The sequence below is a fragment of the Magnolia sinica genome, chromosome 18 (assembly GCF_029962835.1).
Source record: "Magnolia sinica isolate HGM2019 chromosome 18, MsV1, whole genome shotgun sequence".
NCBI lineage: Eukaryota > Viridiplantae > Streptophyta > Magnoliopsida > Magnoliales > Magnoliaceae > Magnolia > Magnolia sinica.
Genome location: NC_080590.1, coordinates 5,845,647 through 5,917,735, shown reverse-complemented (window position 1 = coordinate 5,917,735; position 72,089 = coordinate 5,845,647). Strand labels below are relative to the sequence as shown.

The 72,089-nt window shown below is 39.3% G+C and overlaps 2 protein-coding genes and 1 long non-coding RNA gene across 7 annotated transcripts; 1 reads left to right on the top strand and 2 right to left on the bottom strand.

Moving 5' to 3' along the window:
* Window positions 1-29,549: 29,549 nt before the first annotated feature.
* Window positions 29,550-59,771, bottom strand: LOC131234006 (dol-P-Man:Man(7)GlcNAc(2)-PP-Dol alpha-1,6-mannosyltransferase). Of its 4 annotated transcripts, XM_058230953.1 has the most exons (20): window positions 59,418-59,768; window positions 59,241-59,326; window positions 58,434-58,475; window positions 58,266-58,311; window positions 56,963-57,049; window positions 53,492-53,547; window positions 52,932-53,049; window positions 52,073-52,131; window positions 48,948-49,019; window positions 43,822-43,885; window positions 42,669-42,772; window positions 41,476-41,547; window positions 39,548-39,634; window positions 39,382-39,449; window positions 39,187-39,255; window positions 39,030-39,112; window positions 34,081-34,177; window positions 31,737-31,802; window positions 30,144-30,237; window positions 29,550-30,002 (listed from the first exon to the last, which is right to left on the bottom strand). In XM_058230953.1, exons 1-20 carry the CDS (start codon window positions 59,476-59,478, stop codon window positions 29,922-29,924), a joined length of 1,512 nt encoding a protein of 503 aa, XP_058086936.1. In that variant the 5' UTR covers window positions 59,479-59,768; the 3' UTR covers window positions 29,550-29,921. The 4 variants fall into 4 exon arrangements, with proteins under 4 accessions (XP_058086936.1, XP_058086939.1, XP_058086941.1 ...); XM_058230956.1 differs by lacking the exon at window positions 56,963-57,049; XM_058230958.1 differs by lacking the exons at window positions 41,476-41,547; window positions 42,669-42,772; window positions 43,822-43,885 and having other exon boundaries at window positions 59,418-59,771.
* On the top strand, window positions 51,057-51,357 carry LOC131234007 (uncharacterized). The gene is made up of 2 exons (XR_009165458.1): window positions 51,057-51,182; window positions 51,245-51,357. It is a non-coding gene; the product is annotated as an uncharacterized LOC131234007 (long non-coding RNA).
* A 3,098-nt stretch (window positions 59,772-62,869) lies between the features above and the next one.
* LOC131233504 (probable WRKY transcription factor 12) lies at window positions 62,870-69,047 on the bottom strand. 2 transcript variants are annotated; one of them, XM_058230229.1, is made up of 4 exons: window positions 68,628-69,045; window positions 68,416-68,492; window positions 67,853-68,014; window positions 62,870-63,271 (listed from the first exon to the last, which is right to left on the bottom strand). In XM_058230229.1, the coding sequence occupies exons 1-4, from the start codon at window positions 68,874-68,876 to the stop codon at window positions 63,109-63,111; spliced, it is 651 nt and encodes a 216-aa protein (XP_058086212.1). In that variant the 5' UTR covers window positions 68,877-69,045; the 3' UTR covers window positions 62,870-63,108. The 2 variants fall into 2 exon arrangements, with proteins under 2 accessions (XP_058086212.1, XP_058086213.1); XM_058230230.1 differs by having other exon boundaries at window positions 63,144-63,281; window positions 68,628-69,047.
* Window positions 69,048-72,089: the final 3,042 nt, after the last annotated feature.

The window sequence follows — 72,089 nt, the reverse complement described above, 5'->3', positions numbered from 1 at the left end:
GATTTGGGCGGGGCTGAGGCCTGGGCGAGCTACCAGTGGTTGGCAGGCTACTGTGCTGGAAGGCTACTGAACAGGAGTTGCATACTCATTCATTCATCCATTCATTATCTACTCGGGCTCGTGGTGCGCAACTATTTGTTACGTGTACATTCACATAGCTAGGATTTCGGTTTGGCGCGTGACTAACCTGAGATCAGGAGTCTACCACATTGTGTTTGACTATCCAAATTTAGGTATGAGACTGGTTTAGATAGAATTCCCTTGTGATGGACCCTATAGCTGCGATACTTCGTACTATCATCCCGACTTCACTTCATCTTGGTCATTTCATTCGCATCACATATTGTATTTCATCCACGGCACGTGGCATTTTGTATTGCTACGTTTTTGCACTTATATGGCTTAGATGGGCTTGGTAGGATTTGCATATCGCATTGCATCCGTGGTATATGATATTTGGCTTATTATGATCCGCATTCTGCTTACTCTGATATCGTATGATCCATGATCTTGTCAGTATATTTTCGCTTATCCCGATGATGTATGATTTATGGGCTTTATGGTATACTTGACACTTATCTTGTGCACACACTTACACCACCCTTTAAGCTTTCTATAAGCTTATGCACGATAGATGTGTGCAGGTGGCGTTAGGTTGCAGCAGCGTTGAGCTTGGAGCGTGCAATGGTCTTTTGGAGCTTTGATTTTTGACATATGTATTTTCCTTTCTGTATTGTATCCAAATGTTTATATTAGTAGATATGTGATGATGATGTTACCTTTATGATTTGGGTATACTTGTGGTTATGCTTCTTATGAGACAAATGTACATTAGAAAATCCTCCTTATAGGATCTTAGGATCGGAACCTGGTGTATGGACGCTGGGAGTCGAGAATGGGGTACTACGGAGGCTGTCGGCACCGGATTCGGCAATCAGAAATTTTGTGAGCCCGATTTCCGGGTTTGGGGCGTGACAACACATGTGTAGATGGGTGAAATTCAATTTTGCTTAAAGATAATCATATTATTTCTTTATACATGAGAGAATATGGCATGCATTTTTAAACTAAGGGGAAGGTATGCTTAGTAATTTCAAATGAAAGAAATGTGTTTGCAATTGTCATTAATAGGAAATGAAATAGTGTTTTTTGGAAAACTTTATTTTTAGAAACTGTGAAAAAAAAAAAAAAAAAACATTCTTTTTCCTTGTTTGTTTTTTCTTACAAGATTTTCCTAAGAATTTATCTAATTTCAAATTATTTGTTTGGTAATTTTATTTTATTTATTTATTATTATTATTTTTTAATAGTTAGTCACATGTTCCAGATTAAAATACATGAGATGCTTAAAGATGGATAATAACACATGTGACATACACAACATATGTGTGGCACTTGAAATTGATTGTGGCACACTTGGTATATGGGAGGTGCTTGAAGTTGTACGATAGTACATGTGGCACAAGACATGCATTGGCGCATTTGACATGTGGCCATTTGAAGCTAAGATAGCAGCATGTGCACATTGACATTATTGGCACGTGTGGCATGTTTAGAGTAATTGAAGATTGATGATGACACATGTGAAGTACTTTGCACATGTGGGGTGTAAAAGAGAATGAATGGTGGTACATATGGCACATTAGCACATCTAAGTGCATGCTGAGTGCGGGAGAAGATGGATGGTGTCACATCTTGGGACATTAGCACAAGTGACACATGCAAGGTGATGAAAGATGGAAGATGGTGCATTTCGAGTCAACCCCAAATGTGGCACATTAGCACATGTAGGATGTTTTATACATATAGGGTGCAAGAAAAGATAGATGGTGACACATGGTGTGGTGGCATGTGTGGCGGATAACCAAAGATGAGCAAATGACTCATTGGGTATGTTATGAGAAAAGTAGACCGACCAATAAGAAAATGTCAAGTTGGAATTTAGTGCAGCACTTCATCAGATCGAACAATGATATAGGCGATTAAAAATTTGACCTGCTAGCCCTCGACCGAGCAACGAATGAGGTTGAGCTCGATCTCTCGTCAACAAGTCGGAAGATCCATTGATCTACCTGACGCCAAAAGAAGCTCAACTACTCGCCGAAGGAGTCAGGTCGGCATAACCCTAGTCAACATACTATCACCAGGTCAGGTTAGCAAAACCCCACCTCGGCCTCCTATTGATTCCGAACATTTAGATCCTATCTAAGAGAGATCCGGCCGAAATCTTCTCAAAAGATATCGGAGGATGCCCACGACATGTTCGAGATCCCGAGATATTTGCCAAGGATCTTAGGATATTCACCCATATGTTTGGAACCAGAATCCTACTACAATACGTCCTTACTAAGTAAGGAGATCTTCTCTACGCCACCGCCTGTCCTCACTTACATATAAAAGCAATGGCGAAAGGTATGCACAATCTCTTGCCTAAAACTCCATTTATGACCAGAGCCAGGTTTCTTGTCTGACTTAGGCATCGGAGGGTCTCCTTTGTCCACTCACTGCGCAGGTATTCAAAGGTCCAAGGAAGGCTAACTAGATTTCTGCATCAACAGGGTACATTAGCACAGGTAACACATGCAAGGTGATTGAAGATGAATGGTGATACATTTGGAGCTAACCCCTTAATAAGCTCATTTTCATTGCATAGAAGGAAAAATGCCTTTTTTTAAGGGGTGAAAGTGAAAAAATATATATTTAATTTTTAACAAAAAATAAAAAAATAAAAAAATGATGTTTTCACAAATTTCCTAAAAAGAAAGGTTTAACAAATAATAAAAAGTTTCTTTAAAATATTTTTTCCCTTTCCTTTTGGCAAATCCAAGCAGACCCTTAGGGGCGTGTGATTTCTCAAATAGCCGAGTAAATTCTAGTAAATGGATAATAATTATTTATTTTTGTATTACAAAGTTTCCAATGTGATGTTGACAGGCACTTTTTATTAATGTTGTCACTTTCTCTGTCTCAACCTAACCTGAGGCAAAGGGCGAAAATAATATGAAGCCCAGCCACGGTGATGTACGTGATTGATCCATGCCATCCATCCCTTTTGCCAGCTCATTTTAAGGCATGGACCAAAAACATGAGGCTAGTTGAAAGCTCAAGTGGACCACCTCATAGAAAAAAGTGAGAATTGGACACCTACCGTTGAAAAGTTTCAGAGGCCCCAAAAGTTTTGGATGAAGCAGATATACGTGTTTTCCTTTTAACCTTGTTTGTGTGACCTATTGAACAGGTTAGATCACAAACAAACATCAATGTAAACCCTATGTAGTAAACAACTTTCAATGGTGGGGTCTTTAGAAAGATGCCTCGTTTCAACACTGAGGTATTGGTATCGATGCCTAGTGGGGTTGGCTGACGGTGAAGTGTGAACTAACAGTGGGGTGTACTAACAAGCTGACAAAAAAAAATAAAAAATGTCTCGGGTGATATGGTCCACTCGAGTTTTGGATTTATTTCATCTTTTGGCTCATGTCCTAAAAAATTCAGTAAAATAGATAGAGTGCAACGTGGATAAGTGACATAAATCACTATTGGGGCCCACAAATTTAAGTGAGCCTTTTCCGATTTTCAAGAAGAGAAAATCACCAATTCTCATTGTCTACAAACATAGGTTAAAAGTAATAATTACCAATCCACTTATATTTACAAGAGATTCCAAAAATCTAATACCCCCTTAGAGTACCATAAGTTATATTGCTTGTGGTTGCATTGGGACATTTAGTCCAATCTACAGAACTAGACTGTCCATTATATCCCACATTTCATGGGTCGTGGAACCCTAAACCAATCAAATCATTATTAACCCATTTGATCAATAAACTTTAACACGGATGATCAAGATCATTTGCACAAAAATAGATCCAATCAGTAATTTAATCATCTATTTCTTAGGACTCATCATGAATTGCTCATAATTCTAAAGAGTCACTTTTCTTTATGCAATTGTAACCATCCCATGGTGTTGAAAAAGGATGGCTCTAGTAAATAACGTCAAATCAAGGATTAACTAGATCATTTATTCATTGATTTTTTTTTTGCATCGTAGCTCATGAAATGTGTTATGGACCTGAGAGGTAGTTCGATCAATTAAACTGTCCAAGTGAATTGATGTGACTAGGAGCACTATAACTCATAGTGCTACGAGAACATTACAACATTCATTTGGAGAGAATATAAAAGAAAAAGAGAATAGAGGCCAAGGAAAAGAAAGAAAAAACAAAGAGTTTTTTGTTTTTCTATCCCTTTTTGTTTTTGTCTCTGTGAGTTGATCAGAAAAGTTTGGTAATTGGTATCCACACGGAAATGAGTAGATATTAGGTGCATCTATCAGTAAGTGTGGGTGTGAATAGCGGCACCCAAAAATCGTAAATGGTCTTTTGAGAAAAGTAGTAAAAAGACAAAAGAGGGCCTGAACGTGAAAAAGAAAAGAAAGGAAAAAACAAAAGATACCATTTTTTCTAACTCGGTATCGTTGCAGGATAAGGAATTCATCGAGGCGGCTCCAAGAAAGCCCAAAATCAAGTCATCACCGCAGTAATGTATACGTCCCGCTACCGTACTTAATTCCGTAGTGATCTTTCCATTACCAACTTCCATGGCTATAAAAGCTCTATAGGCCCCACAATGATGTATGTGTTTTATCTACACCGTCCATCCATTTTATGATTTCATTTTGAGGCATGAGATAAAATAAGCCAAATCCAAATATCAGGTGGACCACACTACATGAAATTAAATAGCCACCATTTAAAACTTTTTAAGACCCATTGTAATATTTATTTGCCAACCAATCTGTTGCTTACGTGACAGAAACCTGACTGTAAATCATAAATATTAGCTTGATTCCAAACTTCTGTAGTCCTAAGTGGGTATTCAATGACCAATGTCTCATGCGCGGTATGGTTTACTAGATATGGTTCTGCCTCATTTTCGAGTTTATGACTTAAATGAGCTAGATGGAAGGCATGTATAGAGGTGTACACGATTCCAGCCGAGCTGAGCTTTGCTCGACTCGTGCTCAACTCGGACTGCTCGAGTCTCAGCTCGGCCTTCGAGCTCGGAACAACAGCTTGTGCTCGGCTTGGCCGAGTTCGAGCAGAGTTTTCGAGTCGAGTTTGTCGTCACTGGCAAGCTGCAATGGCAAGGGCAGCCGTGCGGTGGTGCAGGTAAGGGAGGAGGAGGGAGAAAGACGAGTAGAGAGGGTTGCGCGGGTAAGGGAGGAGGCGGAGAGTAGGGAGATTGGATGGTCATGCAGGTGAGGGAGGATGGGGGGTTTGTGCGGGCGCCAGGCGAGATTTTTTTGAAAACGGGTAGGATAGGGTTTTTTTTTTTTTTTTTTTAAAGAGTATATATACCATGTACCGAGTCGAGCTGTGTACGTGCAGTATTCGAGTCGAGTTGGGGCAAGATCGAACTCTGCTCGAACTTGTTTCGAGCTCCAAAAATCAACTCGACTCAGTTCGAACTCAGTTTCGATCTGAGTCGAGTCGAGTCAAGCGAGCTACCGAGCTAACTCTGCTCATGTAAAGCTCTAGGCATGTACATCAAGTAAGGTCCACATTGCCCTTCCGACAATGACTAGCAATTAGTTTTATAGTGACAATTGGACAACACAAAAGATTGATATGAATCGTCCATTAGGTTCATCACACATTTCATGCAATTCCAAGGAATAATTGCCGGTTGGATTCACCCCTAGATTGGACTAGTTTGTCATAACCATTTATTTTCTTAGTCGATCAGATGACTAGTGTTGCGTTGTAAAAGTAATCCTTTCCAACCATTAGTAATCCATGACAAGCCTAATGCATAAATTATTGGTTGGACCTATGTTTATACAAACAATTTTGTATGTGCATTTCACAGGATTTTGATGGAACAGCTAGAATTATTGATCAATGTTATCGTTTCCTAGTAGCACATGAAATATGTGCCGGACGTAATATACGGTTCAGATGGATCGGTTGTGATTGTCCAATTATTCAATTGTATCTAGGAACTGGACCATTGAAAATGAAAAAAAAAAAAAAAAAAGAAAAAAAGAAAAAAAAGAAAAAAGAAAAAGAAAAGAAAAGAAAAATACATGATGAATGATATTGTCCACGGCCCATGTATGTGTATAATTTCCTCCGGCAGTGTGCTTAAAAAGCGTGGTCCATGGCTTGGTGTTCTGCAGTATTGATTTATGTATCCCACTATGGAAGGACCACGCTCAGAATTTGAAGATCTTCGCTGTGTATACATAAATGGTACTATGAGTACGATCTCATGGGAATTTCCCATGAGGTCGAGCTGTGTGAGCCCCACCATGATGTGTGTCGAACATCTACCCCATCAGATAGATGCACCATTCCATGATGTGAAATGAACTTAGAAATCAAGTCAATCCATGACTTTGGTGGGCCACACCACATACAACAGTTGAGAGGGGTTACCCTCCCATTAAAACATTCATAATAATTTATTAGGCCCAATGAGTTTTAGTTCAAAAATCCAGACCATCCATTGTGTGTGTCCCACTTGTATGAGGTGTTTGACCAATTTCAACCGCATCCAAAACTCAGGTGGGCCCCACCAAGTGCTTTTATATGTTTTATCCATGTATTCACATGGTTTTAGATGGTATGGCCCACCTGAGTTCATTATACAGCTGATATTTGGGATATCCCATAACCTAAAAGGGACCCATCAAATTCACGGTGTTGATGTTCGACACACATCACGGTGGGGCCTACACTGCACGACCTCATGGGAATTTCCCGTATATATACGTGTGTGTGGTTCAATATGGATGGCATCTTCTTGAAGGTCACCCATCGAAGAACTGGGATGTCCCATCGACCCCCTTTTTTGGGCATGATCAATCCAACGGTCTAGATCACCAGATCATGGGCTTCCATGAACAATAGAGGTCCCGCGAACTACTACATGGTCTTCAGTATTTATTCTTTTTTATTTGAATTTAGTTACAAGAAAGGAGAGCGGATTTGGCGCTGAGCTTTGTCTGCTAAGGTTGACCTACAATGCAATGTGTGGGGCCGATCATTGTGCATGAAAGAAATCAAGTCCGTCCATCATGACCATTCTCTAATTTTCTCATAACATCCAAAATCCAATGCGATCTAAAACTCGGGTTGAGCATGGAATGGTTGGGATGTAGACGTCCACCAATGAAAACCTTCCAGATTTCATGGGGTCCAATGTTCCATCTACTCCATTAAGAAGATAGTTGACATAGGGTTTAGTGGACACCGACAACATCAACCCAATCCAAAACTCAAGTAAGCCAAAGCATGTCATTTCAGAGGTTTTAGGCATGATTTTACACGTTGTAGCCCACCTGAATATTTGAACCGCATATGTTTTGTGTTCCAAAGAGAACGTGAAGGGGATCGCATGATGGACGGATCAGATGGCATGGAAACATCATGCAAAGTCCTATAAATCGCATTCTTAGTTAAGCTTAACCGACAAAAAACTTGCACCGGATCCGGCCTCGAAAAATAAAACATATATAGTCTTGCAGAGTACGCCGATCAATGTGCATGAACCTAACTTCTGTGGCCAAGACATGCATGTACCTAACTCCAGACCATCCAAATCTTGGATCCTACTTTAGATGAGGGTCATCAAAAATAAGATTGGCTTGATAATCCTAATCGTCCACCAATGTTTATTGATTTACAAGATAACTTATTTGCTTTCATTTTGTAGAAATTGGAAAAGTAATTCTCTCCAAAGGTGGCCTATAGCGTGCGCGGATTGGACGCGGATTGGACGCTTACAGGTTGAGTAGCGAGTCGGCTACTGTAGTGACGACACCAACTTTTATAACCTCACTATGATGTATGTGCTGTATCCACAACGTCCGTCGTTTTTGAGATATCATTTTAGGGCATGAGCGAGAGAACGAGGCGTATCAAAATCTGTAGTGGATCCCACCACAGAAAACAGTGGTAAAAGTGATTCCCTTGGGTCCTTACTCTTACCCGGGTGGTAGACTCCCAGGCGTTTCAACACCGGTCAAGGGTTCGAGTACCCATCATTTTTGAGATATCATTTTAGGGCATGAGCCAAATAATGATGTAGACAAAAATCTGTAGTAGACCACATCACAGAAAAAAGTGGGGAGAATGATACCCGCCGTTGAAACTATCTTAAGGCCCACCGTAATGTTTATTTGAAATCCAACCTGTTCAAAAGTTTAAAAAATACATGAAATATGAGAAAACACAAATATCATCTTCATATCAAACTTTTGTTACCTTCAGACGTTTTTAATGGCCGGCGTCACTGTCCCACTATTTTCTGTGCTGAGTCCACTAGAGCTTTGGATTTAACTCAGTCTTTGGATATTGCTCTAAAATGATCTCTCCAAGTGGATGGAAGGTGTAGATACAAAGAACACATCATGATGGGTCCGCGGAACTTGGTGACGTCACTTCAGTAGCGAGTCTCGCTACTCAACCTGTCAGTAGCTAGGTACTGCCCCCACCAGGACCTACCTAGAGACGGAGGGTCCTGTCAGGGGATCTCTGGGGCACAATGTAATGTATATGATTTATCCGCACCGTTCATTCGTTTTGAAAGATCATTTTAGGATGTCATTAAAAATATAAGATAGTTTTAATACTCAAGTAAACCACAAAATAGGAAGAAGTGGGGATTGAAAGCTTACTGTTGAAAATTTGTTGTTTGGGGGGGTGGGGTTTGGATCAAGATATGTTTTCCATTCATACAGGTTTATGTGACCTTATGAACAGGTTGGATGGGAAATAGACATCACAGTGGGCCCTAGGAAATTTTCAACAGTAAGAATTCAATCGCCACTGCTTCTCGTAGTATGGTCCACTTGAGCCTTCAATCTACCTCATTTTCGGGATGATCCCCCAAAGTGATATGTAAAAATGGATGGATGGCATGGATAAAACATATACATCATGGTGGCCCTACAGATCCCCTCACAGGACCGTCCGTCTCTAGCCGGTGGGGTAGCCGTAGCACCTAATCCGCGCCCGCTGATAGCGGGTCACGTGAATTCATAAGCGCTTGGCTTCGTCTTCTATAAATACTCTAGCAGTGCATAAGGATCCATTCACATGCACACAGATGCTGCACGCCTGGCATAGACGTACCTAATAAAATCCGTTAAGATCGTAGGTCTCACTAGGTTGGCCACAATGCAAAATATACCCTGAACTGGATTATAGTGGTTCAACTGATGTCCATGGGATGGACGGTTATATTAGAAATAATCAACGGTCCAAACCAAGCAAACAATGGACCATTAATCAGAAGTCGCAATCATCGAATCAATAAGATTTGGGGGCTATGGCCCATCTAGAGTACTAGGGCCCACTGGATCAAGCCACATGTTGTCCAGGTGTCCACACAACAGAGGCGTCAGCATGCCTTTGGATCTTCTTGCTTTGCCAGAATATCAGATAATAGCCGACCCAATTAAACCAATCAAATTTATATTTGTCAGAAAAACTCTCTAGCAGATTATCCGCCTCCCCCAAGGAGTTTAGTAAAGTAAAACATCTCATGCTGACCTAATTAAACCAATCAAATTTATCTTTCAATCATATTTCATCTTCCTTAGCATAAATATTATACAGAACCAATAGCTTAATCATATGTTAAGAGTAGTCGTAATTCAGTACTTGTAATTAGTTGTTGTAATTCAAGTACATGTTTCTACGCCGAACAAATTTTCATTGTAATACAAGTAATTCTTCTCTTATAAAAGCATTTTGTAACTATTCCTTGTAATGGACTATAAGTATTTTTTAAAATTTATTTGTGTTTGAAAATTAATTCATACAGAAGGCAATATGCTATCTATTAATAAATGATGAACCTTACTCTCTAATAATAACCTAAAGGGGCGTTTGGAGCATGTTATTAGATGGGATGGAGTTGCATTTGTTCCCGTGCCAATTCCACTCAATGTTTGAGAAGACTGGAAAAGCTTGGAATTAGATTAGATGGAATTGCATAGGGTCCCGTGCTAATTCCACTCAATGTTAGCAAGTTGTGTAGGTCTCACCATGATGTGTGGGCTATAACCACACCATCCACCCATTTTTCATATCATTATAGAGCATGGGCAAAAAAATCAGGTAGATCTAAAGCTCAAGTGAACCCCACCATAGAAAGCAGCGGTGATTGAAAATGTACCGTTGAAAACTTTTTTGAGGCCATATAAGTTTTGGAAATGCCTCATTTTTAGGCCAATGCCATAAAATGAGGTTACAAAATAGATGAACGATTTGGATAAAACACATATATGTTATTGTCTATAGTTTCCAATGATGATGAATTGCTAAAAAGCTGCACTGGTAGCAGATATTATAATATATTAAATATATTATATTATATACTTTATATATGTATATAAGGGTGGGCCCTACGTGGGACCCACCTCTGCTTTACAAAGGAGGCAGCAAGTTGCATGTGGAGCAACTATATAGTTGCTCTCTTGACATCAGCAAGTTGCAGGTCCCACATGATGTATGTGTTTTACACAAGCCGTCCATCCATTCTGACGGTGGGCCCATGCTCGATGTATGTGTTACATCCAAACCATCCATCCAAAAGGCGAGCTCAATTTAAGGCTTGAGACCAAAATGAGACAGATCTAATATCAAGTGGACCACACTGCAGAAAATAGTGTTGAGTGAACGTCCACCATTGAAACCCTTCTTGGCGTCACAGCAGTTCTGAATTAATTTGAAATTTGTCTTTCATCATAATTCAGGTCTGTGTGACCTCATGAACAGATTGGATGGAAAATAAATGTTATGGTGGGCCTTGAGAATTCTAATGGTGGGAATCATTATCATCACTGTTAATTAGGGTGCAGTCCATGTGATTCATATTTTTTTAAATACTCTAAAATGATCCCTAAGAATAGATGAATTGTGTAGATGGTGCGACCCACTTGATGAAGGTTGGGCCCATTGGTGCGGCCCGATTTGATATACATGAGGCCCATCGATCGGCCCATTTGACTCGGCCCATTTAAATCAGCCCATTTGATCGGCCCATTTGACTCGACCCATTTAAATCGGCCCATTTAAATCAGCCCATTTGACTTGGCCCATTTAAATCGGCCCATTTGATTCGGCTCATTTGATCGACCCTTTCGATCGGCCCATTTGATGTATATGAGGCCCAATGAGATGTATGTTAGGCCTTTGTGTGGGCCGAATGCGGTGTATATGAGGCCCATTCGATGTGAGGTCCTATGGTTAAATATCCGCATTGTAACTCTCCCTAGGGCCCATTGTTAGGCCCATACTTGTAGTGCGTAGGCCGTCTAGGCCCATCTTCGTTATGAACAAAATCCATCATCATATAACATGTTTAGTTTAGTTCCATGATTCATGCTCATACACATCATATGTATGTTTGATATAAGGAGTGACTGATCATAGCATATGCCTTCAAACAAATTGTTTATGGGCTTCTGGATAGGCGGAGTTGCCCTACATGAGTGCGCGATACGCGCAGGATTGTTGCATGACTAGATAGTGTGATTCATGCATTTCGCATTGTGTGACATAGTTACAATACGCCCTAGCGACATCAGGGTTGTAGCGTCCACAGGCGTATCGTGGTTGGCGGGATTAGATACCGAAAATCTTATTCTACATGGGGTCTTATAGATATCCCTAGGTAAAAGTCCTTAAACCCTTATGGTACAAGAGGTTGCTCCAACATCTAGCCGAGTGGGTGCATGACGCCGAGTGCCGATTACTAGAAAGGTCACGCTTTTCCATTATGTCGTGGTCGGTTGGAAGGGGGTGCGGCCTTACCTCACCCGAGAGAAGGAGCAAAGCTAGGCTGAGTCTGACCGCTCGAGGAATGGGTCCGCTATCGACGAGCCGAACCCAATATCGGGCGGATAGTGAGATCTCTTCCACTTATCCTTTCGCGCGATGGGGTGGCAATTTGGTTTGGAGTGTACTAGACCCGGTTATATTCCAGATGAGATGTATTGATATGTGGACTTAGATGATGATTCACATGCTTGAGTTGCTATCTCACGTCGCATGGCCTTAGTATGACCGACATCATTCATGCTTTGCAGTCGCATGGTCTTAGTATGGCCGACATCATTCATGCCTTGCACCGCATGGCCCCAATATGGCTAATAGCATTCATGGATTCATCAGAATATTTCGCATTTTTGATATTGCATAATTATATTACTACTTTACGTACACACTTACACCACCTCTAAGCTTTCCATAAGCGTGCAAGTGACGTTGAACCGCAGAACCGTTGAGACAGGAGTGCATCAGATCATCTTGGAGCTTTTTGTCCATTATCATTGTATTTCCCTTTAGGCTATAGTACTTGTAAAGTTTTTGATCATAGTGAAAATATGATGGAGTTTTTGGTTGTTGTTTGTGGGTTATGCTTATTACGAATCAAACGATGTTGAAAATTCTCTTCGTAGCATCCCGGGATCGGAACGCGTATGGGTGCCGAGATTCTACACCATTTCACTTTTGTGTGGATAATGTGATCTCTCATAAAGGATTTCTCATTCTTTTTATCTCCTTTCGAATGTATCACTTACAGAGAGGTATGGATTGCCACATGGTGGGACAGAAGCAAGAACCGTTCGAAAAATATACCTACAAAATGCAATACCATATTAATAGACATTTATATAAAAATGTTACTCAAATACGACCTTTTTAATATGTGAATAAGAATTATTTGGCACCAAGAGTCAATACTTGATAGCTTTGGACAGTGCTCCGAACCTTGGGTAGAAGTGGTCAGAAAATTGGGCAAGCCTTTAGGTAGCAGCTAGCCTTGTTGGCAAACTTACTTTGAATTCGACTTTGTTATTTCCAGTAATCACGCTGAAGAATGATCCTGACCACTGACCAATGGCTGGTGGAGTTTGAATGCAAACAATTGAAAATTAGTTTTCAACGACCCGCCTTCAGAACATATATGTTGGCGGTCAAAATCATCTATACGAGATTTTTTTTTATTTTTTATTTTTCCAATATGGCCCATCTAGAGGGGTGCAACTACGGTGGATCCTTGGATCAATTGACGAGGGTGGAACCCTCACCGTGGGGCTCACCGGGATGTATGTGCCTTAGATCCATGCTGTCTATATGTGCTAATTGAATACCTACCATTAAAAACTTCCCGGGGGACACTGGATTGTTTATTTACCATCAGGTTCATAAGATCACAAATACAGGATGAAGGGACACAAAAATGTCAGCATGATCCAAAAGTTTTGCAGCCCTCGAGAAGTTTTTAATGGTTGATTGTTTTATGTGGTGTTGTTCACTTAAGATTTAGATCTGCTTCATTTTTGTGATCATGCCATAAAATGATTTAAAAAATAAAATAAAAATGGACAGCATGAATATAAGGCACATACAACACAATGAACCTGACAGTCTAGGTTCAACGCACGTAGGTGGATCTTGGATCGACTATCAGTCAAGGCTCCACCCACTTGGGTGGATGATCCCGGGATCCACCTAATCCGCGTCCAATCTAGATCAGCAACGTCTAGAACATGGAAGGTTCCACTCATACTTGAGATATGAAATCTATATGAAAAACGAAAATTATTTTCCATTGATAAGATAATTGAGCTGTTTTGATATATGGATTACACATCGTAATTACTATTCTTTTCAACAGTAAAAACTTTATAACGAGAGAAATAAATTAACCATTGTCTAATGAATAAGGAATATTCTCACTTGCTGTTTAAACATGCATCTCATTTTTAAAATCATAATTTTTTTACAGCCACCATACAAATTATCAATGGGTGATATTTATACTCTCCTAGAATCCGAACATGCCGAGGAGTTATTGAAAATGGAGAATCTGAAAAGAAGTTTCAATGTATAACACATATTTTCCCTTGTTTGATAGAAATTACCCTTGAATTTTCATTTTCATCTATTAAAAGTTCTTCAGAAACTGTGAATATTCATTTCAACCAAAAAAAGATTTTACGGAGACACAAATGCATATTTTTCGCAATTTCACTCCCGTATTCATCTTGACTGGCTGGGGTATGAGCCAAATCGTGACTTGTCCATGTCAAATGGGTAAATTGGGCTCAGTCGCCCAAGTCAGTTGTGAATGGGAGGTGTCTTGTAGTACCTACCTGTATGGATCTTGGAAAAATCCGAGTTGACTAGTAGGGGCCAGGTTGGTGTAAAACTGAAGTAATGAAAGAAAAATCAAAATCCATGGTTTTTCATTTCCCAGTGACTGGAAGATACTTTTCCTTATCAGCACTTCAGTTTCCTCCATCCAAACAATCATATTTCACTTTGATTACACGAAAATTAGAAAATTGGTTTAGTAGATAACAGAGAACTAAAATATGATAGTAACCCTGTCTTTACAATAGCAGTATAATTTGGAAGACTGAAAATAGGACCAGTTGACCTGATGGATTGTGGACCTGCACCCATATTTCAAGCTTGGTTTTGTAATATAGGTCCGCTGTTGGCCAGATTTTTTTAGTTCTGGTTGATATGTGGGGTTGGGTTAAGGGCTAGTTTTCACAGAAGGTGGTGCTTAGTTCCCACCACTGGATGACATGCATCATGAGCCATTCATCAGGTAGGACACACTACTAACATTTTCTAAAACAAAGATATTGTCAGTCATTTGATCAGGCAAATCAATTAACTTAAGAAAAAAAGGTGTGGTTAGAAAAAAAATAAATAAAAAATCAAAAAGCTCAAAGTGAAGATATCCATGTGGCTCTCTGTGCATGCTATCTAGATTTTTGGTCACTTGTTGCCAACTATTTATTTTGTGCACCGATGGACCGTCCATCCAAAGTTCTAAAAAGCATATATGAGACTGCATGAAAGCTTAAAGATTCCATCTGCCAGGTTGAGTTGACTGAGTTTTTAGGTCACATGAGTTGGTGGGCCACACTTGTATTTTTTCATTTATCAGTGTCTAGTTTTCTATGGTGCAGCACATCTAATGAGTGGATGGTCCACTGATTTGACCTCAATGTATCATGTGTGCCCGTGGCACATTAAGAGCGCCGATGTGGCCTAGTACTCCCTATATATACGAGCTTTCAAATAAATCATCTAAAAGCTATACTGTCATGGTTGGCTCTCCAATTCAAGTGGGCCATGGTAGATGAAGCGTGGGTAAGAATCATAGTTATTTTAGGACTGTCGTAACCCTGTAAATAACAGCCTTCACCTTCCTTGAATATGAACTGTCCTTTTTATGGACAAAAATTAGCGTTTAGGATGCGAATTGTCTGTGCCCCTGCCTACTGGAAGTCGCTATGTGGGACCCACCGACATGTTCCATGTCATCCACTCCGTCCATCGGTTTCACCAGCCCATGTTAGGACAGGGCTCAAAAAATGACGCAGATCCAAAACTCAAGTGGCGCACGCCGCAGGAAACAGTGAGAATTGAAGGGCAACCATTGAAACCTTCGTGGGCCCCACAGAGCTGGGCACCGTCCGTTCCATCAATTTCCATGTACGTCATATGTACAGTAGCTACATGCATTTGGACGAGAATAAAATCAAACTGTCCAAATCATTGGCCCACTGCGGACTGGTTTTAGACTTTTAGTCCCAGCCACCGTTTTTGTAAATCGGTTTCTCATTCTTCCGTGCGCGTAATTCAATCTTGACCGCCCATATGCCAAAACTGTCCACAAATCACTATACTCTAAAAAATCTTATTACTATAGGATGATCTTAGCCTTACATTTTGTTTTATTTTATTGATGGCCCATGCATCACAAAATTTTCTCTCAGAGCAAATTAGACTCTATCATGCTCCGAATCACACTCCATTCAGTGGGCCATACGAATAGATCACAACTTGAATGATTTGTGCGGTTGGATGATCTAGACATCCAGTCAATGGACCTATGCTTGTCCTTGGGAAGTGGGGGGAACCTAGCCGTTCATTAACAAAAAGTTTGATACTCTAGCAGTGCATAATCGTTCATACTCATGAACATGGAAATTTATACGTGTGGAATATACTTAACTCAGATAAACCGTCCAAATGGTGGAACTCACTTTAGATGGAGCATCAAAAACTATTCTGAACTCATCTCCTAAATTGGATGGTTAGGATCTGATACTGTTGGAGAGATTTGTAGCAGTAGCCGTCCACTATTTGGTGACCGAAGTTGTGGATCTCATGGGCTCCACTTGCGTGTAGTCTACTCCTAACATTCTCTATGATGGGAGAACACGAAAATTTCAAATTATTGGCCTGAAAATAAATGCAGAATGGCAAAAATCTAGCCGTAGTTGTAAATGATTGGATATATAGGACAGGATATCCTATTATTTTGATATTTCCAAGGCATTGTTGGCTACGCATGGCCGGGTCCACCAGATCAGTGGTTTGGATCACTGGACCATATGACTAATCGTACAAACTGAAGGCCGTAGGACGCTATGCATGGCCTTCATCCAGATCATATGGCTATTGGCTAATGGCTCCTTCATCATGGTACGGGCTCTCGATCGAGTAACAGGGGCGGCGGATTTACTGCAAGAAGTTCCTGCGCTGGAGACCTAGGTGGGATCTATCGTGATATTTCTGACAAATCCGCCGTGTACATCCGTTTTTTGAGATCATTTTAGGACATACGGACAAAAATGATCCGGATCCAATACTCAAGTGGGCCGAAAACGTAAGGATTTAACTTCCACAGTTGAAAAATTCGTGGGGCTACAGAAGTTTCGAATCAGTATAATATTTGTGTTTTCGGTTTCAGGAATGACATTATGAACGGTATGGATGGCATAAAAAATTACTGTCAACCCAGGGAGATTTCGGAGATGGGAATTTCCCTGTCCACCTTTTCCTTCGGTGCTTCCCACTTGAGTCTTTGATCCTGCTCATTTTTTCTCTCAAGTCAAAAAATAAGCTCACAAAACGGATGGACGGAATAGATTTCTCAAAAACATCACATTGGCCCCACCTGAGATCAGAACCGCTCGTCCAGCGATCCTAACAACATACAGACCGCACGTAAAAATATCAGGCGATTCAGGCCTTTTCGACGGAAGCGGATTGGCTACTCCCCTGACACCAGCTACAAAAGGACGCGGATTGCGTACTACCCCCGTCCCTGGCTCCGAATGGGTAGTTCTGTGGGCCAGCCCCACCGTGATGTATCTATACATCCGAACCGTTTATATTTTTTTAGATTATTTTAAGGCACGAGCACAAAAATGAGGCTGATACAACGATCAATGGACCATACCACAGATGATTCTTACATTTAATGCAATTTAAATTTAATACTTTGTGCATTTTAATGCCACCAAGATTATTATTTGGTGTGGTCCACTTGAGAGATGGATATACCTCAATTTTGTATTCATGCATTAAAATAATCTAAAAAAGGGATTGGCGGTTTGGATGTACAGATACATCATGGTGGGCCCACCCACAGACCGGTCCGTTCGGAGCTAGGGACAGGCGGGTTAGTACGCAAACGGGCAGTTTGGTGGGTGGGCCCACCGTGATGTATCTGTACATCCAAACCGTTTATCCCTTATCTTATATTATTTTAATACATCAAAACAAAAATGAAGCAGATCCAACGATCAAATGAACCACACCATGTATTTACTCTGCATTTAATGAACGACATTTAATGCTTTATGATTTTAATGCAACCCAGCTTATTATTTGGTGTGGTCACTTAAGCGTTGGGTATGCCTATTTTTGTGTTCATGCCTAAAAATAATATGAGAAAAGCGATTAACAGCTTGGGATAAACAGATACGGTGGGCCCGCCCACGTAACTACCCGTTCGGAGCTGGGGACGGGCGGGGGTAGTACGCAATCCGCGTCTGCCGCATAGGTGCTGTAGGTACGTGTCGTGGAAACGGATTGGCTACTCCCCTGACACCAGCCAATGGCTGGTGGTCGGTGTTCCGTGGGGCCTACCATGATGTATGTGTTTCATCCATGCTGTCCATATATTTTTACAGATCATTTTAGGGTATGAAACCAGAAATGAGGTATATCAAAATCTCAATTGGACCACATTACAGGAAACAGTGTTGAATGAGCGTTGACCATTAAAAACATTTTGGGGGACATAAAAGTTTTGGATCAAGCTGATTTTTGTTTTTTTTCCATTCATCTGGGCCTGTATGAACTAATCAACAGATTGGATGTCAAAGAAACAGTACAGTGGGGCTTAAGATGATTTTAATGGTGGATATCCAATCACTATTGTTTTCATGTGGTGTGGTCCACCTGAGATTTATATATTTCTCATTTTTGGGATTAAACCTAAAATGATCTTTAAAAATGGATGAACGGAATGGATGAAACACATACATCACGGTGGGGCCCACAGAGCACCGACCACAACCCGGGGCTGGCGTCAATCCGTTTCCCGTGTGGTGCGAAGACGAGCACGGACACTCCTCCAGCTGCGAGTTGTACGAACGGTTCAAAGGAGATCAAAGTTACATGGGCCCCACAGTGATGTATTTATTATATCTACACCGTTCATCTATTTTTAGAGATGATTTTAGAGCATTATCCAAAAAATAATCATATCTAAAGATCATCTGAACCATACCACAAATAGCAGCTGAGATAATGATTTTCACCGTTAAAAAATTCGTAGGGCCACCATAACGTTTATTTTCCATCCAATCTGTTCATAAGTTCACAGAAACCTGAATGAAGAGGAAAAAAAAATTTCATATTGATCCAAAACTTATGTGACCCCAAAAAAGTGTTTCAATGGTAGATATTCAATCCCCCACTGCTTTTTGCAGTGTGGTCCACTTGATTGTTAGATCTGTCTGATTTTTAGTCTCAAGCCTTAAGACGAGCTCGTCAAATGGATGGACGGTTTGGATATAACACATAATGTTCAACATAGGATGGAACCCACCAGTACAAATCGAATGAACGGTTGAAATTGTCCGTACATGCGTGCCCGCCTGATGATCATACTCGCCTGATCTTAAAGAGTACAAAGCTACAACATTCTAGAAGGGTAAATTCGTCATTCTATATTCTACAACTCTTCATATGGGCTACTATCGCTTTTGTATGTAATCCGAACCATCCATGATCCAAGGAATTCTCTCGCCCCCAAAATAAGGCAGATAAACCATTACGTGGGTCACATACGAATCTGATAGTTTTTGAGTGGATGTCCCTTTTGATAATGTGGCCCACGTATAGAAATTATTTTGCGACATTTATTATCATGATGTGACTCGCTTGATGTGCGGGTTGGATTGAATATAGGCAACGAAATGGACCCCACGCAGTTGAATAACTTTAAACGCAGAGGTGAATAAGTTACACGCACGTCAATAACCTTTCTACACGCAGAAAATGAGAAGGGGAATGCTAATTCCAGACAACTCACATTCAAGTGCCAAAGACAAAACTCAACAGACTCTGACCGATTGGATATAAAGAGGAGAGGGCGGCTAGACTTTGCGTTCGTAGATACAAAAGCAACAATCAGGGGTATTTAAGTAAGGGAGTTGTTTGATAATCCGGCGGTTTGATACGCAGGTACGGAGTATACCTTAACCCAAATTGAACTGAATAAACTGTGGGACACCCTGGAAATAAGTCACAGCACTAAAATCGGATCGGTTAAACAATTATAATTTCAAATTGGTGGACACTTGTTTTCGAAATTAGTAGAGTTGGATTTTTTTTTTTTCTTTTGTAATTTTAACCGTGGAATAAATGTCACCCAATTCCATAGGTAATCAAATGTATAGGTCGGATACTAAAATAATGTTTTAGTAATTTCTAATTACCTTCGTACCAACCGTCACACTTTACTAGAGTAACAAAGCTTTTCTCCATTATTATTATTATCATCATCTACCATCAAAGACATGAAAATCTTACATGCCAGCAGGCTTCCGCAGCGCATCACAGCATTATGCTTACCCGGTAGGACCCGGGAACCACGGAGCTGGTCGATCCCTGACAGTGAACACTGTGTGGGCCTTACTGTGATATATGCTGAACATTAACACCGTGCATTTGATGGGTCCCTTTTAAATTATTGGATGTCCCAAAAATCAGCCGTATACGGAACTCAGGTGGGCCATAACATCTAAAATCATGTGAAGACATGCCTAAAACATATAAAAGCATTTGATGGGGCCCACCTAAAATTTGGATGCATCTGAAACTTGGTCTGACCCCTCATTCAAGTGGGAAACACAATGGATGGGCTGGATTTGTGGATTACATCTCGATGGGCCCAAAAAATGATTATGAATGTTTTAATGGAGGGTAACCCCTCTCAACTTTGCTACATAGTGTGGTGTAGTGTGGTGCATCAGACTGATGGCATAGATGTTGGACACGCATCACGATGGGCCCACACAGCTCAACCTCATGGGAACTTCCCATGAGGTCAAGATGTGTGGGGCCCATTGTGAGGTGTGTCAAACATCAACACCTTACATTTGATGGGTCTCTTTTAAATTATGGGATATGCCAAAAATCAGCCATATATGGAACTAAGGTGTGACACACCATCTAAAATCATGTGAAGACATGCCTAAAATATATAAAATCACTTGGTGGGGCCCACTTGAAATTTGGATAAGTCTAAAACTTGGTTTGACCCCTCATCCAAGTAGGACACATATAATGGATGGGCTAGATTTGTGAAACACATCTCCGCGGCCCAACAAATGATTATGAATGTTTTAATGGGAGGGTAATCCCTCTCAACTTTTGTACAAATAGAATCATTTCGCCCGCGCGCGCGTGTGTGTATATATATATATATATATATATATATATATATATATATATATATATGGAAAGGTACTATGTGCTCGCCCTCACGATAAGCTCCCGTGAGGTCGAGCTGTGTGGGCCCCACCGTGATGTGTGTCGACCATCAACACCGTGCATTTGATGGGTCCCCTCTAAATTATGAGATATCCCAAAAATCAGCCGTATACGGAACTTAGGTGGGCCATACCATCTAAAATCATGTGAAGACATGCTAAAAACATATAAAAGCACTTGGTGGGGCTCACCTGAGTTTTGAATGCTACTGAAACTTAGTCTGAACCTTAATCCAAGTGGGACACACATAACGGATGGGCTGGATTTGCAAACCACATCTCGGTGGGTCCAAAAAATGATTATGAATGTTTTAATGGTGCACGTCCCCTCCCCACTTCTTTATGTGGTGTGGCCCACACAAGTAATGGATTGACTTGATTATTGAGACCTAGGCCCACGATGGAATGATGCATCTGACTGATGGGGTAGATGTTTGAAACGCATCACGGTGGGGCCCACACAACTCGACCTCATGGGACGGTCTTGTGAGGTCGAGCGCATAGTACCTTTTCCCATATATCACTCAATCATACACACACACATACCACAATGGGTACTTAGAACCCATGACTTCCATATTGGGATGTACGTGCATTATATCCATGCCATCCATCCGTCACGAGCTCAAAATTGAAGCGAATCCAAATCTTAGGTGGACCACACTATAAGAAACAATGGTAATTAAACGCCTGCCAATAAAAGCTTCCCATTGCTCGTTGTATTGTTTATTTGTCACCTAACCTATTAATAAGGTCACACAAACCTAAATAAAAGAAAAAAACAACTGTCAACTTGATCCAAAACTTTTGTGGTCCCCAAAATATTTTTATTGCTGGGTGTTTAATCATCACTGGTTATATGCTTCATATTTTGGGCTCGTGCCCTAAAATGAGTTGACAAAAATGGATGGATGATTTGATTGTAAAACATATATGTCACTATAGACCACATAGTTAGGGATCTACCAAGATTGGTGGTTCCCCAAAGGATGTACATCCACGTTCCACAAGATGACTCTTGCAATAAAAGGGGATCTTAAGTCATCTTTTCAATGGCAGGCATTTAAGGTATGATTAAGGGCATCATACAAGGGTGTGGTATGTCCAATGCATCTAGAAAGAGAAAATTTGAGAGAGACTAAGGGACCATTTGAATGGGAGTAAATGGGGTAAATCGAATTAGGAGTAAATGGAGTTGATTTGAAATACCGAGGAAAAGAGATTTGAGAGTAAATGGGGGTGAAATGACACTTTGTTATCCTTGGAGAGTCACACAAGTAAACAAAAGTATCGATGTGCCCATGTCTACCGTACATGTGGTATGTTGATGTTACTTCAAAATAATTTCAGTCATTAGCTATATCACTAAAATAACACTAATAGAATGATTTAAACTATCCAAACATTGGCCATCTAAATGGACAGTTAAAAAAGTATTTACAAGTTGCTTGTTTGTGATCCTCATATTTGTTGCTGTCCCAAGGCTTGGAATTTTTTGAGTTTTTGATGAAGTATAAATTTCAATGGTCTTATTACAATCATTTAGTAAAATATAACATATGTACTCTAATTTAGGATATGACATATATTCTTGTAAATATATTGAAAATTTATAATACATTCTAATTCCTCCCATTTACTACCATCCAAACAGACTATTTTGATTCCAATGCTTTTTCTTTTAATCTCAACCAAATACAACTAAGTAAATTATTAACAATTGAAATGGGAGTAAATATAAAATGGATTTCATTTTTCCATTTACAAGCTCTTAAACAATCATTAAAAGAAAGAGTGTAAACTACACATTGCAAGCTACAAGCAGAGAGAGAGAGAGAGAGAGAGGAGAGAGAGAGAGACAGAGAGAGAGAGAGAGAGAGTCAATGACAAGGGTTCAATCTGATGGCCTACTATGGGCGTTACATCTGCGTGATTTTTTATTTTTATTTTTTTTTTCTGTCATCCTAATATGTTAGATTACAAAATATGTACATATAGCTATATATGTGTAACTATACCTACTATAGATAGCCACATGGATCGATTATGTTAAAACTACATTCTGGAAAAAGAATTTTACAAAAAATTACATATTTAATGTAGAATTTATATTAAGGTACCTTTTTCAAAAAGGTTTTCAATAAGTTAACTCATTAATCTAAGTACTTTCTTTTAGATTTCTCAAGGGCGTCACTCGATAGCCATGCGAGCGATGGGTTTGGCGACTTGGGTTGGCCCTACCATGATGTTTATGTGAAATCTACCATAATCATTGTGGACGTTGGATCTGCGAGGGTGGGTCACGCTCACGTGTATTTCTTTTGAGAGGCGTGTGTGATATGATTAAAACGTGGGGGGATTATATTTGACTGGAGTCGCCACTAGCAAGTTACTCTGATTCCACAGTCAGCTAGATCCTGTAGAAGCATTAGGAGAGATAATCTGAATGTCCTCTGTCCTAAAATGACTTCCTGATTTGTAGCAGACAATCTAAGTAAGGGACCATGATTACAAGAAGGAAGGTCCTAGGCACCCTCTCTACCCATATGGTTGTATGGTCTCTACTTTATATGACTAAATGAACTATGTGGGATTAGATTCGGTTCTTATACCCTAAATAATGCAAGGGTGTGTGGAATGCTGTGTTAATGCACCATCACCACCAACTAGTAGCCTGGGTCAGATAAATCTACCCTGACTCATTTACTTGTCGAAGTAGAATAATAACCGATCCACCCGAGCTTTTAAAAGGTGGGATCCGATAACTCAGCAAGCCACATAGCTTACACTCGAGTCGACTTGGTGAAAATGATATGTAATGTGGATCATGGATATGATGAGCAGGGGAGTAGTGAAGGGAATGGATGTTGCCTGATGCTTGACGTGGTTTGGATGAAGTTAATCAATGTTGAGTGGTAAGATGGACGATCTTGTTGTAAGGGTTGGATTGAGTTATTTAGATCGGAGTTTTGGTTGCTCAAGTGACTGAAGGGTATGCTAGACTCAGCTAAATTGGGTTGGACTTTTTTCCTTCTACTCTCCCTTATCCTTGGTGGAGGGATGCTATGGAGGGCTTAAGGGATTTTCTAAGTCTTGAGGAATTTCTAGGTGTCTTGGAATGAAAGGGGATGGGATTATTTATAGCCTCATGACTTGATTTTTTGGTAATTGTTGAGGAACGCCAAGGGTGAAAAGGATCCATTGATTTGGATTTGGATGGAGAGGTAAAATTATAATTTTGAGTCAAATGAAAGGACATGAGAATCATTTCCTGTTTCCACATGATTGTAGCTAGATTGGGGACAACTTTACGTGCTTTGCACTGCCAAAGTAGAAAAGTTACCACGTAGCAGGTGGCGCACTGGGCACGGGGCCCACTGTATATGTGAGATCCATTTTGACCATTTGATGCGTAGTCTTACATTAGGCCTAAGACTAAAAACTTAGGCGTGAGTGTGTGGGGGTGTGCATGCGTGTATAAAAAATAAAAAAATATATAAAAAAGATCTATGATTCAGGTGAGCCATATCAAAGGAAAATAGTTAGGAGAGAAATGTCCACCATTAATTTTTACAGGACCCCGCCATTATTATTATATAAAATTCAATCCAACCAGTATATGCCACATAGAAAATTTGAGCTTGGGCCTAAAATTTAGATCCATTCATGATTCATTTGGGCAACACCTAGGAAAATAGTTTGGAGGATGAGCATTGTACTATACATTGTTGTCAATCATGTGGTTCACCTAAACAATGGATAGAGTTGACTTTAAGCTTCGGCCTAACATACGGTGACTCGTATAGTAGTTCGAGTAAATTTCACAGTGAGGACTGAATCGACCCATCGGCTCCTCTGCTCACATTGCCTCACCCGACTACCATTAGTAAATGTGATAGAAGGTATTTTAATGATAATTAATTTGATTAATGAAGCAACTTATTGAAAATCTTTTTGAGAAAGGTATTGAAATGCAAATTTCATTTTAAGTAGGTAGTCTTTTATAAAAAAAAATGCATGAAAATTTATAAATAGAATGTCTATATAATTTTGGGAACTATCCAAATATAAAGATTTATAGAAGATTTTACATAAATTCATCTATATAACTATCTATAATATATATAACTATACATGTGTATATCTGTAGATGGTACATCATCATCACAATGGTCCCACATATCCATTGTTACAAGGTTCTTCATACGTGTCATTTCTCAATCCCAGTTAGATACTTTCAATTATGGAAACTATATTCCATGTTAACAGTAGTACTCTGTACTACCAAAAGTACAAGGATAGGGTGTATCTATCTAGCAATCTTATTTGTCGATTAAGGAAACTGTATTCCATGTTAACGGTGGTACTTTAGTCCGGCTCTATGGCTAAGTAGTAGACAGACTCTGTTTCAACTGTGAGATCGTGGGATCCAGTGCCCACGTGGTGTAGGTAGGCGTGTGGAGTGGGGTGGGCGTGAAAAGAAAAACATATCTATCTAGCAGAGCAGTGGCATTTAATTTTGAAATGTTTCCTACCTCTTCAAATACTTAAAAGAGTGACTGATTGGGGCCCATGTGATAAGCAATATACAGCGCTCCCAACTAATCTTCTCTTTCCATTAAGAGAAATGCTTTCATTCTATGGCAGAGTGTTATAGATGATACACAGGCTTGGAAATTACTTAAAAATTGTAAGCTCGTAGCATATATAGCAATTCAAATTAAACCGTCCAAATTAAGTGTGACCATTTAGATGTATCATGAACCAGAAATTACATTTATTTGATTATCTCACTACAAGATTGGTGAACATTTATTGGATGGTTAAAAATGAAATATCCAATGGCCTTATTCTCATGAACAAATGTCCACAAATCAGAGATTAGGATTGTTCAACGAATCTGATTTTTAAACCGCAACTCAGTGTCAGTGGGTTCCACAACTTAGTTGGTTTAGTTTGAGTTATTTCTAAGTTGCTGTGTATCAAGTATCATATGCAGCCAGAGTAACAAATAATTCCCTTTCTTTAATATTCCACCGTCCAAACTCTCAAGTCCTGGCCCCTTTATCGCCTTGCTGACCATTCCCCCTCATGACCTCATTTCCATGCGTGCTGTCCCGTGCTTATCCCTTTTTTTTAAAAAATAAAAATAAAAAATAAAAAATAAAAATAAAAATAAATAATTTCATCGATTGTTTGGACTTATGTAATCCTGATTTTGACGAAATGCCAAGTCGAAACGCACAAGATAAAATTGAAGAGGTAATTCGTGTGGCCCACAAGATGATTGGGCCAAACCTTTCACTGCCAGGACATGTTCTAGCCATGCCTTATTTGAGGAGTGGCTTGGATATTACACACGTGTGCCGTGTTGGCACACACGTTTGAATCTCTCATGCGATTAGAGTGCTGGCTCAAACTGGACTTGGTAAAAAAATCTACGGCTCTCAAGGTAGCGACACTGAGCACCGTCCAATTCAGGTACAGGCTTGCTTGACTAGGTCGATCCCCCAGTGATGGTTGATGGATGGCCCACCTTGATTTTGTTATAGAAAAAAGAATTAGGTACCTATTTACAATTTTCCATTTAGAACAAAGTGCCGTAGTTTGGGACCCACGGTGATGACAAAAGAAGGGACATTAATAGGGGTGATTCTATGGTCCGCAAAAGAATTAGTGCGAGAATCTAGGTGGCAGAATAATGTATTAATCAGGACCGTTCATCCAGATACCCCTACTGTGGATGGAAAATGGTTTAAACTACAAATTCATCAGATGGTCCCAGCCATCTGATCAGTGTCCTTCAGAATGACGGTTGTAAAAATAAGATTCCTGATAGTCCTGCTTCATTGCTAGAAAGCGAAGAAAAGTGATGGATGGGATTACCTAATACATTTGATTTTTGAGACAGCCCATCAATGATTGGTATCGTTTGGACGGATGGATGTCACGGATTAATGCATCACCCTGCCACGTATGCTTTGGAAAGATGGATCTACCATATACGGGTTCTTCCAGCCCTACCATATCATCTCACTTGGTCAAAAACCTACTTTGAAAGGCCACCTCGAGAAGATCATACCATGAGGCAACAGTTCATTCACCTTCAACAAAATATGTATAAAAAGAGGGATTCAACAAAATACGCGTGGGACCGATTCAGTGGGCCACACTATCAATGGGACACAGCTTGAAAATCTTCCAGATTTAAAGATCTTGATCAATGGCCCACAAATAGATGGTGACGTATAGATACGGTTCATATTCAACAGAAAGTATTTCCAATGTGGAAGATTTACGGGGATTCCCCGACTCTATGGCAGGCTAAACAGACCAATGGTCTGGATCAGCGAACCACGTGTCCCATGTACCGAATCCTCCAAGGTCGGGAAAGAAAAGAATAATAAGGTAAGAAGCAGGACAATGATAATGTAGCGTGGATAACAGGCAAGAAGCTTAGGGAAGTTCATGACACAAAAAGGACCTTACATGATTACACCCACATGGGGTCCCAAGTTGAACGGGTCAGCAACCTAGCTCTGACCTGATCAACGGTTCCGATCGCATCGCTGTAGATTTTTTTTTATATGATGATCCCCAGTGGCTTGAGGGTCTACCTTGGGCCCATGCCATCAGTGCTGGAGGGGTCTACCTGTGGAAAAGGCTAACCTAGACCAGAGTAAGAACCGCCACAAGGTGGAAAAGGCTACGGGCACTATGGTTGGTTTAAAAACTGAAAAAAAAGAAGAAGAGGAAAAAATCTCAACTCCACTAGATGTTTATCTGGGTGTATCAGGTTGACTACAAGACTCGATCCAACTCGACTCAATAATTAATAATTATATTAAAAAAAATATCAGGAACAGTAAAAATATATTTAATGTAGTTAGATAAGTACTAAGAAATATAAAACAACAAAGTCATGGTTAGCTGGCTGCTAAAGAGTATCCGATCATTGTATGGAGTTCACAGGTTTTGACTCCCCCTCACCCTCTTTTCTATTTTATAAAAAGGTGACACGACAAGGGGGAGTGAATCAGCCTGACTCACCACGAGTCGCCACAAGTCAACTAAGGAAGCGAGTTAACAAGTCTTCCCGAGTCACTCTCAGAACTGAATTTCATAATGCTCAAAATGTTGCTGAGTCATATAAACTCTCATAACTGAGTTTCAAGTCGAGTCAGCGAATTTTAGAACTATGAACTAGACAGATGCTAGAGTGAGAGCCATAAAGAGCAGGCCCCATTGTCATCAGTGGCAAAGTGGATGATTTATAGGGTTAGCTTGACACGGGGTTTTTGACTAGCTGGTTAGGTTCTTACAGCTGAGAGAACCACTAATGTTTTCGGTTTTGGTATCATCAGATAGGCAGCGTTAGGACATACCCGGAAATGGAGAGGGAACGGAACATTTTAACCACTGCCCGGTATGAGAACACTTGGTGACTCAAGAGCAGCTTTCATGGCATCTGCATACTGGGGCTTTGTTTTCAGATATTTACACCATGATTGGATCCTTGCATTGATGAAATCCTGAATTGGCCTTAATACAAGATGTCAGCCAAGAAAAACAAAAGGCCAATCAACGAACCACTGCTCCCTGAAGCAACCGCCTTACGATCGACCAATACACAAATTCCAAACGGAACCTCAGCACATTTCACCTTTCTGCAGGAACAAAGGTTTGGCTCCTGCCAAATGAGTACATGCACACGCACAGCCGTTCTCACTCCTGAGCATAAAGCCCCACCAGGAGACCTGTTCATTGGTCCACTCAACCAATCACACATTCTGCAATGATCAAAATAATCCTCACGGCTCTCGCTCTGATTTGGTCAGTAAAACATCATTGTCCCACGCAAGTGTATGGTCTTAGCACTCATCAATTAGGCAAAGATTCATTTGCCGTTTTTTATTTTAATATATAGGAAAGATTGATTTGTTAACTGGCTACACCTTGAATAGTTCCACTCCAATCCCCAGCTTACGTGTAATGAACATAACCATGCACCATGTGGTCCATGGGGGAGGGATGTGGATTGAGTACCATCCCCACCAGTACCTAGCTAGAGATGGACGGTCCTGTGGGGTCCACTGTGATGTGTTTTATCCAAGCCATTCATCCATTTTGACAGATGAGCCCTAAAATGGAGGCAGATGAAATGCTCGAGTGGACCACCCCACAGGAAGCAGTAGTGACAATGTAGCCCCCACCATTGAAACCTTCCTGGGGCCCACCGTGATGTTTATTTTACATCCAACCTGTTCATAAGGTCATATAGACGTGGATGAAGGGAAAACATAAATATTGGCCTGATCCAAAACTTCTGTGGCCCCAACGAGGTTTTCAGCTAACAGGCATTCAATCCCCACTGTTTCCTGTGGAGTGGTCCACTTGAGCATTCAATCTACCTCATTTTTGGCCTTATCACCTAAAATGATTTTCAAAATGGATGGAAGGTGTGGATAAAATACATAAATCATGCTGGGCCCACAGATCCCCCCACTGGACCGTCCATCTGTAGCTGGGTCCTGGTGGGGGTAGGTACCCAATCTGCGCCCATCATGGAGGGACTACTTTGAAAAAAAATAAAAATAAAATTTGTGTGACTATGAAGAAAAAGGCTGATCAGTGGGCCCACTGAGCATACAGTTCTAAGGTCAATTATTGTACATAAATTTTGGTCTAATACCTGAATGTATGTTAGTGACAGCTCAAGAAGGCTTACATGTAAAAAAGACCAACCAGCTCAAACCTTGAGGGTATACAACAAACTGGTAGCTGAGGCACATCACGAGACCTGACTCCATTTAGGCTTTAAAACAGCTCATCAAGGAACTCAGCCCATTGGCATCCTTTGAGAACAACATCCCACTCATTTTCCATGGCTTCATTAACTTAAAAACAAGTGCTGTTATTTGGAACAACCTCCACTCTCAAAAATAGACAAATGAAGCCTACCTCAGGGAATTCACCAATATCTTCTCACCCTGAGAACAGTGTGCAGGTCCCGAGCAGCTCAAGGACAGCCTGCCCATTGTGATTTGGCAACATCTTGGTTCCTCAAATTTCCATGGACAAATACCTTGGGCTCCTTCAGCTGTTACCATGAAATAATGAAAAAGACGGTCAAATGATCATGAATCTTATTTGTAATGAAATGTGGATTTGTTCTCCAAGCCACAAATTAGCATCGATGCCTTTTTAGTATTACCATAAGAAGGAGAATGGGTAAACTTACAAGGACAATTAGTGGGAATCGCATTTGCAAATAAATCTTCGAGAATCCATTGACAGCAAATAAACACTTGAACCCATCAATGCTAGAATGTTCGCTGTTACAAGAATGAGAAAAGGAAGATTAAACAATGAAGCAAAAAATGGATGTATGTGGAAGTACCAGATCAATCTACATATGCGGGTATTAAAGAATGCAAGTCTATAGAGAATCTAAACACACATGCCTACCCGTTGTTTTGGCATTGTGTTTGCATTTGGAGCACTCTTTAGAACTGAAAATTTTAGGTGGGTCCACTATGATTGTTCGTTTCTATGCATAAGCATAATAGGATAACGGATAGTGAAAGAGCCATGCAAAAGGAAGCATAAACATGAACAGGACATTTGTGATTATTGTGCATAAGCTCATGGCAAAGCAGGTTCACTTGCTTACTGAGAACTGATCACCCGCAGGCTACAGTAACACAACTTGTTTAAAGAACTGTGAAAACAATAGGCCCCACATTGAAGAACACCATTCTAGAAAATCAGGCTGATCCACTCACCAGGTGGGCCACATGTATGTTGGGACAATCTGTCAGTTGCCCATTGATTCCACGCTGTGGACCACCTGAAGAGAGACAGCCTTATTATTGTGGCAGGAATCTTCATGGTTGGGCCTACTGCTTTAATGGTACTGATGTTCTAAATAAGTGGCATGTTGAAGGTAAAGATGGAACAGTACCACAAAATGTGGTACTGTTGCCTGTTGGTGATCAGTTCTTGCAAAGCCAAGGTTGTAGATTTGCTTCCACTCCCACTTTCACTAACTTCCAGTTGTTATGTGTCCTTAGAACCCCTATAACTAGGGTTAAGGCTGGGTTAGCACTGCCCAGCCTGCTTTGGGCCAGTTTCGGGCTAAGCTCAAGGCTGTGGGTTGGACTTGGCCTGGGCCTAAGTTCTAGACTCAAGAAGTGATTAAGCTGAGACCTAAGCTTGTATCTCCCTAAAGGTCCAACAAGCAAGCCTGGCAGCCCAATTAATTTAACATTGGTGAGGTGAGCATTTTGCTGGTGGGCTTGCTCATGTGTCCTTAGGTCATAGGCTGGACCTGCACATGCCTCAGCAATATGGATATGGATATCAATAAATTGGAGCCGAAAAATGATACCAGTTTTTTGGAATACATGAGAAAATTGGCTTGTATGGATAAATTGGAGGTGACAAATGACGACATTTTTTGGGGATACATGAGAAAATTGGCTTTTTCTTTTTTCTTCGATGAATGACACAAGAAAAATGTCAAGGAACTTAAAAACCTAGTATCGTAGGTTCAGATTAAACCATCAACTACTGGTATCACATGAGTAAGGTCGCATGATAATATAGAAACTTATATTATTATATGAATATTAATTTATAAGAGCATAAAGTGTAGAAAACATGTTAGAAAATTAGGAATACATAAAAACCATCAAGTAAATATATTTAGACAGTGTTCTTCCCAAACTCCATCAAAGTACAGGTAACTTGAGACATTTATGACAAATGTCTGGTATGTCATTTTTCTCATATAAATGGACTGTCCTCGTTACATGGGAGTATGGCCACTCACTTTAGAAGGTAAGTGAAATTTCTGTACTGAAATTCTTCTATGGCAATCCCTTCTTCTTTAGAATACCTGCACTCATACAAGAGGGTTGTGGAAGTTAGGATATAACTGCGATAACAGCAGACTTAAAAATTCATACACCTTAAACTAAACAAGGAGAATTATCTTTTCAATATTCAACAAAAGTGGGTTGTCCAAAAATTTCAAAACCTGCAAAAGTGCATTACCTAGCTTATTTTATTGAATGAACATGGCTTTTCTGGTTTGCCTAGATCTTAAGCACGGGGGATCACGGCTGTATTATCATTTGGTCAGTCTTACTGCTTGTTTATTTTTCCACATAAATAGAACATCAAGCTGCCAAAAGTAAATTTTTTTATACACTAAGCACCTGGCCAACCATATATTGGCTTGCAGTTGCTTGATAGCTTGCAATGGAACATATATTGGTGTGGTGGAACATGTATGGATATTTTAAGGGTGTTAACTTGATTTTCTGCATTGGGGAAATTAAATTGCTAAACAAGTATTTAAAACAGGAGAATTATAAGCTGCTTGGGCCCCAAGTGGTATAGTACTGGTCCAGTTCTGAGTTCGTAAAAGTGAGGCCCAAGGTAAAGTTATCAAAACTGTTAATACGATAGGCCTCACCGTGGAGGCATGGATGCCTCATGCACCAAAATGGTCCAGATGGAAAGATCCCGGCTATATAATATTCGGCTTTTTTCTTAGTTTATATGTGAATCATTGCTGTATTTTCTTTCTTAACCATCTATTGTTCGCCACCTACCGAAAGATTAGGATTCTTCTGATCTACAGACTTTTGGTGCACGTGTCATCAACAGAGGGCCCATAATATCAACTGCTTGGATCACGCAACCAAGGACCCACTTAACAAACTGAAAACCCAGACACTCGTGTACAACCTTTTAGCCTGAACAATGTCCAATAAATCTTAAAAGCAGACCCATCTGTGTCTTATATATTAGGCATAAGTTAGTCTTTTCCCATTTTATTCATCCTCTTAAATTTTTATTTTTTTTTTCCCTCTACAATTTGACTTACATCCCCTAGTCATCTGCTTGAGCCTAAATTCCCTTCATATGTTCCATTACAATCACAATAATGGTCTAGCTACTACACATTATTCCATAAATACCCTTCAACAAACCTGTAGTCTTTGAACCTTATTCAAACGTATCTCCAGAAAAACTGCTCCAGTTGTGAAATGATGGGGCATTCCCATACTGTGGATCATGCAATAGAGAAAGGAATAATAATAAAAAAACACATGCACACACCCCCACACACTCACGCTGTAGTGGGATTTCACCACCTATGGGTACTCGAACCCTTGACCAGGTGTTGAAACTCCTGAGAGTCTACCACTGGAGCAAGAGCAAGGACCCAAGAATGGAATAACCTTGAGCCCAACATATTTTCTCATATCCGTGGGTTTCATCTTAAATGCTCTTTGACTTCATGATGATTTTCGAGTATATATTTTAAAAGTAGCCGGCATAGGTAGCATTTTCACCAAAAAGGAGGAGAAGAAAATTTATTTTAGGTTTCTACAGCATAAAGCTACCCTTGACCTCTTTGTAGTTACACGAGCATGGCTTGCCATCGTTCACCAATTGTTTCAGACTCTATTCCATGGTGGTAATCATTGAAACCATCAGAAGATTACCATCAAAAGGTTTGGGTTAAATAGAACCTGATTAAGAGGTTTTTTTCTAACAGATATTTCATTAAATGGTCACAACTTATTTACATTTATATAATTTTGTATGCATACTTCTCTGAGAAATTTTAGGTATCTGAAATAATCAGTCTTTTGGGTTTTCGGGACATGTAACATGAATTATAAGCAAACTGAACACATATTAAACGTCATCCTCATCCTCATCTAAGCCTTATCCCGACCAAGTGTGGTCGGCTACATGAATCCAGTTCCACCATTCCACTCTATCAAGGACCATATCCTCAGGTAAGCCATAGGTCTTCAAATATTTCCTTATTACCTCCAACCATGTCCTTTTGGAGCATAATATCAATGGTTTTGCTTTTTAGTCTCAATCCTCCAAGACCTACTTGCAAGTTGCAACTATCATACACACTACTCTTTCAAGTTTAAAAACTTAAACAAATGGATATTAGGGAATAGAGTAAGTGGCACCCTCTTGATAAGAAGGGAAAAAGAGAGGATGAAAAGTGGCACAAGCATTAATATTTCAATAATAACAAAGAAAAAGAAGCTCTTGCAGGATGGACCATGTCGATGGATTTTTACAGAAGGCACTGGTTTTACTCTAATATGTATATCACAAGTGGCAAAGAAGCATACCTCCAAGGAAAATCATTTTCACAGAAGCGAGAAATCCCATTCATTGCGGCAAAGGAGTCAATGTGAACCCACTGATAAGTTGTATTGTTAGAATGGCCTACCAAAATAGGGATTAATCAGTTGTCCCAAATACACACAACACAAATGTCAATGAAGGGGAGGGAAAATCAAAGGAATGTTCAATGTCAGGGACTCAGGATGCATTTTTTTTTTTCTTAAGAGTCAATGTCAGGATGCATATCGTTCTGAATTTTGAATTCGTTTACAGTTCAATATCAGGCCCCGGAGACTTGTAAATGCTGAAAAGTTTGGTTGAGCCTTTTGAAAATGTAATGGTAAGTCTGGTAAAGGGATGATAGTGCTTTTCTAAGCCTAAATTGGATGCATCTTTTAAACTATAAATGGATGGATTCTTTTAGAAACTGAATGCCAGAAAGGGAAAAGAATACAACCCCCTAAGGAGCATACATGAGAATTCCCCGGCTGCCACTATAGCAGCCATCTCTCCCAAACCCCACAAACTCTTTTAGGGGCTGTTTGGTAGCAAGAAAAGTTGGAGCCAAAACTGCATTGTCCAGGCTTCCAAGAGTTAGGGAAGAAGTCGGGCATTTGTTTAGAGATATCCTGGCTAGGATCCTGAGAAGATCACGGAACTCATATCTCTTTTTGACATTTAGCCAGGTCCTCTTCCTCTTTACAAGCTGTAGGTTCCTAGCGCCTGGACGCCATTTTTTCCCTCTCTTTCCCTCCCTCTTTCTGCCCATGTGTGGTGACATCTATCAATCAATGACATTCAAATCATGATTTTAGGCCCTCGGATCAAATCAAGTTTACCTAGATTGTGGGTTGCTTCAGTAAGTGGTATGGGAACGGGTATGTGGTACACAACTTCCTCCAATACGTTGTACACTAGGGGTATGATCATGTGCATCACTCCAATACACTGTGTATGCAATATAGTTTTATATATGAACTCATACTGCAATTTATATATGAAATGATGAATGTTATTGTTATAGATCCTGTGTGGTTAGTGTTATATTATAACTAAATAGATAAAGGAACAAATCTCTAATTGTAAATATAACTATGCATTAACTCAATCAATGTAACAATAAAGAGCACTAATTCGGGTCGATAAAATAGCAATCTGGATCTCCAATGACCCATAATCCAGAACATAAAACGCAGGGGGATTTCGAGTTTTAGGTAACATTGGATCGAAATCAGCCTCATTCACAGCATAGGTGGGTCACAGAGCTGAGGTGGGCTAGAACACTAAATTTTAAGGAGTCTATCTGTGATATATATATATATATATATATATATATATATATATATATATATATATATATATATATATATATATATATATATATATATTGCAAAGCCCTACTGACTTTTTTACCGAGTTGATTTTTTGTTTGTACGGTAGAAATGAGGGGAGAAGCCTGATGGATGGAGTGGATTTCACTCTGATAGCCTATTGCATAGCCCATAGCTCATGGAGCTTCGAGTATTTAGAATGAGAAGATAAGACCTAAATAGGATTTAAGAAACAACAAATCGATTTTTTCTTACCATACCAAATAGGCTTAAAAAATAAAATAAAATAAAATTTTTAAAAAAAAAAGAAAGAAAGAGAAAAAAGAAAAAAAGAAAAGAAAGATAGGAAAAAGATGAGCCTGACAAGGACAACATTGGCCTAGCCAAATAAGACCAGGATAGTCTAACTAGACAGGCTATCCGGGCTTCAACTTTTGCTGCTACCAAAAGGGTTCTTAAATAAAGTACCCAGAAACTACCATGCCCTCACTCTATTGATTGCTTGGATGGGGTGTCTAGATTTATTGTTAAATGTTCTATTGTTTCTTTCCTTCCAAATGGAGCAAAGCACCAAAAAGAAGCAAAATTGTCAAAGATTATGTCTTCACATCCTTTGATGCCACCCAAACACACCACCTAGAGATTCTTAGCATCAACCACTTCAAGCCGAATTGATTAGAGCATCATCAATAAAGTTTGGAGACAAATGGACAATGAAGGGACCTGTTATTCAATCTTTCTGTGCTCAAATACATATGACTGTAATTCACAATTTCCTTATGTCTATTTCAAAATTTCTATTGCGAACTTCTCATTGCAGCCAGCCAGCCATCCGAAAGCAATAACTCGAGGGGGACACCTTAGCACTCCACAACCAAAGCCATCTGATAGATGATGGGCAAAAAGAACAAAGAAAATAAAGAGAAGAACAGAGATTCAAGGGTTTTAAGAGAAGATGTGAAGATTAGAAGAGAAGAAGGATGTGGGAGATTGGAATAGGAGATTAGAGTAGAGGAAGGGATAGATCTCATTGGAATCAGCACTGGTGGTGGTCTTGGAACCAACACCAAGACGAGGAAGAGGAGTCAACACCTTTACCAAGGAAAAGTTCTTTCTTCAAAAGAAAATCAGCTTACAATGTGTTTCTTTCTCCCCAGGAAAACCTTAAATAAGGACACCAGGCTGACTTATCTAAAATACTTATTACAAAATACCCCCTTGCAGTAACCTTTCCTTACAAATATACCCCTGCAATAACTTCTCTTAACAGAAAGCACACGTGCACTTGTTGGGCTTAAGGGGCCCCAACCGCACCACCTAGTTGGCTCGTAAAATTGACCAGCTAGCCCGTGGAGCCACACCCCAGCCTTGGTTCTCCGCTCATAGACCTTAAGGTCCCCGTTATCTCTCCCCGATTTGTAAAAACTCGACCCCGACGAGTTGGCAGCTTGGTATCGCTCGTACAAATTCGGATTAAGATGCTGAAAATCGGAAGACGTGATCCATGTGCCATTGGAAATTGGTCTACCCTTCCATCTGACAAGGAACTTGTGATACCCGCCATCATTAGTAGACACCAATTGATTGTTGTACACATTTTCAATCTCTTCGCTCGGCTCGACTCTCTTCTGCATTGGCTCACTTGCTTTCATAGGTGTAAGGAGAATCTTCTTGCCATTAAATTTGAAGGTGCATGTGTTGGCCTCTTCATCACTAGACACCCTTCGATTATAAAGCCAAGGCCATCCAAAAAGTATATGAGAGATGTTCACTGGAACTACATCGCACCAAATGGAATCTTCATAGTAGCCTACCTTGAAATCCACCAAGCACCTCTTAGATACTGGAATGGTCATGCTATTGATCCATGTAATCTTATAAGGCTGTGGGTGGGCATCCACTGGAAATTGTAGCTTCTCAATTAGTTCTTGAGATACCACATTTGAACAACCATCAATTATCAGGTGGCATACCTTATCACCACACCTAACTCAGGTTTGGAAAAGAGTACTTCATTGCCAATCTTCGATCTCGTCCTTCTTAGGAGCTACAAGTACTCTTCGAACAACGGCCAATATTTCGTCTCTTGGGCCACATTCAGAGGTGTCTTCTTGCCGTACATCATCCTCACATGGATCTTGTTCCCTCTCAAGTTCATTATTCTCTTCCACTGCGCAAACAATGTTAACTTTCCGGGGGCAACATGCTACATAATGCCCCTTTTTTCTGCAGTTGTAGCAGTCCATGTCTTTAACATCCCTGCACGAATCACTTCCTACAACAGCCTCACCTTTATTCTCCGCCACATGTTGTCTAGACGTCTCACCATCTCCCATGTGACGTGTAGGGTTTGCAGGTACACGATTTCCGTCATTCCTTAACTCCAATCGCTCCACTTGCATCTCCAATGCATCCGCACAACGCACCAAATAGTCAATTTGATTCGCCACGCATACAAACATGTCATCCCGTTGCTCATCCGTAAATTTCCCATGGTAGGATCTACCTGTGCAAGTCGACATTGGCAAGCCTAGGCTCTGATTCCAATTTGGTGACTACAATGATGTAAATGAGAGTTTTTGGATAATTTTATATAAGGGGCAAGGGGAAAAACGAATTTCATTGGTCCAATCCTCACTTTAATCTAGTAAATTTGTGTTTTTGATAGGGCATTGCTCCTTGAATTGGACCTTGAATTCGGTGGTTATCTATGAAGTACAATCTTTCTCTTTTCCCTCATAGTTCTTGTGATTTTTATCTTCTTTAGCATCTTCTCCCTCTCTCCACATCATCTGGCCCAAGCACCAGGCCTAGATTTCAAGCCCAGGCTTTGCCCTTAGGCCATGTTTTGGGTCTAAAGCCCTGACTCTGGAGGGACAAGCAAGGTTGCCCAGCCCATTGCCACCTCTAAATCCACCCATATTGGGAAGTCGAACACTTCCAGGCACAACTGCTAATGTCATCAAATTATTTTAACTAATGGAAGAAGCCATCATAGTCAATAGTAACTAGTCATAATTTGTGGGATGTGATGCATGTAATAGAAGTATCACAAGTATGCATCTCCTAGAGAGTGAATAGAACTCCCATCATGAGGCTAGCATGAATTAAATTCCACATGAACAGTTCACCACATTTCATCATTCAAGCATGTGCATGAGATAATACAGTGAAAAGTTCCACAAACACCATGGGGACCTAAAATTGTAAAAATACGACTGTCAAAGTGTTTGTGGGATATCGTCCGGAGGTCATCCTCATCGATGTACATTGAGCATTCAACAGAAACACTTCTCTTGTCAAATCAAGATGGAATCAATAATATCAAAATAAACCTTTACCCTTATTCCAATTAAACAACAAAAAATTAACCCTGCATAAAGAAGTTAAAAGGAGTTTGAGATTCATATCAATGTTCACTAAAAAGATCTCCTTTACAGAAAATAAGCTGCAATTTTACTCTGATCCTTTTTAAGAAGAGAACTCAATGTGATTCACTACTAGATGAAATTTCCAAAAATCCCACTTGATAATATGCATTCATTTATTTAAATACACTAGGGTACTCGTTTCACTGGATACAATAGGAGGAAAAGATTGCAATTGAAAGATAATCAGCTCACCTATCTGATGCAAAGCTTTAAGAGCATAACCTCCCGGATAGTTCTCATACGATGCCATGAAAGTTATCACTGTGCATCCTAGACTAAAGTGGTCACAACATGAGTACACGGACAGATTACAAAGATTTCTAATATAAATAATGATCATTCACCCAACCTGACCACAAAAGACCCAATCATAATGAAATAAATCCACTCCCATGCTTTCTTCTTCCTGTTATTGTAGCTGAAAAGAAGAACAACTCGTAAGTATGATGATCAATAAGCACTGTAAAAATAAATTAAAAAAAGGCCTCTAAATCCCAACAAAGGATTTCTTAAAAAATCAAATAGCAACGTCTTTGGTGTATACATCCTGCTAGCTGCAATGGCTGCGGATAAGTTGAACATTGGAATTGAACCAATTATAAAACGGAGCTCCTGTGACATCAGAGCAGATGGTAACATGTACACATGTATGCATAAATAACATAACAACTAGTAAACCAACTGAACTGAATTTTGCACTACTGCAAGACCTTGTGTGGAAGCTTTGAGTAAAGTAAAACAAATGAAAAAACTGGCAGAATGTAAAGTAAGCTCCTCCTGTCAACAAACACTCCCAGCTGCAAAATGAAAAATACAATGTCAACTAATGTCTCGTCTTATTACGTATCGTTTTTTTTTTTTATACAGTTGGATGTTACAGTGACAAACTATGAATTTAAATTGCAAGTTTGACAGTGGCATATGAATATAATACAATTGCAAGTTCTGATTTCAAATACACATCTTTTCTTCTTTTTTCCTCCCCTCTTTTTACACTTTATTAGAGTGTTTGATCTTGGATGTAATTGTAGTGGGTAACTTCATTTGGTATTAAGTTCTGAAGAACATCTGAAAATTTGCACACAATTTGGTGAGAAGATGTAGACCCAGCCAAGCATTACAACTGCACTTGGGCCAGGGCAGCCAACAAATTTTCAGGCCCAGCCTGATTTGGTTTGGGTCTGGGCTGCACCAAGAACTCCATGGGCCAGGCTGAGCCCATATCTGACCAAGGGCCCAACAGGCCACCCAATCTGACTTAAATATTTGTAGGGCTTGAGTAGCTTGCCAGCAGCTGAGCTTGGCCAAAGCGGCTGGGACCTCATCCTTGCCTCAGGGACCGTGACGAGCACCCAAATGGAAACCTATTTGGCACTGCACCCTTTGAGAATGTTGTTGTAGCCTACGAAAACATGATAAACCATCTCACAAACAACTGTGTGCTAAAATTGCAGTAAGATTGTGCTAACAGCACACCTATTTACATTGGAAAAAAAGGGTCAATAGAACTGAAAGAAGGAAAACAAAATTGTAGATCCAATGGTGGACAGGTATTAGTTAGACATATGGAAATGCTAAAGGTTTTGAGCCAAAACTTAGAAGGAACTTTATTATGGAACACCAAAATTAGTTTATCTCCATAATGTGGCATTGTTTGCTCCTACAGAAACACAAACCCACTGAGGGATGCAAGGGCCCTAGGACAGAATCCATGGTGTCTGATCCCATGTAAGTCCAAATTAGATGAGGATATAAGATGTAAGAGCTTCTTGGATCTCAAGAGATGCTTCATAACAAAATCAAATTGAACTATAGTTCTCTCCATAAATGATCATTGCCAGACTTTTTCATCTGTTATGAGGGTCACTCTCCACATAAGATATGCATTGATGCAGTTAAGTCTCCATGTCTCCATGTCTCTCAGCTGTTGTCTCTAAGAGGATTTAGCATAAGTGATGTATTGATTACTTGATAGATACTGAATTCTATTATGAGCAATCTTTTTAGAGAAAGACTGTCAGAGAAACGAATTCTCGAACTTCCAACAAAACATTGCCACAATGAGGCATAGGGGGTATCATTAGCAGATTGGGATCTGCTTACAGCAAGTGCAAGCACAGTCACAGATCCAGAGTTGAGTGGTCCATGAACAAAATTCCACTCAGTCCAAATTTCACACATCATATCATGTTGAGGATATCACGTTTTCACTAACATGCTATAGCACATGGTTCCCATCCTGACATTCTAAGAGCAGTGAGACAACCAAGCATATAAAGCTCTTTATGTCCGCAATTATCTGGTCAAACATGTGGGAGAGGTTTGCAATGTGATACAACTTAACGATCACAAAACGGTCTTGTAAAATGACTCGCATGAATTGCATCCATCAAAACATACCAATGGAAAGTGCTAGGCTGAATAACAAATGAACATTTCAACAGAATTAAGGGGTCTTGTTGAATACACTATAAAAATGAATCGTAACAATCTGGAAAAGCTAACAATTACCAATGATTGAAATCATGAGGCTGTTCATTGCATGCAAGCATATGATGCATGAAATAATTCAAAACAAGGACATAAAAAGAAAATAGGATTATAAAATCACTGCAGTTGCATCACTTCTTAAACTCACCACACAGAGAGGATATGCTGAAAGCAATGAGCGGGGAAGTGCTGAAGTGAAGTACCAATGAAATGCATGTGTCTGAGCACAAATGTTAAAGCGAAACACAAATAAGATCTATCAATGCTCATAATCTAATTTCATCTGGCTCGTTTGGTGAGCTGGTTAGTATGCAACCCTTCTAGAGTGAAGATTTAGGATAAACTCCTGAATGATGCAAACAAAACATGCAAATGATCTAATTGCAAAATGTGAAAAATAGTGTTAATAATTTTTTTTTGAAAGGTTGAATACACACACACACACACACACACACACACACACACACACACACACACACACTTACATCCACATACACACCACATGGGCTCTCAAACCCATGACTTCACAGTGAAAATACAAAGTGCCTACCACTGAGCCATGAGTAATAATAAAATAAATAAATAAATAAAACAAACTAAAGCATATGAATGCTATGAGGGAACACCGGTGGACATCCAGAAAAACCACAGTTTCTGTTAATGTGTATCAAATTGAGAGAGTCAAGAAGACCTCGCAATTATATTATGATTTCCTGCAAAATAAGTGCATCCAGGAAAGGGGTGGGTGGGTTGAGACAGGAACAAATGTGTTTATTTTTAAATCACTTTTTAATTGGGTCTTGTTTATCTCATGTAACCTGTAGACACTTTGGTCATACTTGTTTCCTGCTATTGTTGCTGCTCCTGCTTTTGTTTCCTGCCATTTATGGTTACTAAGATTTCATTTGAAGACATTAGCGAGATGTGCCAGCCAGTCCTGAGCCCGGGTAGAGGGCTGATGTCAGGTGAGCACCAAATTATCATATTGCCAAGAAGTAATGAGAAAAGCCGATCCAAATAGTTGGGACAAGGCATTGATGACAATCATTTTTAATCATCACATATGCAATTCGCAGAAAAAAATTCATTTCCCTTGGGAAAATAAAATTGTCTTCAACATGGAAATATCTAAACGACATATTTGCTTGGAGAAAGAATACCAATTCTATGGAAGGCCATTGACTAAGTCATCTAGTAAATATAGGAAATGCAGTTAAACTTGTTGGAAGATTAAGGGGAGCTGTGTGAGCATTCCATTCGCATGGGACATTAAGAACTTTGTGGGACTTTTATACCACACTACTGCAAGCTGTAGCAGTTCTCTAGTTCCACAAAGGATACACCCCATTCAGAACTCCGATTTAGAACAGAGTTAAACCAGAAAACCTCCAATTCAGGCCACAATATCCTCCGCCACATGATTGTATCAACCAGTACAGAAAAACCTGCATGAAGCCACATATTGTTAGTAGATGTAAATCCAAAAGTCAGGACTTGTACGAAGGAGCGATAACTACAGTGAGGACCACTAGAGAGACAAGTGAGTTTCCAATTATAGTAAGCCTACACCAAGGGTCAGCATTCAATCCATATATTTTCGCATTGTTATGCATGAGTTAACTAGGCATTTACATGAAGAGGACCCGTGGTGCATGACGTTTGTAAATGACATGGTTTTGATTGGCAAGATAGGGGGATAGCAAAGATAGAACCATGGGGAGACACTTTAGAAGCCGACAAGAACACTATATGAAATGCAATTTTAGTAACAACAGGAGTTGAAAATGGAAGTAGTTAAGATTGATGGCCAAGAACCACAAAATGACATTTGGTCGATATGAGAACAGAGAGGTTGAAAAGGATGTTGCTCATACAATTAGAGTTGGGTGGATGAAGTGGAGATGTGCCTCTGGAGTTTTATAAGATCATGCATACCAATCACATTGAAGGGGAGATTTTACAAGACAGCTATAAGACCAGCCATGCTTTAGCCTTTATGGGACATAATGTTGGGTGGTCAATGAACATATTCATTGAATGAGTGTATGAAATGAGGATGTTGAGATGAATTAACGGAAAGCCGGGAAGGATAGAATTAGAAATGAATGCATTTGAGGGAACTTACAAGTAGCGCCATTGGGTAATAAGATGAGTAAAGTGGTTTGGCCATGTGCATCAAAGACCAAGAACTGCAATGTAAAGGAGTGAGTTGGTTCGAGTTGAAGCTATAAATAGGCAAGGCAAAGGCCTAAAAGGACATGGGTAGAGGTAGTAAGAAAAGATTCGATGACCTATGGTTTAATTGAAGATATGGTCCTCGATAAATTAGAATGACAACACAAAATTTGAGTAGCCAAGCTTAGATAATGATGATGTAAAACCAAAAGTAGGAAATAATAAATGCATTCCTGATTTTCTCATTCAACAATTAAAGTGCCATGGCCACAACAAAAGGATTGTACAAATGTCATGGCTAAAAGTCAGCAACACTAACCTACACCTATGAGAGCACTGCTGACGCAACACTTGAATGCTTCCCATAGTGAAACTGACTTTGTCTGCCATGAATTAATCCAGAGACTCAAAAACATGAAAAACATGGTACATCGTCCAGATAAATCACAATAAATGATATTTAACATGAACCATGGGAGAGATATCTAGCTATTGCCTTAATATCAGAAATACAGTACTTAAAAAGCGCCTGATGAGGGCATCAAGAGGAAAAAAACAATTCAACGCAGCTGAAAAATAAATACAGACATTCAAAGGAACTTAAAGGACTTGCTTGACTTGGAAGCATGTTGTGCCATAATGGTGGAAACTGTTACATGTCACAGCCAAGACAGTTTTTTTTTTTTTTTCAAGAAAAAAAAAAAGAAGGATCGTAATGGCCATTACAGCCCCTATCATAATGGTAATGGTGGTGTCCATTACGGTCTCTGTTACCATTATGGAATACCTAGCTTGGAAGACCAAAAAAAAAGTACAAGCTTCAGCACATGCACCATCATAAAGATAGGCTTCATTTGTATGAGTGCATGACTTAGATGGTGGGGAGAATAATGAGACAATATTTTTCTTTTATTTTATATTTTGTGCCAATGAAAGATTTCATTCACAAGCACAATAAGGATGGTTTCTTCACAAGCACAACAAGGATGTTTCTTCACAAGCACAACAATTTATCATATTTTCAACCATTGTGCCAAAGCCCAATTTGTGTGGAGTCAGTTCTTCAACCTTTTTTTGGGTTGCATGGGTACTCCATGATTCCATAGGGGATCTGATTAATGGCTGGGAAGCTGGACGTTTTTATCTGCAGGGCAATGTTTTGTGGAAAATGGTTTCATGAGGGCAAACATCAAAAGAATTGCAATGCGTGTTGGAAGCCAGAGTTGAGGGAAGTACTAGAGGCCTAGAGGCTAGAGCAGATCTAATCTATGATTGGAAGGTGTCACTATATGGCGGTGAGAAAAGGTCAACATAGAATGCAATGTGGAAGTCGCTTCCAATAGGACATTTGAAGCTTAATTTTGATGGTTGCTCTCTAAGGGATCTAGATCCTTCCAGTTTGGAAGGTGTTTTGAGGAAAAACAAAGGGGAAGATATTAATGGATTATCAACTTCTTGAAGCGAGGTGGGTTCTAATGAGGTGGATACTTAGAGAAGGGCTGTGCGATTTTCATGCCAATTTTGTACAAACCTTGTCAATGACAACACACACATCCCTAGAAGCTTGTGTTTTGTGTTCTGAAAATTAGACCCATTTAGCTTGTTATGAGGGTCGTTTTCCAAAGTTAGAGAGAGAGAGAGAGGGTAGCTGATTCCCTTGCAAAAGAACGAGTCAATGAGAGGGTCACTCAAAAATGGTTCTTTGGGCCTCTCTTTTGAATTTTTTTTTTTTTTTTCCAATAAATTTTTAATACCATTACTGGAAACTCCAAATTTAGGTTTTGATTGAAAAACTTGCCCTTTCATTACACAGTTTACATGCATTCCGGTTTAGCATAGAGTTTTGAAAATGAAACCGCATGTTAGTGGGAAATAATAAGGTGCTTATGTGGACAACTTACGCAAAGAAGTGATGCAAGATGGATGGTCGAACCTAGAATGATGTGCTGAAACTAAATAACGGATTAATTAAAGTAATCAAAACACAAAATAAAACTACTCTATCACAAAGTTAAGGAATCCAAGTAACAAAACATGTTCCAATTCAAAGCCGTAAACAATCCCGCAATGCAAATCTAACAAAATATGAGTCGATTAGGACCTAAGGAAGGTAGAACTTCCATCTAGCATAGGGATTATTCATAATTCAAAGGGATTCACTTGGTTTTAGGGTTTTGGCTAAACTAGGTTTAGGTTTAAGGTTTTAGATTCTGGGAATTGGGAATTTAGGTTTAGGAATTTGGGATCTAGGGTTGTGAGAATTAGGATTTTGAGGTTTAGGGTTGAAGGACAAGGAATAGAGATGAATAAGGAGGATGAAGCAAGAGGACCACATAACAAGGGGGTTGTCCGTACGGACAGCCATACACGTGTCCGTATGGCCGTAGGGACATGGGCTTGGGTCGGGGTAGGTTAAGTTGGGGTTGGATGGGTTAGGGCTTGCTTGAGTTGAGATTTGTATGGATTAGGGTTTGATTGGGGTGTGGTTTTGAGGAAGGCAAAAGGAGAGAAAAATAAAGAGAGATTGAGGGAAGTAGAGAGAGAGAAAAGAAAAGAAAATGGAGATAATACCTTAAAAAGGAGAAAATAAGAGAAAGATAACTGGAATCACTCTATGGCTTCACACCATCTCCATTCATATGAGGTTTTCTTGTTGCTCAAAAGCAAAAGAGAGAAATTTCATTCAATGCATAATAATGCTCCAAGGTTCACACGCCCACCCCTTTATAGACTAATTTGGATGTTTTTACAAAAAAAAAAAAAAAACTCTTATGATTCTAAAATATCCGAAATACCCCATGAATCAACTAAAACAGAAAACAACCCACAAAATAAATAAAATAACTAAGGAAATAACCAAACTAATGTCCCATGATGTCTACGGCCAAGATGGCCCAGTGATCAACGGTCTAGATGATCCAACGCTCGAAATCCAACACACCGATGAAAGCGTCCACTCAATCCAACGGTGTAAATGTGTCCAATAAGCTCATATATGCAGCCCGCATGCATCTTCTTAGTATGGGGTCTTCAAATATGCATGAACATGCATGTAGGGTTTTCCAACGCAACCATGTACTCAATCCGGGCCTCATATAATGATCATCCAACAATAGATATGTTGGAACTTGGGCCAAAGCTCTCATCCTCCTCTGGTATATTCTGAATGGTGCTTGGATGTCCTCATCAAGAGGGATAATCCTTCCTAATGTATGTCTGTTGTGTTATAAAACCTAAGAATCAATGAATCATTTATTCATCCATTGTGGATTTGCATAAAAGACTTGGGAGTAGTTCGTTGAAAAACTTGGTTTTCATTAGGTAATGCCAGATTCCATTGAAGCATTATTCGAATCATGGCATGGTGGAGGAAAAGGGGAGGTAGGAAGGAAAATATGGCGTTTGTCTCTCTGCTGGATTATGGGTGCTATGACTTGAAAGAAACAATCAGTGTTTTCGGAATCGGAAAAGTTCTCCGTGGAGATTTGCAAAGTGGCAAAGGAGCTAGTTAAGGAATGGACGATTGAAGTAGAGATTATTGGGGTTGACCAATTTTCTAATATTTGGGTAGAGTTGCAATTGGGTATTTTTTTTCTTTTCTTTTTGGCCATCCATATTCTTTTGGCTTCGGCCTTTTTTCAATAAAATTGTTGTCGTTTAAAAAAAAATGTTGTGCTTTTCAACCAAAAGTTGGAAATTCAACTATTCAAGAGTGTTATATGACTGTGTATAATGTTAATTATCTTCAAACAAAACAAATCTAGCTCCAATGAATGTTTAAAGTTCAATCTTTACTGAGGATATCAAGCGTACACCCCAAGACAACATGGTGTGTCGTAACAGTTGTTACGGGCCGTAAAGACCATTATGTAAATGTAAAGTGGGAACTGTTACGCGTTATGAGGTCGTAATGGCCATACCGGCCATTACAGAAAAAAAAAAAAATGACCCGTAACGGCCATTACAGCCCTCACAACGGCCCATTACGCCCCCTGTAAAATCCTTGCAACGGTCCATTACGAGGTTGATACGGGTTTTTTGGATTTTTTTTTTCAATGATAATAATTTTTTTTAAAAAAAAGAGAGACCGTAACAGCCGTTACGGCTCATATCGTAAAGGTAACAATAGCGACCATTTTGGCCACCATTACGGAATACCTTGCAAGGCAGTTCAGGTTGCTAGAAGAGCAGTAGCTTGAGAAGTCTGTAGTACCGAGGGAGTGACTGGACCTTCCAAGGTGGCCGAATCCAAGGTCTTTCACTGATATTTCTGTAGGTACGGATTCCAATACGGTTAATTCCAAACAAGCATTTTCAGTAGGTCTAGTAATCCGAGGTCTCCATAGTTTCCAGAAGCTCCTGATCCAAAAGATACAATTTCACGGATTCTTTGAAGATCTCATCTACCCAGTCTCCCTCTCTAAAGGCACTTTCCATAGCTTGATCAGTATCATTGTTGCCTAATTTAATTGTTATCCTCGAAGAATCACAAAGGATCATGGCTCTAACATGTCAGCTTCTCATTTGTCCAAGCCAGCAAAAAATGACCAATGTAGCATGACGTAATTGGTCAGGGAGAGTCAGTTCAGATTATTCAACTCAACCTCTTCCCCCACACCCATATAAACAGGAGCATTTAGCAGATTCAAGGAGGACATTACTAGAGATTTTTGAGAGAAGAGAGGGCTTCATTCAACTCATCTATCTCCATCACTCTACTCCTTTAGCATATTTGGTTCAGCCTATGTGCTGCAGTAACAGCTTTTGCTTTATCTCTCCATTAGTAAAGTCTGTATGGGAGACCCATCATCCATTGTGGTCGGGCGGGACGGTGGAAACAATGGTCCACTCTCTGTAACAGAAAACATCCCTTTCCACAGGACATTCATTAATATTATGTTCTTAAGTTATGTAGTCTATTCAGCCCCCTCATCTACAGTTTAAACATAGGAAGGACCACACACTTAACACCATAGTACTTGATGTCATGTACAACAATGAATTAATTCCCTTTTGAATTCAAAGTTTATGAAAGAAAAAATAATTTCAATTTAGGTTCGCAACCAGAAGAGATAGGCAGCCATTGGAAAATCCTCATGTAGCCCTAGTGACTACCCCATCCAAAATAAAAAAAATTCTAATTCCTTCTTACTTAGCAAAACAAACAAGCTTATATATATATTGAAGGAAACTAAGAAGCTAAGTAAATATGCATTTGCATAGGATGGGGAAACTTTATGTTCTGCTCAAACATTTAGTTAAGTTTGCCATTTGAGCAGCTGACAAAACTTTCAAGAATGTAGGGTGTATTAAGTCAAACATGGAAAAGATAGGATGGATAAAACCATAAGAAAGGTCATCTAGGATCAGTGGCAATTTAGCTTTATGGAATGCTTGTAAATGTTATAAATGAAAAGTGCAGGCAATTATTATAAAGATGCTTACCAGCAAAAGTTCTAAGCCTAAAGGGCCCAAGAGTAATAGGGTATCGCATCTGAATACAATTGTCGCAAGAGTCTGCCATTCACAAATCAGGGAACAATAAGTTATATACAGCATATCTATAGGCATGCATCATCTACATGTTTGCATAAAGACCATGCTTCTTCTTATAATTAATAACAAGACCGACAAAATTGCACTTCAATATCAAGCACGATATTATCTGTCCTAAATATAGAAACAACTTGAATAACTGATAATTTCAACTGGGAAAACATGATAAATGAAGTTGGACCATAATGAAAACCTATAGCAACAGCGAACAGGAATTAGGACACCAATAAGAGTGTTTATTTATTTATTACTTTTTTTTTTAATGGTTTGGCTTCCTTCCCCGCGTAAAACTGATATTGACCACAAATACTCATGCATATAATAAAATTGCCAAAAGCTAGATATCCTGATATATAATGTGTGTGTCAGTGTGCGTGTCTTACTCTTCATGATCAAAATAAGGCATATCATGATAAGAAATAAAACTAGCCTAAAATTCTATTGTCCATTCACCGAGTCAAAAGCAACACATGTTCAGAAGCAGCACTAAATATATAAGTTGTATACAGTGGTGTTCCACAATCATTGGAGTCTTTCAGTTCCCCCAAGTTTAGTGCAGACCAGTCTGAGCTCATTCAAATAAGTCAACAACTTAAGAGTGGTTTTCCTCAAAAGCCTATCATTGTCTGATTGAACATACTAACTTTTATTATTCACATTCAATGTATTTATAATCTCAATTGATAATAATCTCCTTTTCCTGAAAGATTGATAATAATCTCCATAGCATCTGCATCCCTTACAGCTCAAAGAATCATAGAATCTTCTACTTTTTTCTTTTTTCTTTTTTCTGTTGAAAGGCTACAAAATTTTCATTAAAAAAGAAAGGGGGAAAAAGAGATGAGATATCTATGCAAGATTACAACAAAGAAGACCAAGACAAAGAAGAAATGGGGCACTCAGCAAGAGCCTTTATACTTGACGCCCAACCCATTACATCCAATTGTGCCCTTATTAGATCTCTGATGCCATCCCACTCCAATTACGGAAACATTGATAATTCCTTTACCCCCATAAAGCCCAAATACCTGACAGAATAAATGCTGCCAAATTGTCCTCCCTCTCTGCCCAACTCCAATCCTGTGTCAGGCTAGGAAGAGGCTCTCAATGGTTCCTGGCATCACCCACCAGACATTGAAAGTATTGAAGAATTGCTCCCATACCTCTCCAGTGAAAAAGCAATGGATAAAGAAATGATCAACCGACTCTAAATTCTGCACACACATCACATATTTATTTGGGATCACCATCTTCCTCTTTTGAAGGTAATACCTTGTTTCTTCCCACCAACAATGCAGATGCCACTACCTTGGGAGGGGCTCCATAGAACCAAACAATGAGGTGTGAACCAGTGTTTTCAGTAGCGTAGGTAGTGTACGCTACATAGCGTGTACAGTAGCGTATATCCCCTGTAGCGCACGCTACAGGGGTCATAGCGTATGCTACGGAAGTGTAGCGTGCATCGCAGGCAGTGTGTGCTACCTTATTTGGTTTTACACTGCCGTAAATGTTGGTGAACTCACACCACAGCAGTAACTTAAGTTTAAAATAAAATAAAATAAATAAAATAAAAAAACACTCTATTCGAATAGTATTCGACAGCCAGCCCTAACCCGACGCCCGACGCTACTTCCTCTCCCCCTCTTCGATCTTGCAATCGAAAGGTCCTTCGAAGGGGCTTCTGTGGCCGATTGTAGGAGACTACAAGGAGCTCCATTTGGTGCAGTTTCATCAACAATGGAGAAGAAATGACAGAGAAATCGGATTTCCCCTATTCCGGTTGCGATCGGCTGTGGAGCTTGAACTTTCGCATATTTCATTAATTCAATCTCATCTTGAGACAAAAATAGGTACGCATGCTCCTTTTCTTTTTTTTTGAATTTCTTTCGATGTACAATGAAAATAACTTGGTATTTCGAGTTTTTCTTATTTTTTCCTTTTTAAAATGCTAGTTATTGTGCGCTTTTTTTTTTTATCTTTATAATTTTTTTCATTTCTTTTTCAATATCTCTATAGATATAGACTTTTTTTTTTGTGGTATAGCCCACGTGGGGCCCACTGAGGTGTGTGAAAGGGTGGATTTGCATTGTTTTCTATGGTATGGCCCACGTGGGGCCCATTGAGGTGCGTGAAGGGGTGGATTTGCATTGTTTTTCTATGTTGTGGCCCACGTGGGACCCACTGAGGTGCGTGAAGGGGTGGATTTGCATTGTTTTCTATGGTGGGCCCATTGTCGTGTGTGTATGTGTGCATTGTTTTTTATTGTGCTATTTAATATTTATCATATATATATATATATTTAAATAATAAAAAATAGAAGTATTGTGTAGCTTACGCTACACGCTATGCAATTTCGCTACACGCTACAGAGGGTTGAACGCTACGCAACACGCTACTGCTATTTAAAACACTGGTGTGAACTTTGTGCTCCCCCGAAACATGCCCTTGTATCATACTATAGAGAAACCAGATAGAGAACCAACCCAATTTTTCCTTGTTCCACCCTGCATCTTCTACAATTTTTGCTTTTTTGCATCAAAAAATTAATCTGACAAACTTCAAACAAGAAACTCAAACACCCATCGAATCACCATCTAAATACATGTTGATAGATCAGCTAATTGCATCTATTAGCGAAAGCACAAAGAAAATAATCAAGTAGAATACTTAAATATGGGGAGTATTAAACACATGCATTCATCTAACAAAAAATAAAACATAAGGACGAAAATATAGAAGCAGCATAATTGAGCATAGAATTTGAGATGTGTAAAGCAATTTAGATTGAAGCTATAATCTCTTGATATTCTTGAGTTATCAAACACGGAGCCCTTCAAGCAAACATAAATCCACTTAGGGCTCCAGAATTAAATCCAGTTTATTTTGCAGCATGGAAGATTCCTGTAACTAAGATGTTGCACATATTCTAAAATAAATCTGCCCAGAATCTAATTGCCAATCAGAGCTACAATGCGTAGTTCAAAACTGATATTCTGTGATGACAAGATACATACCAGACATCTTAAAGCTGCTAAAAAACTCCCCTTGAACCAAAAAGCATATCCTAAGTTGACTGCATATAGAGAGAGGAGAATATCAGTCCTAGCTCTGGAAGATAATCTTCAGCTTTTAACTTTTTGTTGTCAGGATTTCAAGTCAAAATCACAAAACCAAATTCTTCTTTAACAAAGAATGAGATGTGATAGAAATGGAAGTTACTGTATAATAGAGAAAGGAAAAGGAGGTCTGTGTATGATGGTGAAATAAAGGAAACACGTCTCCAGCCTACTAGTAAGAGTGTACGAATTATCATTTGTTAACTTGTCATCATAAACATAAAACAATATGTAGAGAAATTTTCTTTCCTATTGCTACCTATATTTTGGATGTCAATTAAAACGAAGATATACTGCAGCCTGATGAAAAAGACAGGGAAGTGACTCCAAGATCACTACCATTTTTTAAAATTAAAATCCCTAAGGCTTTAATTTCCTGGAAAAAAAACAATATGTAAAACATATTGGCTAAAACTGCTAAGACCGTTGTTGCTATGTTCTGATAGTTAGCTTCAAGCAACCGAACTTATTGCATCTTTACAACTAATTCGGTCATTGTGACAAAACAAAAAACCACAGATTAGCCAGTTCTTCACACGCTTCCGTCTTCCATATCTGGATTCTGGAATGCCTCTATTCATGCTTCCATCCACCCACACAAGCACAAAATAAGAATTTAGGTACATGTTAGAAGTGTTGTCTGACCAGAAGCATCACATAAATAATATTAGATAATGAACATGCAACATCATTATATTAATAATGGAACTGCAATAATACGGGAAAAAAGTGTAATTGATCTGCAAGAAGAAATCACCTAAGCCTAAAGCTAGTATATTAGGAAGTGGCCGTGTGCAGTAGAACAGTAGATGAAATTGAATAGCTGTTAGTATTACAAAGAACGCTTCAACCTGATGACCAAATTTCCGTCTAACCTGTACAAATGTATAGTTCTGATCAGTTATGGATCAATAAAAATTGAATGTACAAATGTGTGATTTTGATGAAAGAAAGATGACTACTTTCAATTACACATTTGAAGATTCATTTGTCTGAATGACAGTGTTGAAAATGAAATGAGACCATTGCGTCAAAGGGACTTGCATAGGGAGAGAAGTCATTACGACTCGCCCTGACTCAGTTGGACTCATTCTGAGTCTGGATTTGGAACGCGACTCACCCAATGATTCTTTCTCCACCGAAACCAAGTTGACTTGGTTTCAAAAAATATTTAGAACCATCGTATGTATACTATCCGCAAACCCTTATAAAAAGTTTAAGAATATTGGATTCTTAACATGAAACAAAAACAAAAAAGAAGTGCAACTAAGATACTTTAGTTGGATGGCAAGCAAATAGACATTATGCTAATCATACCTCAATGCGGAAAAAACGCAACGTTGACAGTATGATGAAACCTAACACCAAACGAACTACACATGGGCAAAAACAATCAAAGTTAGTGACAAGATTTAAATATAGCATACCAACTGCTGTTGTATAGCAAACCAAACAAGATCAATTAAATTGAAGCAGATCAATTTTCTTAATATCATCACTAAACATGTATGTTCAGAAAATCCATACTAAACATGGACAATGGGCAGCGAATATTGCTGAATGCTTTGCTGGACATTCTATTTAATTTTTGACAAAATATCATACTAGGCCTGCTTGGATTCACTGAACCGTACAATGAGAAAATGCCGCTTCCAAGGAACGAGTTTTTCCGTTGTTTGTTGTTGTAAATTTCCTAAAAACGCCATTTCCATTTCAATCCCATTTCCTGGAAAATGCTCTTTTTCCATTTCGTTGCCCATACTTAAGAACATAATTATCAATAATTTGAGAAGGGGAGGAAACAATCCATCTCTCTACGAAGTGCCCTGAATGTTCCCCAAATATTATGCCTTTGTGGGGTGCCATTTAGAGGCTTTTCATAGTTGGGAGCAGTCCTCCCGTCCATATTAATTGGATGATCATCCTCTCTATATCCTCTTTTTATTCCCTTTTAATAAAGTTTAAGTTACCCTTTAAAAAAAATGTTCACCATCAATTTTTATTTTTTATTTTTGGAAAGGTATGTTCACCATCATTTATGCCACCGGCCATCTACCACATGTTAGCCACATATACCCCCGACAGTCTTCAAGTGCCCCAAGTTTGCCACCGGCTATCTTCAAACTACACCGCGTGTTAGCCACATATAACAGCAACAATCTTCAAGTGCCCCATGTTTGCCACTAGCTATCTTCAAGCGCCTAACATGTCCCAATGGGCCACCATCCATCTTAAAGTACTGCAAATGTGCCAATATGCCATATGTGCAACTGCCCATCTTCAAGTGCCTTGCTTTTGCAATGTGTGGCACCGTCATCTTAAAGCGCTCCATGCGCCACATTTGAAACAGTGCCACCAACCATCTTCAAGCTCCCCAGATGAGCCAAACATGCCAATGTGCCACATGTGTAACATGTGCTACTATCCATCTTCAAGCGCCCTAGATGTGCCAAATACATGTGCACAATATGCCAAATGTGACAATGCAACATGTGCCATAATCTATCTCCAACGCCACAAATGTGAATTTCGAAGAAAAATTCTGTTTTGCCAAACAATTCACTCGGAAACTGGATGAAAGTCTTCCAAGAAAATCTTGTTGAAAAACAATCAACAGAAACACCTTTTTCATTTCCCATCATTTTCTGGAAACAATGTTCATTAGGAAAATCATTTCCTCCATTTTTTTCATGTATCCAAACAGGCTCTTAATACGTTTTACTAGAAAAATTACAAGGCATCTGCCACTGGTGGATATAACTCCAAAACATGAAATGACCAATTCCTCCAGTTCTTAACCTCCAAATAAAGCCGAGATTTGCTATGTAACCCATCAGAATTTTATCGAGAATAGGAATGCCATTTGAGATGTGACCACAGAACTGGACACCAATGGCACGATGAAGAGTGACACTGCCACCTTGATGGTCCTTCAGAGTGGCTTGACGAGACTACTCAACTAACAAGAGAATAATACCCCAAAAAGATAAGAAGATTGTGGTCACTGAAGATGTTAAATCATGAAGAGCTTGCACGAAAGATAAGCAAAGAGATCCACGATATTAAATATAAAAATGTCATGCAGACAAAGAAAGGTAAGTTTGTGACGCGGGATGGGCGTGATGAGGTCAAGCACCGTCTTCCTCAAGGGGATAACTACTCCGAATCCACGGAGCTTTTCTGAACTCCTCACAGAGATGCCTCGAATCCACAAGGAAAGATAGAACCTAGAAATAATTCTAGAAATTCGAAATAAATTACTTGATAATTGTCTGGTATGTATGTCCCTATTACACCATTAATATAAAAAAAAAAAAAAATTCATAATTCATAATTATCAAAAATAGCAAAATTCTAACTCTAATAAAAATCCTAATTCTAATAAAACTCTTCTAAAGCCTAATTTCTAAAAATAAAAATTCCAAATAAACTTTTGCTAGAAGAGTCCTACCATGATTACGAGTTTTTTTTTTTTTCTAAAAAGGAAGAAATTCTAGAACTCTAAAAATAAGAAAATATTAAAAAATTCGGAATTACTAAAAATATTAAATTTTTCCTAAAATTTCGTTTTTGAGCTGAAAGCGCGCGTTTTCTGACGAAATGGATAGTTGCGACCCACTTTGTGGGTCGGTTCACCTCGGATGGCTCGTTTCAGTAAAGATGGATAGGTTGCGCGCCTCGTAACGATACCGTGATCAAAAGTTATGATCAATTTACGGTCCACCTTCTTTTGGTCCAACCATGCTAGGAATGTATCTTTGTCATGTTCTACATCAGTTTGCTAGTTTCTGTTATAGTAGTGTAAGCATGCAAAGTACAAACAAACAACTAACCAAAAAGTAAAAAGCTTATACTATGGAAAAAGTAAAAAGTTTATACTATGGCTTTGTCTTCTTACAAGGAAGATGGAGTATAAGAAAAATAGCATTTGCCTTTTAGGGCTTGTTTTACATATTTATAATAGAAAAGAAGAAGAGGAAAAAAATCTATACTTATTAATTCCTACAAAATACCTAATCATAATGAAGCTTGATGATCCTATTCATCCATTCTACAGATCCATAATAGGCATATAGAGATTATTGTATGTCAAATAACATCCAAAGTGTTGGTTTCAGAAGATGGAATGTCTGATGTTCTCCGGCCTTTCTCCTGACTGTTGCTGCATTTTTACTCAACAGGTGATTTTTTAGGTCACTGACTAAAGGGTTAGGACCTTCCACTCTGCAGATCATTAGGCGTCCCATCCTTGGTGGGGCCATCAGATCAACGTTCTGGATCACCAAACTGTAGGCCCCATTTGTATGAAACTACCATCAGGATAATACTTCCCCCCCTGATGCATCTGGATGACATGCCACCTCACAGTCAACTTTTGCCTAGAAAGTGCATCTGTTTACCAATTATGTTTAATAAACAATAAGTCATGCTGATCTTCAAATTATGACCCAAGAACTTAATGCCATCAGAATGACAGTATAATTGAATTGCATGGTAGCAAAACATTTACTCTTGAAGGTAGCAGCAATATTCAACGTGAGCAAGTTTCCAGACAACATTGGCATAATGAAAGGATCTGGAAGATTCTCCCAGAGAGAACTTTATTCCAAGTTCCAACCAAAACTACAAGATGTAAACAGATTTTAGCGTAGTCCACATGGAAGCAAAATGATCTTTCGTTTCTAAGTTTTGAATACAAGCATACAGAAACATTCTTTTTGATACCTTGAGAACACAAAACTGTGAAAAAATAATAATAATGAGTTTGCCAGGATCTAAAGAACCAACCTGCAACAAGATTATAAAGCTTTGGCAAATTTAGCAAATGCACGGCTAATGTAAATGGTGATGCCAAAGTCGAAACAAGAATGGAACCTGCAAGGGAGACATTATTAAGTGATTGCAACCATACCAAAGCTCAATCCCGTAATTAATGAACCCGAATAAAAGGACATCAACTCAACTCTCTCAAGACACTGGCTCATTTGATTTTCTCAAAACAAAAACAACCAGATCTCTGGAAGAACAAATGCAACCAATATATTCAAGTATGTTGGCAGAGTAAGGGTAAAACCAAGATTGGTCACTTCTCAAGTTCGCACATGTAAAATCATGTTAAACTACTTCTAATGAGATCATGCGCTGAATTTACTGCCCAATTGGCATAACTAACAAACATCTCTATATCTCTACTATATATAGCACGAGTAGCTTTGGACAATTTTACTAATGCAATTACTCCTCTGAGAGTCATGACTCATGAACCTTGGGTTTTAAAAGGACATTGGAAGTAATTTTGAGCATAGAAGAGGGTATTTAGCTCATTGGCACAGTTATATATATATATATATATATATATATATATATATATATATATATATATATATATATATATATATATATATATATATATTAGGTTAGCTTGTTAGTACACACCCCACTGTCAGTACACACTCCACCGTTAGCCACCCCCACTAGGGAATCGATACCAAGACCTCAGTGTTGAAACGAGGTATCTTCACTCAGTCTACCACTTGAGATATGGATCAGGGTGTGTTCATTGGCACAGTTCTTTGTACTTCTTAACCCACAGTTCAGATTTTACCCACTGCCTGTTACAAGCCTGACAATTTTAGCTGATTAGGGTAGGAGCATTCAAATTTATTATGCAAGTAGCCTCCCTCTCTCCCTCTCTGATAATCATAACCAACAGGCCTAACAAAGAATCTATTACTCATAAGCTGCGGGGAAAGCTCAATGAACAAATTCTCTTATTTTGAATGATACAAAATATGTGTTTGGAGAAGTTACTATATTTGTATCGAATAGGATGACCATTGGCCCAAAGGGCCAACATGCTCATTTCTATTTTGATAAATGAGCTCACTTGTCATTTGAAGCCAGTTTGATGGACTTTCTGCTTTCCACCTAATATAGAGTGGGGCTTCCACAGTTTTTGAATTGGGTGCATTTTTGCCATTGAAACAGGGGCACAATTGCCTTTTGTGCCCTTCAGCAAAAGGCACTCAAATATCATTGAAAGAGAAACAATTAAATACATACATTTGCATCTATCAAGCAAATATCTTACCAATGAAAGTACGCGGAACGACTCCCGGAAAATCCAAATGGTCGTACTGTGACAGGCAATGAATATTGTTAGCAAATGCCATTAGGTGAAATCTTGACTCTCTAGGAACCAAATATCTATTACAATGAGTTCATACAATGGACCAAAAGGTGAAGGGACTGAACTTGCCTTCTCTAGATGATGGCGAAGATAAATAACATCATGCATTGCCTAAATAGCAGCAACCCAACAAGATAACAGCACGAAATAAATGAGTTAGTCACAGGGCTGGATTTGAACAAAATCTACATGAGCTAGAAGTAAAATTGCATGCTGTTAACAACAAAAACAATAACAATTATGACACGATGAAATGGTTAAAAGCAAAATAATATGTTTTTTTAGAGGAAAGATGTTGGTGTCTACCTATATATTCAAACAGTAGAAGAACATGTTGGCAGACTACAGTCATGCACATGCCCAATGCATACATGTGCACCAACCAGGAACGTTCAAGATGCATCTTCCATAACTGGTCAGTCCTAACCATTCTATTTGGACCATCGACCCATTCATCATTTCAAATGTCCATTCAGTGGCCACCAATCGTACATTTAGGAAGATTCAATCACAGCGATTTTTGGGATACACCCCATCCACAGAGAGATGTACGATTCAGAAGGTACGGGTTCACGTGAACGTAGTGAGCCCATGCATGAGTATGATCCACCATACTCTTCAGGAGTATCATAAATCCCTAGAAAAGAAGAACACTGACCACGAGGACAACTAGGATGATTGAGAACTTGAAAAGAGCAATACTAGTCTAACAAAAACTAGACGGAAAAAATAATAATAATAATAAAAGAAAAGAAAAGGAGAGTAAAATCTGATGAAGGTTTTCTGAACATAGCATTTCTACAGATTGAGATTAACAGAGTGTCCATACATCGTCGGTAAAAGGCGCAAACAGAAATGTTTCTATTAAAATAGCACCTGGACATTGAAGCTCTCTTCGACCTTTGTGTACGGAACCATGAAAACGTAAAACGCCGCGATCGTTCCAAGAAGTAGATCCCATCCTGCGGCAGATGAGTAATTCTTACAATCAGATACCAGTGAGAGAGAGAGAGAGAGAGAGAGAGAGAGAGATCAGATAATGGGGAAATTCACCGTAGAGCTCGATGATCTTAGAGGATTTAGCGTTCAACGCTTCTGTACTCTTCGCTGCCATCGCTGCTGTACCAGAGAGCGCGAGAGAGAAGCGTGAGAAGGGTGGGATATCTTATTTAGCGGGAAGAAAAATCCGATGGGGAGTGGTGGCACTGGGCCCGGCTTGTCCAGACCCGAAAACTGGTTAGCAATGGGATTAGGGCTCGCCCGGGATTTGGGGGTCAATCGGCCTGGGTCTGGCCATGCTCGGGCCATTGCCAGCCTAAAGTCCGTCCATGCCTGAAAATTAATCAAATCCCTGTATCCTATGGCAAATGTTCCTGATCCATCCCTCGATTAGGTAGGACCCACATGCACAAAGAAATAGCTACTTGGGAAAATAAAAAAACCAAGGTCTATACAATCATGGTTGATAGACTCTGCTACATGGACTGAATCGTCTGGCCTTGAGTAGAGTCGCACCTCACCTAAGTCGAGAGTGAATTGGCTGGGCCCTACTTGTGGGTGACTCATCTGGGTGATGCATTGTGCTTAACCAGATGAGTCCAAGTTGATTCGTCTGAGTCACATTGGAGTCGGCCGAGTCTTAAAAGCATGGTTCATATGTAAGATTTGTGTGTGTACCTAATCCATGAATTGCACCGGCACGTAAAGAGAATTAGGATGCATGTACACATCCCATCCCAAAAATTGATGGTGCCATACATGCTAGGGGCAAGCCCAGGCCATGGGCCAAGACAGGAGGTCCGATCCCAGACCCGGGTCCAGGCCCGTTGCCAGCAGCAAGCGGCTAACTGAATCCCACTATTTCCACACGTGCCAATTTTGGCTTGTGTCAAATGGATCCGTTGATTCATCAGGTGAGAACCACCTCTTATGTGATTTGGACCAAAAGGAAGTAGGGCCATTGGGGTGATTGACCAACTGTCCACATAGACATACTTGTATGGCCCACCCAATGACGAGACTATCCTATATTTAGACCGATATGACATGAACCCACCTGAAAAAGATTAGGGAGTCTGGATCTCGCACATCCCCGCAGTACTAGCTGGTGTGCAAAGATTAAAAATGGCTAAGGGTGGCAATGGGCCGAGGTTAGCCCTAGCCAGCCCTGGCCTTGGCCTACTTGGGCTTAAAAGGATCTGGCCCTGTAAAGGCCGGTCTATGAAAAGGGTTAAGTGATCAAAGCCTTAAACTTTCAAATAAGCCCAATTTATGAATTTTCTCTTTGGATATTCTCCATTCACAGTAAATCCTACATAAAAAATGGCTTGAAAGTGACAGCAAATCATGCTATCGTCTTTAAACTACATAGTTCGTTGAATGAACCATTAATAAGTGGCTTCAAACCATTATAGCACTTACCCAGTTAATGATTGGATCGGGCCATTCGTTATTAGCCCCAGCCCGAGAAATGGGCCTTGAATTCAAGCCCGACCCATGCACTCAGCTAAGTTCAAGGGCCCAAACCCTGGCCCTACTGGCTCCGGCAGCCCACCCCATTGCCCTCCCTAAGCCAACTGCCCACGCTAGCCAGAGGGCGCTGCACTAAATGCAATGGTCATATGTCATTGAATGAGTTATCAAGAACTTTACAGCCGTTAATGTTGCACACATGTGCAACATCTAAACCGTTCATCTGGTAAGTCCTGTTATTGTAGGATATCCCTCTTCCCGTTTGAGAGTTTCAACGGCTGGCTGAGCTTTTCTTAACGTCCTATTTACGATCGATCTCCAATCCGTAGCTAAAATGATGCATGGGTCGGTATAATTCTTTAGGCACGGTCCATGGATAGTAAATCCCATTAGATGGACGGACAGATTCGCATACGTGCATGTGACATATACCAGAAAAGAATGGCTGGCATATCTTAGATGTAAGTGATCACAATGGATAACGTGACCTTTTTCTTTTTTTTTTCTGCTAGCTACAAGGATTTTGCAGACTTCTTTCATTCATAAACTGGACCGGATTGGACTGTGGTAATCCAATCATTTGGAGTGGAAGTTGGGTTTTGTAATCCTGGTTCGGTTGGGTGGGTCCGGGTTGGACTTTTGTCACCTGACCTGAATTCGGTCGGCTCGGATTTGAGTTTTGGATATTTGGCCGTCGGAATCTGTGTTAATGGTCTCGATCATGTTTGTGGATCTGGTCAGGTTTGGGTTGGGTTGATACGAAAATGGATCCAGCTTGGGTTGGTGGGTCAGCTCAAAGATACCGTCAAATTCAATTTAAGTCAACAACTGAGCCGTCTCTGGAATTTCGAGTAGACAACAACGAATCCCATAGTTTACCAACCCTGACTCGGTCTGTCATCGGTGACTCCACAAGCAGTCAAATTTTTTATTTTATATTTTTTATTATAAAATAAATTAATTGATTTCTCACAGAAATTAGAAATCCACCCCAAATTAAAGACTCGCCCTACCTTTTTGACTTGGGAAAGTAGACCTAAGTGCTGTCCATCCCTGGTTCCACTGACCTAGTGATCAGGTCAGTGACCAGGCTGAGTTGACTCGACAGGATCCTAGGTTGACCCGTCTCGTTTTCGAAATATTGCCAATCCAACCTGGGTTCATCAATTGGTAGATTAGACCTGAACATAAGGTTGTCGAAAATTAGGTTAGATATACTTGGCTGCCCGAGTCTCCATTACCTAGTATTGTTTTTAGGGAAATGAGACTTGGAATAATTTTCAATTTACAGCTGCTTGTGATCTTAGCCAAAATATCATAGGTGGCCAGGACACATCCAGCGGAAGGTCCTTGGATTCTGATAAAAGCCAATAAATGGTGGTAAGAAAGCATTTAATTAAACATATTTTATGAGAATAGAAATCATGCTTATTGAGTTTGGGAATTGGGAATGGCATTCTAAGAATATTTTACAAACAATGTTTCTATGGTGGGAAAGAGAGAGAAGAGATCTTTAAATTTTTTTAAAAAAAAAGAAGAAGAAGAAAGACCCATGATGGAAAATTGTTCCCGGAAATTCACAAGCTAGCTTTCATGAAAGAAAATGAAAAACATATCTTTTGCTTGAAATTGTTTTCAACGTAGAATGTTTCTAAGTATTTCCAGGAACCCAAACACAGGAAATAGACACTTAAAGATTCCCTTTCCAAGAAGGCTACTAGCGGCCAAATGAATACTCACAAGCAATGCTCGCCATGACAAATGGACCAGCTTGATTTTGGGCCAAGGCATCTGCACAATGGGGTCCGCCGACCAGAAAATTGAATCTTGCACATATAACCCATGCTTGCACATGAGCATAGGTTCAAAGAAGAATGAAATTGAGCAAAAATAGCACTCTTCAGGTTGGAAAACTTCCCTGCTTGTGCTAGTGTGCAAAAATGCATGCCTGCAGTACAGTGCATGTAAAACTAGTAAAAAGATTACCCAAGAATGACTTGCATCTTCCAATATTATCATACATTGCAAAAAGATTACCCTTAAATGATCTTAATAAATCAATTCTCAAACGTTACTATGCTAATGAAAATAAAGATACAGGTCCAAATGATTGTGCTTTGAACATTGGGTAGTGGGTATTGGATTTTTCGCATACAAATGCACCCTTTCAAAAGCTTTATGAAGATTACTACAAACAATACATGCATCATCCTTGACTATACTGATCCAATCGAAGATTGAAACTTTATTTTGGATTCTTCGATTAAGTTGATTAGAATGAGCTGAAGCCTTCATGTTCGGACGATTGCGAGTCATCACATGGGGAATGTGTGTGCCTACCTTCATATGTCGTTATCACCATCCGGCAATCTTCTGATAACCGCTCGACTCTTTTCTTCACTCGGCAGTTATTGTGGGTACACCGGTAGTAACTTCTGATGGAAACTCCAAAATAACAATTGTGGAAATGTGAATGGTTTAGTACAGCGAGCTGAGAAAAATATAACGGCTGGTTTGATAGACACCAAAAAATTAGTTCTGCCCATTTTAGCATATTGCGATTATATACCAGAGATTATAATCTTTATGATCTCTATGAAAGACCAAGTTAGAGATCACAATCTTTAATACTTAATTATGATTAACTAAAAGGTGATCAATTAATTTTTAGTTGTCTATTAATGGCCTATTTGATTTTCTAATTTCTATGAAATGCAAAGTAAATGAGCCATCGTTATCATTTCCAAATGTTTGTTTAAAAAAAAAAATATTCATAGTAAATTAAGTGTCAAATACAATTATTGAGGAAGTAAGCAAAATAACTTGTAATTATTATATTTTTACATAGTGATTTTCGAGTGAAGCTAACAACGTGACAAAAGCATCATTGCAACCAAATGTAAGTGATGTTAGTATGCAATTATAATAGTAAATAATCATTTATCCATTTACAATCATTTACCATTGTAATTGGAAAACCAAACATGCCTAAGAGAATTAAAATATAACGAGCACTGTTGGAATAAATGGTAAGAGTGGTAATTATTATTATTATCATTTTTGGTTAGCAAGAGCAACGGAGCTTGCATATCCCCCACCATCCAATAATGGTCAATGAGAATCATAAATCATTTCAAAATGGTTTTTCTTTTTTCTTTAATCTGCATTTTGAAATGCTTGCTAAATTCCCGCTGATCAGTTTACTATCAGAAGATGTGTGCGCATGGAAATCACTATGCACACCATATGCATTAATTGAGTCATGCCTCTCTTTCTACGACGGATTTCTATAGTTTCATGACAACTCTTAGCTATTCTAATTGGCTTTTTCCAACATTCCCTAGCTTGGCTGAGTAACTTGAAACAGCGATACAAAATTTGTGAGCTTTGCTAAGGGAGCATTTGAATTGTAAGTTACTTAAGATAAGCTACTTATGCATAAAATAGCTTATCTTGATTTTTACTTATTAAACAAAAACTATTAACTACCTGTAAGTCAAAAAGTTACTTATAATTGATCTTAAACCAAACTTCTTATCTCAAATAAATTAAAAGTAATTTATTTGAGACCAGTTTGGTTTAAGATCAATTATAAGTAACTTTTTTAGTTGAAAGGTACTTAATTACTTTAGTTTAATAAGTAGAAATCAAGATAAGCTACTTGCTTAAGTAGCTTATCTTAAGTAACTTAAGATCCAAACACTCCCTAAGTGTCCGCGTGCATACTAAGTGGATCATGTGCATGCTACACATGTACCAGCATGGCACATATTTATAACATTCAATCTATCCATGTGAATGCTACACAAGTATTGGCATGGCACATATTTATGACATCCAATCCATCCATCAGAGGATTCCCACCATGTAGGGATAATATACATTTGAAGAGACTTGGCCAAAGTTTTATTGCTTGTCTTTCTTTTACTTACATCGTGTCCCATTTGTAGAGCGGACCAGATTTATTTTAGGGCAAGAACATTTATATAGTAGTGCCTACCTGATGAACAACTCGGATTTTGCACTTGTCTTTGCATGGTGGCGTGTAGGTGATTAACCTTATAGGCACGATGGCTTAGCAAAGCATAAAATTGACAGAGGTTACTTAGAGAATAGTAAATCCCATGTGTCTACATAAGGCATCACATCTACACCACACAACATGTGCCAACCTGGTAGATAGGTGCGAGATATAAGCCGTCCATCAGGTGGGTCTTACCATCTAGATGCCTTTTCCAAAATTAGTACTGTTCCATTGATCAAGCGGGACATAGTTTGATGAGCTTTTAACATGGTATCAGAGTAGATAATCAAGTATTTAAATTACAGGAGCATCCATTAATATATTCTTCCAAGGGCAAGCCTGGCTTACTTATGATGTGAGTACTGTGAATGTGAATGTCCCTCTGCTCACTCATTTATGGTGGTATTGGAGTGTTACAGCCTATTGATATACATTGCATAGTTCATGAAAACAAATGGACAGCTGAAGCCACTTTGCCAGATATTTTTTCTTTTTTTCTGAGCTGTCCATTTGTTTCTAACAATGTGGCACGCATGATGAATGGACGGACCTTGCCACCTGATGAGCGCCTTTGATTTCTCACCATGTGCCACATTGGCATATATTATAGGGCGCAGATGGACCATCTTACACGTGCGGGAATAAAGAAGCCTCATATGTCAATAATATGATATCATATATAGACAAATCCATGATTGGGACTCGTGAGCTAATTCATGTCTGCAATATTTAGTATCATATATTAAGACTATATAGTCTCGCACCAATCATTACTCAAGAGAAAAACTTTGATACTCGGGCCAAGAGTGATGGATGATAAACAGAAACTTAGAAATTATATAGGGGCATATAACTAATTTCAAATTAAACTGTCCAAAGTACGGTTCCCATTTAGATGTATCATCAACCAAAAGAAATAAGTTTTATTCTTTATCTCCCCGCCGGATTGGTGGACATTTATTGGGCGGTTGAGAAATATCCAACGGTCCCATTTACACAAGCAGGTGTACACGAGTATGATTCTGAGTGCCAACAAATGAACCAATCATACAAAAGCCTGATCTTATCTCGATTTTAAAAAAAAAAAATCACTTTTTTAGATCCTTCATTTGTATGTTTCTATTAATAATTTCCTGCAATGCGCATCACTTGTTGCATTCCTTTTTTGTTTTGTGATCCAGACCTTTCATCTAGTAGGCCCCACTGTGGATGGACCATGTGGTATGTCGTAGTATGTGACCAGTAACCTTCGCAGTCCATATGGTCGACAGTTAAAAACAACGATCCACATTTCCACACCATTGTACGGACAATGAGGGTCTCTGGTCAATGGGTTTTCACCTTGTGGCTCATCCATGGTGGGACATGCTAACAACACCAGTGAACCATGCTTGCAAACCTCGATTTTTATATATTTCATCTAATTAAAACTTTCCACACCAATTTAAGAAAAGATATCATAAATATAACCTAACGGTTTGTTTATATAACAAGAACTAATGTTAGGAGAGGATCTTAAAATGAAGGAATGGTTCTGATTTAAAAGGCTTAGAACTAAAACCTTCCATATATAACATTCTAAAAATGGCTTCATCTTAACTTGTAAATAGAAGCTTGTAGTATGAGATAAATGCATAAGGATGAAGATTTTTGGAAAGTAATAAATAGGAGCTTATATTGCTTGTTTAGATCATTTGGTATTAGATAACACAGATAAGAATGAGAGTATTTAAATATAATATGAATGAGCACATCTGTTCATAAATGGCATTAATAAACTGACATTTTCCCTTGTTCCTTATGTAAGAAATTGTAAAAGATTGAGAAGTTTGTAAAATCACGTCTTTTTTTTTTCTTTTTTTCTTTTTTCTTTTTTTGCTTTTCTTATCAAGGTTTTAGCTGACCATGCACCTATGGTTTAATTGAGGGTCTGGTTCTTGATGTAGTAGAATGGTGGATAAGGATTTGTGTAGCGGACCACAATTAGTTGGAATGAAGCTTAGATGATGATGATGATCAATGGATATATACTAATCTCTTGGGGGGAGGAGAAAGAACACTCACAAATCACCCATGTATTGCCTCCAGCTTGGGAGTTGAGTTGGTTAGTGAATACCCTCGCTAGAGGCAAGACCCGCGATTCGTGTAGCCAACTACAGTTAGTTGGGATAAATCTTAGATAAAGATGATCAATAGATACCATTATCTTGATGTGGAAAAAAATAAAAAGAAGAAGAAAAATCTCCCAACTCTCTCATATTCTGCCTCTAGCTCGGGAGTTGATCAGTTGGTTAGTGGATACCCCGACTAGAGGGAAGACCTGTGATTTGTGTAGTGGACCCCACTTAGTTGGTATAAGGGCTTAGATGATAATGATGATGAATACTATTTATAGATGAGAAAACACACGGACACATACAAATCACCCATATATTGCCTCCAGCTGGGGGGGGTTGAGTTGGTTATCACGTACACCACCGATTAAGTCTTGTTGGTGATCATGAAAAAGATAATTCCAAAATATATATAAGAAAAATGACTCATATATGAGGTGTATGTCAGCTCTCACCAACCCCACCCTAACCAGATTTAAAACTAACACAATGAGAAAGCAGTGCCCTTCCATTGCTGCACCTTTAACCGTGATCCAGTGATGAGATGACAATGTGGGTATTTTTGTTTCATAGGACCCATTGCTAAAGTGCATGAGATAGCCTCTACATATTAACCTGATTAGTGAACTAGACCCATAGATCCATAGTGCGATTATCAGGGTGCAATATGAGGAACAAAGATGCGAATGCGTGGGGTAAAAATAAAGAAATTCACGCACTGGAATAATCCAATGGCTCAGATGAACTTATGAGTGTTTAGCTAAAGACGCCCATCACTAACATTATTAGAAAGCATCACTCAAGTGTAATTTCTATGATAGAAATTTCAGTGTAATTAACATGTTCAAGAGCATTTAAGTTGAACTTATAAAGGTTACCTTGGATGGAGACTGTTCTTCACAATCTTTTGGCCATATTTCCGCCATTTGTAACCATCATCTAGCACATCAACATCACTCCTTGTTTGAAAACAGAACCTTGGTTCTCTAAGCTTCCTCCTCATCTTCACCTTGCTCTTCTCTGATGTTGAGCTTCTCCACCTCCAAAACCAACCCACCTTAGTTTCATCACTGATTCTTACATGTTCTTACAAATTAATAGAGAAAAAGTGACCTTTTTCCTAAACTTCATCATGACATACACACACAGATCAAAATGTAAAGGCTGTGAATTTGATCATGGGTTGCACACATGCACGAGTGGGTCACACACGCATGTTTTTTGGCACCAACGTTTAAAGTATTGTCTGAAACTTATATATATATATATATATATATCAACCGATACATACCGGTATCATCCATGAATGGCCTGAAACAACCCCATATTGGGCAATATGTAACAGTATTTATGGTGAAAGATACCTAACTTAACACATCCATTTCAAACATTGGTCATGATTGCACCAAATGAAATCTGAAGAGAAAAAATGGATGCCTACCATGAATTACAACCATCGTTGTTGTTGGTGCCGGTGCAATTCGGTTCATTTCCAGCCCTGGGATCCAAACTCTCCATCTGATACAAACCAGAATAACAAACCCATGTTAGAGAGGGTACCAAAGAGAGAACGAGCGCATTGCATGATTCTCGCTATTTTGCCAGCCATCGACATACCAGAAAGTGTGATCCAGTAATTCATTTCAGACCCACCTGATCATGATTCCATGGCTTGGAGATAGGGTGATCATTGAATGCCATAGGGGTGTTGAAAGGCATAGAAGCCTGTGGTGGTGGAAAGTGACTACTGGTCTGGGATGAAACCATGAAGCTTAGGCCATGGTTCTCTTCCATTTGCACAAACTCCATGTCGTGTATAGCCTGAGTGCCCGAAAATGAGCTGTCTAAGTCGTAGCAACGCGGGCCACCTTCTCCTGCTCGTGCTCCTTCCATAGCTGCCATCTCCAACTCTCCTTCTCCTCCCCTCCGCTTGGTTCGGTGCACTGAACGACCTACACGAGAGACATGGTCTGGGGTAGGTTAGCGTGCTTAGGCCGTTTGGCTTTGGCTTTTCAGATAGGCATCGGTCGACCTGTTAACATCAGAGACTAGAGAAGAATGGTGAAATGATTGTTGTTATCTGGCCACTTAGTGTTTTCGTGATTTTTAGTGGGAGACTGTTCATGACTATGAGAGATATTCCTTTTTCAAAAAGGATAAATAAAATTAAAAAAATCTCTCATGTGGGTAAGAATTTTTTTTTGGTCTTACTTAGGTTGCGGTCCAAAAACGACGGAGAATTTGCGAAAAGCAGGTAAGGAAAAAAAAAACAGCGAGAGAGAGAGAGAGAAAAAACTCAAACAACTAACCGCCAGTTCAACCAATTGCGCCAGCATGTTTGGCCACACGGTTAAAAGACTTGGAAACTCGACCCGACTCGTTCGGCTCTGAGTCGAGTCGTGACTGGCTCGAGTCGGGGGTGATTCATGTTAGCGAACTGGATTGGGTCCGAGTTCACTCGGATGAGGTTGATGCCACTCGTCCGAGTGTTAAAACCGTGGTTTGGGCTTTGGGATCCGATTAAAAAGGCAAAAACTAAAAAGAACTAATCGCTAATTTGGCGTTGGCAGGGTGATAGGGTCATTGATTTTCAAGTGGGTAGTGGTATGAGATTTGACTGCTATAGTTGTTTTTTATTTTTATTATTATTATTATTATTCTTTATAAAATAATTTTTCACTAAATTGATGTGTTCGAATGTGCCCAGCCTTTTTTGGGGCGGTTCAAATCAGCCCATCCATCCTTCCCAAAGGGTCTTAGTGAAAGTTGGTGTTGGTTTGGAATTCGATCATGTAACACATGTGTAAAATTTGTGGGCGCATAAGAATTATTAATATTATTATTATTACTATTCTTTATAAAATGATTTTCACTAAATTGATATGTTCGAATGTGCCCAACCTATTTTGGGGCAGTTCAAATCAGCCAATCTATCCTTCCCAAAGGCTCTTAATGAAAGTTGGTGTTGGTTTGGAATTCGACTATGTGACATATGTGTAAGATTTGTGGTTGCATCATTTTTTATTTTTCATCTAAACAACTAGGGCACAGCAGAATTGATTGAGTCTTATTCAAACCGAAACTACTGACCCTGGTGTCAAGATAGAGCGGTGATTGGTCAGAAGTGGGACCATTCATCTATTCAAGAAACTGTTGAGTACACTATCAAACGATTTGCAAAGGTAGGGAATAAAGTTCGAAGGGCTAAAGTTTACGAAGATCCTCAATTAATCGTCAATCAGCTCAATGGGGTGTAAGATGCACAAATGATAATTTGATTTCATACTTTGAAGCAATCAAATGATTGTTCAGTTGTGATGAGGCCATGGTAAATTTCATACAAAGAGAGGAAAACACTAATGCTAATTACTTTTACTTGATCGTGCCTAGCTATTTGTTGAATGCGTTCTTATTTTATCAATAGCCTTCTACGCATTCTTCAATATTGAAATAGCCCTAACGGTTATAAGCACTTACCGCAAATCACGTGCATGACACATCCCTTCAAAGATTTGTTTATCAATGAGTTGTCTTCCATATATTTAACACATATCTTAAAGATATCATACATGTTACGTGTCCATATCTACACCGTCCACCTAAAATTATCAGATCTTATCCAAACAATTGGATGCCAAAAATGAAAAGCCAACCCATGCATAGGCTACAAAGTGAATTTCGAAGCTTCTTAATGTGTATTATTTTCTATGATATGGTCCAACTAATAATTTTATAGATGATTTTTGGTGCATTCCATCATTACGGTGGGTCTCACTTGATGGACGTGTTGGGTGGCCTACACACAACAAGGTGGATTTCCTCATTGACAGTTGAATGACATTTGTATAAAGGTAAATAAGTTTCCAAGCATAACTTATAGCTTGAAAAATTACAGTTAATTAAACACATATAGTATAATTACAGTTATATACATCATCTAATTATAGTTATATATCTTAAAAATGTTATAATACTTTTTCTTTATACATTTAGCCAAATAGTCAACAAAAGAGAATAATTAGTTGACGAAAATACACGCGTAAATGAGAGCTATCTATATGGGTCATTCATCAGCTGGCCCACCTTTGACATATCTTAATTAGCTAGCCTGGTCCGTTCATCAGGTGAATCACATATATATTCGAAAAGCGACCCATAAAAAGGAAAAGGCTAGGATTTATATTCAATATACACGTGGTGCACTTGATGAGTGAATCGTCCAGATTTTAGGCCAGCGCAAATCGGCAGCAGGCAGAACTAGCTAGCTACCTGACGAATTTATAATACACGTCCTGAAGAAATCTTCCCAGAAGTCCTAGATGAGCCATAGTCCAAATGATGAAACACATCTAACCGGATTTTCTCATTGTGTATGCACCAATGGCTGTGTTCTGTGGCTCGTGACTGATCATTGTCTGTTTGCAACTACCGAATAGATGGTTATCCCCGATCTGTGTGATTTCTAGCATATGGCCCATAGTTTGAATGGTCTGTGTAATATGTAATCATAGATAGCCACGTGTACCGTGGATATGCAATCAATTCTTTATCCACTAATGTTCAACGATCGATAAATGGAGATATTATACTGGATGCACCATATGGTTTAAGAGGTTTGGTAAACACACATGCATATATGGCCCAGCCCACTAGCCCATGCAGGGCCAAGTTGGTACCCGTGTGCACGATCATACCTGCTCATCGAATGCAGATCAGGTTCCATGGCCCATAACTCAGACCATTTGCTAATCAAATTGCTCTATGCAGCCAAAAGAAATTTGTTTAGCCATCCATTGGTCGTACTAGCTTACTTGTTTTAGCCGTTCATTTGTTTCGTACACCATAGCCACATGATCAAGGGGACACTAATGCAATTCGGGCCAGAATATTATCTAATAGGAGGTGTTCATCTAAGGAAACCATGCAAAAATCGCATCGATGGGATGATCGGATCCATCCTTGGCTTAATTTTCTATGGTCATCCATTTTCCAAGCTATGGATTGGGATGGTGTTTGGGTAGGATCTGGGCAGTAACAATTGAACGGTGTGGATGATACCACGTGCCACAGATGATAATTCTGTGTTGTGGGTGAGATATACAGGGGACAACTCAT

Excerpts from the sequence above, each read along its gene's own strand:
- LOC131233504 (XM_058230229.1), bottom strand. The coding sequence starts at position 68,876 with ATGGCAGCTATGGAAGGAGCACGAGCAGGAGAAGGTGGCCCGCGTTGC. Across the intron at positions 68,493-68,627 it reads AGCCATGGAATCATGATCAG|ATGGAGAGTTTGGATCCCAG; the intron begins GTGGGTCTGAAA and ends GGTTTGTATCAG. Across the intron at positions 68,015-68,415 it reads AACGATGGTTGTAATTCATG|GTGGAGAAGCTCAACATCAG; the intron begins GTAGGCATCCAT and ends TTGGTTTTGGAG.
- LOC131234006 (XM_058230953.1), bottom strand. The coding sequence starts at position 59,478 with ATGGCAGCGAAGAGTACAGAAGCGTTGAACGCTAAATCCTCTAAGATC. Across the intron at positions 57,050-58,265 it reads CGTTCCGCGTACTTTCATTG|GTTCCATTCTTGTTTCGACT; the intron begins GTAAGATATTTG and ends TCTCCCTTGCAG. Across the intron at positions 39,635-41,475 it reads CAGCATATCCTCTCTGTGTG|CTGGGAGTGTTTGTTGACAG; the intron begins GTGAGTTTAAGA and ends TTCATTTTGCAG.